Genomic DNA, 72,089 nt, shown 5'->3' with positions numbered 1-72,089 from the left:
TCCATACAGACAGTACATGAGCTCAGGATTAGAGGGGAATCCTGGAGCTGTGAGGCAGCACTGCTACCTGCTGTATCACTGTGTATTCAATAAAACCAATGAAAGATTTGAGCAGATAAATAAACACAGTTGGTTTTACTGAGAATGTAAATAATGGCTTAATACGTCCTGAAGTCTGCTAAATGCCGTAAATGTAAAATGTAAATGTAAATAAAGTGTATTGGAAAGTGTGTACATGTGAGGATATATATATATATATATATATATATATATATATATATATATATATATATATATATATATATATATACACACACACACACACACTGGAACAAATGTGTATGCAGTTTGGTTTCACATTATTATTGGGCATTAGAATGATTAAAGAATCAATATGCAATACATTTGTATTTCTGTGTGGAAAATGTTTTTTTTTTCTTTATCCTTTTGTTTCTCTCTCCTTTATCTTTCTCTCTGTGTCTGTACTCCATTCTCCCGGGACCTCATCATCTTCCCTAACAGTCAGAGTGGGATTTAGTACCGTGTATTCCCTCACCTTCCTTTCCCTTTTTCATTCTCTACTTCTTTTCTTTTGCTCACTCTATCCCACATTCCTTTCTCCTCCAATTGGCTACTAGTGTTTCCTTCAGTGTTTCTCTCTCTCTCTCTCTCTCTCTCTCTCTCTCTCTCTCTCTCTCTTTCTCTTTTTCGCTTAGTAGTAGAGGTTTAATGCAGTTGTGTTGAACTATTAGACTTGATAGTAGCAAGCTTTGCTTCATGAAGGCTGTCCTTGAGGCTTGAAGAACGTCCTGTGGGTCTCTGTAATTTGGATTAAACGAAGCCACTAGGAGGACAATAAAACTGCCATACATGAAATTGAAATATGTCTACCTCCATGCATGGTTTTGGCTTCCAGTCTTCATTACATAGTTTAACCATTAAGTAATGTTTTCTTGTGTTCTTGCGACGGCTCAGTTTTTCACATTTGAGAGAATAGTGTGGGCGGGAGGAATTTGCTAGGGAGTGCATTAGATTTAATAATTGTCTGGAATTTAGTAGAAAATTAATGATTGCATTTAGGATGTTTCAACGAGCACAGAGTGATGCTGATAATTGCCTGTCGGAAAGGCCATGTAGTCCCGCAGACTGGTCCCCAGACATTGCAGCAGAGCCCAGAGCACACTGCACACTTACTGGATAGATGACAGACAAATAGAAAATGGTAATTTATGTGTGCTGCTTTTTTTCCTGATATCTGCACAAGGCGACAGTCCACCAAAACCCTCAGAGACCAGACGGAGAAAGAGAGAGAGAGAGAGAGAGAGAGAGAGAGAGAGAGAGAGAAAGAGATGAGAATCACAGCATAATGTCCTGGAAAAGGCATTATTTGAGCTATGTGTTTTTCACTTTTTTCTTTTGTCTGGACTTGTTCTCCTTCTCATAGGATGAAAGGTATGATGGGGTCTCTCTTTCTGTCTGTGTATCTTACTACGTCTTATGTTTCTTCCTCTCTCTCCCTCTTACAGTATCAGTGATGGTGACAGAGAAAAAGCAGGGACTCTGGGGTTTAAAAGTACCCGAAGCATCCTGGGTAATTAGCCATTACGTTGCTGTCACAGAGGGTTGTGCAGTCAATACAGAGATAATTTGGGCAATGGTGAATGACAGCGCTGTCCGGACTGCTGGGATGATCAAGGACAGAGCCAGCTGCACCCGGCATCTGTCAGGCCCATGAATCTCTCTCTCTCTCTCTCTCTCTCTCTCTCTTTCTCTCTTACTCTCTCTTTCTCACTCTCATTCACACACACAGCCTGCTGCTTACAGAACGGCTGAAGCAGAGCAAGAGAAGATAACAGAGCCAGAACGATGCACAAACAAATATGTTCATCCCTGTTTCTCTTTCCTCTTATCTATGCTCCCCTCTCAGAGGGAAATGCCTAGTTAAGATGGCTAGTTAAGCCTTGTCTCTCTACGTGAATTTGCTTGTTACTGTTGGTGGAGAATGAGTGACACAGGGTGTTAAAAAGAATGGGAGGCCCAGAATGACCGGGGCAGAAGGTGTAAGTAATGGCAACACAGGCGGGGTGGAATGTGGGAGAGAGGAGGGTCTGTGGCATAATGAAAAACCTATTTATTTCAGTAATAAAGATAAATGTGTGCCACACTGATTATATTTGGGTCGTGTAAATTGCTGTTGGAACACATGTTTGTATGTGGAGGACAGGGAGGGGGTAAAGAAAGCAAACACATTTTTGAATTTTCAGTAATGCTTCATGATGATTTGTTTCTGTAGTAAAAAAAAACTATAATATCACAAAAAATCTAAACATTACAGAAACAGGAAAATTTGGTAATTAAAATAATTTCATCAATCAGAAAAACATTTATAAGATTTTATTTAAAATGATGTACTAATTTATTGATAGAAATGTAGTTATCATATTGATTAGTTATCATAAGCTTTCCATTTAGGTTAACTCAAGTTAATGTTAGATTGTTAGGTTAATGCAAGTGAATATTTGTAAATGAAAATGTATTTATGAACACATCTTTGAAACTAATAGTTGTGCAATACATTGTGTATCCATTTTGTATAAACTAATTTCCACTGATTATTGTGAAAAACACAAGCTACAGCAATGTTAATTCTAGCAAATCTAGTTCAGGTAGATTAGTTCAGAATATACACAACAGTGTAAAAATTTTCTATTTTTTGTCTAGTAAACAAAAAAAGGTTAGCATTCATAATCTGCCACACTTCGCACAGTACAAATAAAAAAGAACTATTCAACACCAAGTCTATAAGCATCATCATACAATGTATCCTTGGTAACTAATTTACACAGTTATTACGTGTACTTTTTTCATGTTCATTATGACTGCATCAATGCAAACACAGGGTAAACAGTTAATACGTATCTAAGCAAATTCTTTAAAAAAAAGATGATTTTAGTGATTTAAATACTAAGAAATGAAGTAAATTATCTTAGAATTTTTAACAATATTATTGTATGATCTTTTTTCTTGTTGTTGATTGGATTTTGAGTGTGATATTATTAATAATTTTTGCTATCAAACTTGCAGAGATGCAGAAAATAGAAAATCTAAAAAAGCTTATGTTGAGTATATAATCAATACCTGTGTCACACTAACAGCAGAGAGGAACTTTTAGAACATTATATAACGTAATAATGTTATATAAAATATTTCAAATTTAGAAACCACATTTGCATTTTACATTTACATCAATCCCATCTTTAAAGTGACATCTGATGATCTGACAAAACAAAAGAATATGCATGACTTTGTTTACATTATTATGCTGAAAAGTTATGCTTATAAATCTAAGAATTTCACCTATTAACCTATTATGAATGTAATCATTAGCATTTAGATGAATATGATGTTTCTTCTTATTATATCAAAGAAAAGTTAAGAAACAAACCAAAATTCTAATTGATCACAAAAACATACAAATGAATACATTTCAAAGTGTATGTGAACATCTACTGTATGTCTTTGGAGTACATCATAACCATATGTAACCATATTCAGTTAATTCTGGCCCCTTATGATGGTAAATTACTTAAATGTTCAGCTGTAAGTGCTGGAGTTTCCTTTATATGTAGCATTAGTAACATATTAAACATGATAAAAGGCTAGAAACGATGTGATTTGTATTTCAAATTTAATTAAAATTAGTTAAATCTTTGTGAGTGTAATTTTGTTCAGGTCTATGCCTAAACTGTCTTTGGTTGCTGAATCAAAGTGTCCATTTACATTGCTTGAAATCTTTACATGTAAATCACTATAATGTCTATGATGAATAGCATTTAGTGAGGTATGGATATAGCGTTTAGAGAAGCAAAACAGTGGTTTATTTGCTCATTCTGCTTTTCTAGAAACTCCTGCTTCTCTGGGGACATCTACAGCATGCCTCCTTATCATATCTTAATCAATATCTCTCACAGAGTGTTAACACAAAGCAACAAAGCACACACTATAGTCCATCTTCCCCTACTCTATACATACACACACACACACACACACACACACACACACACACACACACACACATACACACACACGGCATAGTATGCCAAAGCCACTATTTGCAAGACCAATATTCGTGCTTAAACATAATTTGCTTATAGTTTCTTCATATATCTGCAGAGCTTTTTGGACTGTAAACTACATTCCTTGCTTTCTTTCTCATTCAGGTTTCCATGCCAATTTGGTGGAGGTGGAGATTTCTCCCTGAAGCTTATTTAATATTATTATGCCGTGATATAGCAGTGACCTACAGTGGTTCTGCAAATAGAAGAACACAGTTGAATAAGTCACCTTCCTGCTGTATAATTACCTCCATTCATCCTACTCTGGCATTAGCCTTATGATAAAGACAGTGAAACTGCCTGTCTCCATCTGAATGACTCTGCAGATGCACAGCTGTGACAGTCAATTAAAAAGGAAAGATAAAGCACTATTCTCAGTGTGCTCTGAATGGAGTGTTTAGGGCCCTTTCAGTTATGTAAATTTGAAGCAGGACTTTGAAAGGTGATTTAACATGTATTTTTTTCTATCCTGTTTTATTTTACACCATATGCAAAATGCCATAAACTCTGAATGTTTACCTGCTATCTGCCATATCCAGGCCCGGCACATCCTCACCACATCACACCACATTAAGAATTCCTGAGGGATCCATTCCTATATATATGCTGCCATAAAAGAGAGAGAGAGAAAGAGAGGGAGAGAGTGTTTTATAACAGCAGTTTACTGTGCTTGGAGATGCTGCTCCAAACTGCATTTTAAATGATGTGTCTCTCCATTACTGTGCTGAAATAAACATTTAAATAGCCTTTAATTAGGGTGTCCTTTCTGTTTGTCGATAGGCTTGTGCTATCCACTCAGCATCTTAACGAGCCTTAATTAAATTGGTTCAAGTGGAAGCCGGCAGAAAAGCATCTGTCATTTGTAAATAGATAAATACAAATGGATTTTGGGTCTTTGGCATTGGTGAAATGATTGCATGTTCAATATTGTCTAGAAGTATGCAAAGCGATGCGATTATCCCGTGACAAAGCGTACGGAGAATATTTTTAACTGCCGCTATTTATCTCGCCGTTATATTACGACCATTAAGAGTTTAGTCTCACAAGTTATAAACCTTCAAGTGATAATATCTTCAAACCATTAACTTAAAACAGATCAAATGCATTGCTTGTAAATAGCACAACTGTTTATTGCTCTTTATAAGCCTTTTAGGAGTATAACCTAATCAGTGATCCAGACAAGACCCAAGTTGTTGTTGTTACTCCTGTTGTTGCTGCTATCATTCTCACTCTTTTTCCTGTTTGTAATGGTTGCTTTATGTTACATAAATTTAATTTAATGAATGATTTATAATTATTAATTTTTTTTTATTTTAGGATGTTCTGTGGATCTGGAAGCTATTACATCTGTACTAAAGTATTTAAAAAGCCAGCTGTTAATATGCAATCCCAGTGCCAAGAAAAAAGTTTCAATTAATTCATTTTTTTTTTCATCTATTGCTTTGAAAAGTATCTACAGTGCCTTACCTCACTTTTATAGAATAATCTTGTTTTTGAGCACTGTCTGAAAAGGACACATTCATTATTGCAGGCTAATTTAAATAATACTGTGCATTAGACTGGATCTGAACTGATGTATAGCATTTCCATGTATGACATTTTCATCCACTGCAGAGGGCCAGAGTTCCATTTCCAGTTTAATGGAGGCATGGAGAGCTCAAATGTAACTACTGTTCAGAAAGACGAAATGCAATTAAATTAAAAAGAAAAAAGAAAAGAAAAAGAAAAAAATTCAACAATGAAACTTAATATACTGGTTCCTCTGGCCTGTGTCGCCAGCTGCATTGAAACTTTTGGTCCTAATTATGCATGTCTGTCTCTCATCTTCTCGTCTCTCTTTCTCTCTCTCTCTCTCTCTCTCTCTCTCTCTCTCTCTCTCTCTCTCTCTCTCTCTCTCTCTCTCTCTCATTATGCCTTCTCTTCAAAATCTTCACATACATTAGCACAGGTGGGGTCTGATCATACATAAATGAACAAAAGAGCGGATTTTAGATTAAAGATTTTAATAAAGTCTCTAGAAAGTAAAAAAACAAAGTAGTAACAAGAACAAAATCAATTCAAAACAGTTAGAGGAGGGTCTGTGAATTTTCTATTATACCTGGGCTTTCATTGCCTGCTTTTAATGTAAGGCATTACACAACTGTAAGCACACAGTCCAGTAGTGTAAACTGTGTTATACAGTGCCTTTGTATTACACATGTGTTAAATGCAGCATGTACAAATGTCAAACGTGTAAGAAGGACTTAATTATTGTTAAGGTATTTATCATTAAGTCATTTGGACAAAGATATCACAGATCATGCACAAATGTCTTATTTTCCGTAGCCAAGGATAATGAGGCAAAGGGCATATCTTCTTGTGTAGTACTAGCAGAGCTAAATTCCGGCCACCTCTTTGCTCTGACATTATAATCTTCCTTATTAGAGTGCTGTAGGAACAGCCTATCTAACCATAACTCTACTGACAACTGACAAAAGAACTGCTATCATAGCAGCCTCATGCTTGTGTTCGTACGTATGTGTGTGTCTTTGCCTTTTCCACCCTTTAATTAAAGGCATCGAGTTCTCTTTTTCTTTGCATACATGACACAGGGGACATTGCTACTCATTATGCCCAGAGCCCGAACACTGAGACTGTGTCAAAGCTGCATCCATCATGGCACGCCTACATGCAGTCAGCACAAAAAAATGCCATTCTGCACACTCAGCATGTTGGACAATTTGCAATTTTCCAGTACGAAGGAAGCTGACACGTTTTTATAGCTGAAGATCACTTTTAAATGTGTACATCATGAATGAGGCCCCTTATTAGCCTGCCGCTGCTGGCCGCTACTCTAATCAGGCTGCTCAGGAGCTAGTCAATTTGGCTAAAGCTAGCATCGAGTTGCTGTAATGCAGAGGCATTGTGGAAGTTCGCGCTTATTGCTGGCGAACAGCTCTGCTAACATCTGACTAGCTAGGTGTTATGACTTACTGTGGGTGATGCTAAGACGTGCATGCCTGTAGCTTGGTGTGTCTGATGATAGGTTAGCTGCAGCTAGCTTGTGTGTGTGTGTGTGTGTGTGTGTGTGTGTGTGTGTGTGTGGCGTTAAGTGTGTCTGGGCCTATTCGACTCTATTCATTATGTGGCTAAAGCGGTGGCTCTGCTCCCCTTGGAGCTGGGATGAGTGTTATTAAAGGCAGAATGTTCTGACACCACTCTAATGAAAAATAGGAGCTTCCTGAAGGTTATGTTGCCAGCCAACACTGAAAAGCCTGCTTCATTTCTCTCTCTCTCTCCCTTTCTGTCTTTCAATGTAATTCCCTTCTCCTGATAGATATTTTCTCTTAAAGGTTTTCTCTATGTGTGTGTGTGTGTGTGGGTGTGTGTTTGTGGTGTAGCCTCATCATAAAAGACCTTTAGCTTTTTCTGTTCTGATGTAGCTTTTTCTCTTCTTAAAGCGCACAGTATAAAAAAAAATGTTTTTCTAAACGTCAAACAGACTTTAGAAATAGGGAAATCAAAAACAATCATTAATATGGATAAATTTGAAACAAATTGACTGAGTTTTTATCTAGTGAGATATTTATATGAACCTTCTAAAACTTAATTAACAATGTCATATCCTGGAACTGCTTAACTCTTAAAGTGAACACAGAAAAAAAAATTAATATGAATAGTAAATAGTTCTAAAATAATGAATGTAAATATGGATCGAACGGAAGCGGAAAGCAAGAGAAAGTGAAAAATAAAAGCATGTTTCTGTCATTCTCAGCAGTTGGATGAAAAGTATGCTTTTTTCTTTTTTTTTTTTTTAAAGTAGGAGGTCACGCTTTAAGCGCCCTCAAGTTCCCACACTGACAACCCACTCTCTGCCCATAAAACAATACAAACACCCTCTCGCACACAAACACTTTCTCTTCGTGGCACGCAGACCCTGGCTGTCCAAAGAAGAGCCTCCAGGGAGGCCTTGTCATTCTCACATACTGCACAGATTACAGTTTTACAGTCACTCTGTCTCTTCATGTCGGTCTCTGTAATGTCTGTCTATGTCGTTTGTGTTAATGGAAGCATTAAGGGATGCCTGTGAGTCCAGGTCTCTAATAAAAAGCTGTGTTTATACAAATGTGTACACACAGCAGACAAACTGGGCAGTGTAGTAACAAGTGCTGATGGAAATAGTGAGTGGGCCTTTCTGTTTTGACTTCGCAGATTAACCCATGGAATTGAGTCATTGAGTTATATTTTCCTTTCGTTATTGTTTGCTTCCAAAGCTTTATTAAAGTTTTGTTATTTTATTATTATTACTCGTGGGTTTTTGTTAACAGAAGCTTCAGTAGGGAAGTTCTATAAGGCATAATAGAGGCAATAGTTTATTTAATATAAATGCAATTTTTGTATTTATTATGCTGGAAATCACAATCTTGTGGGTTAAACATTTTACAAAATCAAAAATATACTGAACTGCATTCCGTAGAATATTTTTAAATCAGTTTCTCATAAATGTGGTCAAATGATAAAGCACAGATACAACTTATTGTGTGTGTCTGTGTGTGTGTGTGTGTGTGTGTGTGTGTGTGTGTGTGTGTGTGTGTGTGTGTGTGTTCAGGAAAATATGGGTGTTCCTTTACTGGTATCTGCACACAGTCAAGGCAAGACATCTAGCCTACACATTAAAGAACACATATCCCAGACATCATCCAAATGTTTTGTTTAGATTTTTTTTACAACGCTGCAAGAAGGAGAAAAGCACTGTATGTGTGTTATACATCTCTTAGCAGGACAATACGTTAAAGCTCTCAGCTTGCCTTTCCCTGACCCCTGTCTTTCTCAAGGAAAGCCATTACACATTATACATATGACATACAGGACATTGCAGGACAACATGTGGGACGTTGTGTTTGTAAAAAAAAAAAAAGAAAGAAAGAAAGAAAAAGTGGTCAAATATATTAATGTCGCGATAAAACAGACGGATAGTAAGGCATTTGATTACATCAGCTTTCCTTTTTACTGTGGTTAAGGCAGCCCATCATGCAGAGAGTAGAGGAAGCGTATGATGAGCGTGTTGAGTGCTGAGTATCTCAGTGGGACGCTAAGCTGTGTTTATGATACAGCATTTCACTAATGATGGAGCTAATGTTAGTGCTAAACACTAAAACTCTCTCCTGCTTCATCACTGGCTACAATATTAGGTAGTAGCGTGTATGGTAAGCCCCTGTTTAATTTCCCTTAGGAAAGGGCCTGCTTTTAAGTGTGTGTGTGTGTGTGTGTGTGTGTGTGTGTGTGTGTGAGTGAGTGAGTGAGTGAGTGGGTGAATGTCTCATGCACCTGAAGAGCAGTGAAAAACATTACAGTCACTTCCTGTGGCATGCATGTCTGTTTTGTGTTGTAAGTGGATGTCTATGTGCTTGTGCTTGTGCTTGTGCATGTATGTGTGTGTGTGTGTGTGTGTGTGTGTGTGTGTGTGTGTGTGTGAGAGAGAGTGTGTGTGCTTGTATGTGTTTGTGTGTATGTGTGTGTTTGTGTGTATGCTTATTTTCTTCGGTGTGGGTTGTTAGAGTTGTTTTTGAAGCACAGACTCCACTTGTCAGATTATGCCACATTTCCATTTGACTTTCATAAGCTGTTTACGGCTCACAGATTGCACGGGTAGCTCCTCTCCTGTGCCTGGGCCTTTACATATGTAGTTTCTTTGAAACGACAAAGCCGCCCTGCTTAGAGCAATAAAATGAATCCCACTAGGCGGTATTACAATTTCCTGTTTTTTCATGGAATAAAGAAATGAATTCAGAATATGTAGAGGTACATAAATGCAAAACTACACAGCCTGTTAGGAGGTAATTCCCAGAGTACTCCTGATCTGCACATACCCGCACGCACACACACACACACACACACACACACACACACACACACACACACACACACACACACATGCACACCTTAACAACTTCCACCAGTATTTCTACAGGCCATGTTGTAGAAAAAAGTCAATTAATAATGAATCTAATGAGTACTTCATCTATGGCAGGTGTGTGTCTGTGTGTATGTATGCATGCACATAAGTGTATGTGCACATGTTTGAAGGTATATGTTTTCAATGAGCTACATGGTGTCCAGATTCTCTATGAGGAGGCCTGTGAAGGGAGAGAAGGATAAAAGAAACACATGGGAAAATACCCAGTGTGAGTCCTGTTCAAAGACACAAAGCTCTCTTCACTGGATTAACATTTATTGAGCAGCTAAGGCAGCTTTTCTTGCTCCAGGACAAAGATACAAACTTTAATTGCTGTGACTGTTCCACCAAATGATCACCAGTGCGCCCACCAAAGCCCAACTAATAGACACTCCATTACGGATTAGAAAGTCTCTATTACCAAACAAATTAAGCATGCTCTGATATTAACTCTTCACCTATAGGTCAAGCGGCATTACAGCAAAGTTTAAGCTGTTAGATGTCTGCAAAACGTATTACGCACTGGCGCTGAGATTGCAGTTTGGTATTGATTTTACGATAGCCTGGTATGATGATTTATGGAGTGCTGGTGTCAGTATAACAAGCTGAAGGACACACAATATCATCTTCAACATCATTAAAATTCAGACGCTTCTCCGAACCAGTGATCAACTGCAGAGAATTTTGCAGGGAGAAGGATATGTGTAACGTAAAAACACAAAAATACACATCGTACATAATGGATATCCCCCCACACACACACACACACACACACACACACACACACACACACAAACACACACACACCTTTATGTAGCCTATGTGTTTTCACATGGGCTTACGAAATGAAACACAAAAATACTGGCCCTATTTGGTGATGTTGGCTTCTGTCAGTCAAAGATTGCCACCAAGACTAGTGACAATATATGAAAAAATAATAATCAAATATTTGAATATAGTACATCATAAAAAAAAAAAAAAGCATGTAGTGGATTTATGCAGTGTTTATGTTAGTGTTTATGTTGCTGTTTTAGGTCTAAATAGGGGAGCTATGTACTGGGTCGCACCACTGAGAGTAACTGTGAGAGTGGAGGTCTTTAGTGCTGAATGTGTAGTGCACTAGAGCCCCCTGTAGGCACTATGAGGTACTGCTGTAGTAACACATTGTCGGAAGGGGGGGTTGGGGGGCGCAAATATTTATTTATAAACCATTTTTTTTAAAAAAGGTATAGAAATTACCTGCACATGGTGTCCAATATGTTTAACGTGACAACCACTACTTTGATGTCACCATCTGTATGTGCATTATGTTTACACAAGCAGGTTCCTTACTAGAACGTGCAGTGTGTCTGAGTATACGGTCAAAATGAATTCCTGTTGTTCCTTATTGTGTTACTCTGGTGAATTGCGTAGCAATGTGCAGCTGAGCTTAATTCGGTTTGCTTCAATTAATTCAACGAGGTATTGTTCAAGATTAGAGCATGTTCTTTGTATATTAAACAAATGCAAACGAACCAGCATAGCATTTTAAGGTAGAAATGCTGATGTTTAATACTGGAGACACCTTTCACTGACAAGAAAGGGTCCCTGTTCCTTTAATGTGTCTTTAATGTGAGATGGTATGCAAATGAATAGCATGATGACTGAACACCTCTCTCTAATGACTTAACTAGCTATTAATTTACTGTCATGTCATCATTATTAATCACATTAGTGCAGCCACACCATCTCTTCCAAGGATAAAATGAGGTAGAACATAGTCGTGTCAAAGTAGGAATGGAAGAGCGGTTTTGGGAAAACTGAGTGATCATAAAAAAAAACGCTGTCTTGAGAATATTTTGATATTGTTATCTAACACACACTCAATATATGAGGAATTTTGGAGCAATATCTTTCTGTTTGGCTGCCTCTCTTTTTTCTCCCCTCTCTCTTTCTCTCTCGCTCTCTCTCTCTGCCTGTTGGAATTTTTTTATACCCATCTTCAGGCCATCACAGGGTCAGAGCAGCAGGGTATTGTGAGGTCGGCATGCTGAGGTCCAGCAGACTCCTTCATCTTAGAGAAAAGAGGGGAGATGTGTGACTTGGCACAGCCCGTTCGACAGCTTGAGCCTCTGAGAGCAGAGCAAAGAGACTGCCAAACCAAGGCATAGAGAGAGAGAGAGAGAGAGAGAGAGAGAGAGAGAGAGAGAGTAAATGGTGAGGGTCTCTTACCTGCAGCTGGTCACCATCATGATCTGTAATTATGTACATTTGCCTACTCCTGTTTCTCAAGCACACACTCATACATGCCTGCCCAGTAAATATAGTACTATACCTTTGTACTTTGTACTAAACGCACAATCTTTTAGTATGCAACTATTCAGTGTAGTTTTCCTTCAAATAAAAAAGGAAAAAAGAAAAATGTAAGTGTGTTGTGTATGCAGTGTCAGTTTGGGGTCTCAATTCAAAAAATTACTTTGCTCTGAACAATAAAAAGAATTGTCAGATTTCCAATCAAAACAAATTTTCTTGTGAATAAAACCTTATCATATTGACATTTTACTTTTTTTGATGAACTATCAAATCTTGTATAAAATAAGCATTTTTCCAAACAGCAGTCGATCTCTAAACACAAGCTGTAAGAATTATGATTATAGCATATGAGGGCATTGATAAAATAGCCTAGTATGAGTGAGGCTTAAAAAGCAAATGTTAAAATACTGTGATATAATCATATAAATTATGCATACACTTTTCAGATGGAGCAAAATGTTTACCCCCATGAATAATTCATTGTTTATGTGAGTGCGTCATTACCATATTCTTTTTTCTTTAGAATGCCTGGAAAACTTTTAGACACTAGAATAAAGGGTTTGATGGTATTTGGCAAGAGTGGCAAAAACTAAAATTATCTCGATCTGTCAAAAATGTTATGCTTCCTTTGAAAATTTTTTAAAAAGTGAATAAAAGACGTTCATGCAACTGGTTCTGTGTTCTCCCATAGCTGACAGTGGCTGATTGTGATATGTCATATTCACTCATTAGACATAATAGCAACCATGTGGTATGAATATAAGATCAGATGTGTGATTGGTGATTCTGCCCCATTTTCCCTGAGCCGTCCCTCAATCGGAACGTAATCTGGGTCCATCAGATCCCCTGCCTTAACTCGAGGCCGCTGACAGTCTGTCTGCTCTCTGATAAATGATCCTAGCTGAAGCCAGATTTAATATGAGAGGCTCAAGTGCCAATTATGGTAGGCTGAGCTGGTTAATAAGCAGATGTAGTTAAATATCTGAGCTTGCTGCCATTTGTCAGAGAGAGACTGCGTTGCTCTCATAGACAAGCTTCTGTGTAACATGTAAAACCCGCATCTTTCCTTTCGTAATCACTGTTTATTAGAGAGCTGACATCATGATTAAACTAAGCCCAATCCATGTACACACATCACATCAAAGATGGTAAATGAGTAAGGCTGTGTTTGGGTCTGGCCCATTAGACAGATGGATGTTATTCTGTAAGAGCAGGTGGAGAGAAGAGCGGAAAGGTAAAGCTTAAAAAAATTCCAGAGTGAAAGTAGGAGAGTTGGCAAAGAATATAATTTAGCTATTTACTAGATGTTATGTTGGACTAAGCTCATTAAGCCTCTGATCATTTGCATACTGCAGCTAATGTGAGGGGATTTTTAGTCACTAGGAGACGTTACACACTTTGGGATGCTGGGAAGCTTTATTTATTAATTTTTTTTAATAACTGAAGCTCCGTGCAGCTTTTCTAGTCTCAGATTAATAAACGCTCAGTATGTTCATGTGGTGTGTGTGTGTATGTGTGTGTGTGTGTGTGTGTGTGTGTGTGTGCGTGTGTCTGTGCGTTTTCAAGTAGGAGCCTTGATAGTAGAAATGTAAGGTCCATTATTCTTCATGCAATGAAGCCATGCAGCCAAGATCTGCCTCATACACCATGATTTTTGGTTACTTCGTGTAAATGTTTTTGTGACTTCATGTTTATGAAGTCATGTGACTTAGAAAAGTACAAATGAGAAATCACTGGCTATATTAGTATAATAAAAATGCAATAACTATTTAGTAAGCTTTACCAATAGTTGTTACTCAAAAGCAAATTATTTATTATTCAATGATAGCCATTAATAAAACCATTTTCCTTTTCCACCAAAATTCCAAAACTTTATGTAAAAAAATAGTACAGCTTTTAGTGTTTAACATCAGTTAACTTAATATATGTATTCAATTCTGACAAACAGATTAACAATCATGCAAAAAATGTGTGTGTGTGATGAATTTTTATATCAGAGAAAGAGTGGGGGGTTGGGAGCATCTGGTGGCAGAAATAAAGCTTTTTCATGCTCATGTTGGGAGGATCATTAGCATAATATCAGTTTCTGTAAGGTGAAAACAGAATAATAATTGGCTTGGCCTTTTCTCTCTGTGTGTTGTAAAACAGTTAGGCATTAATTTGAGGATAACTGTGCAATTATTTTGAAATGCTACCAATCGTCAGGCTGGTGGGGAGTAAAGGAGAAGCGGGGAGTGGGGGGGGAGGTCACATAGGAGAAAAGGAAATGAGAAAGGCAGTGTGAGGCAGAGTAGTGCAGAAAAGTTAAACATGCCATCTCATTAGTTAACGGCCTTATTTGAAGTGGACCCGTGCTTGTCCTCGGTTTGATTACTGACCAATTAGGATCACACCTCATGCTTATCTGGTAATAATTCTCACAGAGCGGAGGGAGGGGTGGTGGGGAAGCAAGGATGAACCCAATACGCACAGAGATAAAACAAAACAGAACAGGATAAAGAGCAATTATTTGAATATATTTAAAAGAAAATAGTATTTTACATTTCAATAAATTGGGCTACACTGCTGTGTTGCTGCCTTTGTGCTCATTTCACCCGGTTTTAATGTTGATAAAGCTGCATTTTCTATAATGTTTTGCACCATTTTTTGTTCTTGTGTTGGTAACAATTGCAAAATATATTTTAATGTCATATAAAACAGTACAAAGTTTAAATTTGAATGAGTTCTCCTGTTCTTAACATTTAATTCATGCAAAAATCAAACACAAATGAACCACCTTTAACATTTTTTGTGCGATCATGCCCTTATGTTGCTTTTCCCCCAAAGGACTTTCTCTACTGGTATGTATATATATATATATGTATATATATATATATTTATATATATATTATATAATTATTTTTAATTATATTATATATAATATAATAAATTATTATTATTATTATTATTGCAACCATTTCAATATAATTTCCTAAAGAAATTAATTTATTATTAACTTGAGGTTTTTGGCAGCATTATACAGTACACCCATTTTTCCACACAGGTCCATATTCCTCAAAGAATCAGGAAGCAGACACATTCATGGTTGTGTCGAGAGCCATAAGAGAGTTAATGATGTCATCATTTATTACCCTTTACATCCTGCTGTTCTCCTCCCAAGGAAACACAATAGTCACTTAACAGCAACACCATCTCTCTTTCTCTCACGATCACACGCATGCACACAAACCAAATAACATTCACACAAGCGCAGACAGGAAGAGGAAAATAAAGGGAGTTATTTGAGTGTTGTTCAGACAGCCCGCTTCCTGATTGTGTGAGAGAGGACTGCTGACAACAGAGGAAACATTTGTTTTTGTACACGACCAAGTCCTGTCACAGAAGGACTCTGGGATCATCTTATTCTCACACATCCTCTACCTGATCTGCCTCACCCTCTGTCATGTAAGTTCTCAAGGTCTGCATATTACAGAGGCAATTTCATATTAAAGCACCTATATTGTGTGCCTATTGTGCATTTGTTTTATTATGGACGAAATTCACTTCTTCTTAAGAACAAAAAACACAACATAAGACTGTAGGGAACTCTTTTCATAGATGAAACAGACTGTTGAATAAGGATTCTATTAAAATAGCCTTAGATGACAAATAGTCTTAGAAAAAAGACTGTGCAATGGTTTGTAGAAAAGTTAAGAACTCAGTTGTAAGGTTGTTATTTAAAACATTTAACCTTTTGAGGGACAAACACTAATCCCTTATGGGTTCTAGATTTAGATTCAGCCTATTTTCTATGAGTGTTCTAGTCAGTAAGGGTTGCATTGTGAGGACACAGAGACACCATGCACACACATTTCAACATTGCAAATCTACCTACTGGCTTTTGTCCTTTATAATCGTTTAAACACTATATTTCTCTATTAAAGGCAAGTGCATTTGTATTATATTTTATATTAAGAAATGTTAGTATCAACTGTAACACAAGTATACTTTATGTTGTGGGCTATATGTGAGTTAGAGTGATAGACTGATCTCAACATTATTCGTTAATATTAAAAAGATTTCATTATACATTTTTATTGGTTAGATATTTAAATGTTTGTTACGGTTTAACATCTTAGATTTGTAGATGTTTAAATGTGTTATGCACCTTTTGGTTTTTTTTGTGTGTATTTAACCTAATTTAGTGTTCCAAAACCTTCGAGTATATCTACTGTGCATGAGTATTATTCATCACAATAGCAGTGTGGGAATATTACAGGAAACACAAAGGTCAAGATTCTCATCATTGCTGAACATCACTGCATGAATGTGTTGTGTCTGTTTGAAAGGCTTACTGAAACCTTTCTTCTTGTCAGTCTTCTTCCTCTCATATGGGACTCTGCTTTCGTCTGGCTGATGCTCTTGTAATCAATGCTAGCTATCTTTTCTAGAGAGAGATCAATGTGTCTGGGTTTTTGCTCTACACATGTGGTGCAATAAAGAACTCAGAGTTTCTTAGCCTGTGTGTGTGTGTGTGTGTGTGTGTGTGTGTGTGTGTGTGTGTGTGTGTGTGTGTGTGTGTGTGTGTGTGTGCGCAAGGTTTAGGCTTGAGCTATATGTTGAATGAGTACTCATGTTTGCAGTGTGTATTTGTGGTGGATCAGAGCCTGCACTTGTCTGTGGATTACTCATAATCCTGCTTTGATCTGCGTGTTTGATCAGCCAATTGTTCCGGAGGCAGTGTGATCAGCAACAGTCGCTGGAATTTACAGCTCATGAGGATAGGATGATTATTTTCTTTCTCCCAAATTATGATGTTAGTGGTCGGTCGCTATTAGTATAGGATGTATATTATTGTTGTTTTAATAATAATAATAATAATAATAATAATAATAATAATAATAATAATAATAATAATAATAACAGTTATTTATTATTATTATTGTTGTTGTTGTTGTTATTGTTAATAATAACAACAATAACAACAACGATGATAATAATAATATATTTTGTATTTTTTATATTTTATAAGTTTGGGTAATGGATCACCAAAATGGAACTTTCCAACTGTTGATGAATAGTTGGGTGTTATATTGGTAACATCAAATATATTCATTTCTGATGCACAAATTATGTGATATGAGTGAATGTTCATTGTTAATGATCACTTACATGTTCTAAATGTGTACTGTTAGCAAAACACATCTAAATCCCTGAGTGATTGTGTGTTTGTGTAGTTGCATTAGAGAAGGTGGTAAAATAATCCTGTCTCATCACTGCACAGTGTTGTATGTGAAGTAGAACAAATAAAAATCAGGAACTATATGCATATGCCCTTTAGCAACTCTCAATTCTTTCCAAAAGAAAGAATAAAAAAACTTTCAACAGGATGCAGCCACATTGTGTAACATTGTTGTAAATTTGATTGTCTGGGTCAGTGAACCCTCTTATACTCAAGGTGAAAAGTCAAAAATTGATTCCTATTGTGGCAGCAATTTGTATTGACTTGACTTGAACCTTTTATGTTATTGCCACATAACCTTCTGCCCTTCTTTGGCCAATGGGATATAATCGTTACATCATAAAACTCTACAAGGTCTTATCTTTGTTTCAGATGAATTCCTCTCTCATTCTCTATGAAATGCATCCCTTTTTGGGGTTTAGATAAAATGCTGTATGTGTTTCTGCAGGTTGCTAGATATATGGCAGACTCTCGTTCTGGTCAAGGTTAGAGTTTTTCTCTGTTTAATGAATCTCTCTGTGAACCCAAGGTTAGAGAGGAACGTGCTCTACTGCTTACAAGAGCACCTTTTCAAAGCTCTAGATTCAAGCTAAGAATTATGTGTCTTTAGGGACCACTCTTACAATGTATTTACATATATGCATAAACAATATGTCTTGAATTTCTCTGAATGCTTTTGTTCTTTATACCTGGAAGAGAAACATGTTTCCTGTTCTTAAGTATGCCACTGGCCCACTTATAACTTAAATGACTAGTTTAGTTAACCTCTTTGCTCAAGTCCAACATATCATTATGGCAGCAACAGAACGCTGCATAATTCCATTGACATTAACATCCGTCATCCCCCTACTCTAGCTATAAATACAACTGCCAGAAGAAGTCCACATACGCTCACTTCACATGCTGCACATACTCATTTCACTGTGCAAGTGTGAGTCAGGTTGCAGAGGTGAGGCACTCTGATAGTCCAGCAGATGAAATATTTGCTGACTTCCCTCACCTAAGGGACTGCTGTTCTGATGGAGGCACTTATATGTGGCCCCATTAGTCTCAGAGGATTTTTCCTAGCCCACTTTACACATGATCCGTGCCAATTAAGCAGCCGAATTATGTATAATAGTGGGTGTGACTTACGTTTGCCAGAGCAGGAATGCATAGGGCTACATGACAGAAGGAGACTGTTGAATAATTAGAGTGAATTTTCAAAGCCCTGGAAACTCAATCATATTCTGCTATATGCTAACTATTTTTAACCTAATCTCTCTCTCTCTCTCTCTCTCTCTCTCTCTCTCTCTCTCTCGCTCTCTCTCTCTCTCTCTCTCTCTCTCTCTCTCTCTCTCTCTCTATATATATATATATATATATATATATATATATATATATATATATATATATATATATATATATATATATATAAATAATTCTCTCTCCTCTTACTTTATCTCTTTCTCATCGCATATACTGTTCTGCCTCAAGAAAAGTCATGAAAAATAACATAGTAGTCAAAAATACCACAAAAGAGGCTGTACTGTTTTTTCACACACAAGTTGTAATCTTATCAGCTAAATTTGAGATGACATGAGACCCTAAAAATATGTTTACAAGTCATTTTGAGATATTAATTGTGTAATGTATTTAAAGTGGTATGCAGCTGGAACTTTGAATACATCTTTCATTGTCATAAAAAAGGTAATTAAAATTAATTAGATGACATTTCATTAATTAGCCTTGCATTTCAACGATGTCACCATGTGTAATCGCTTTCATTTTGAGTACCAAATAAGGAACTGCATCAGTGTTGTGTCTGTGCTTCATTAAGAAGATTCATTTTCATTTATACTGATCATCAACTGCACTAATACACTTCGCCACATACAATAATGTTCAATATGCAGCAGTGCTTCCAATCCTCACAGTCATGCTGCCTCATAGTTGTGTTAGCTAGGTAGCTATGTTTTAGGAGAGCTAGTTTGTTTATTTCTATCCAGCTTAGTTGACAAAAGTGAAACCTTTTATGATCTCCTGTTGCTGATGCTACAGACTTTGATGATTAAGTATTTTGAACTGCTTATTTACTCATTGAAGTTGTAAAGACTTGCCTTCTTGTGAGCTTGGACCAGTCTGGTGATTCTCCTCTAGAATTTCTTATCAATAAGGGTTTCTGCAAACAGAACTTTTTTCCCACCACTGTACATACGGTTGTGAATGAAAATCCAGGATTAGCAGTTTCTGAAATACCAGTGTGCCCAGCACCAAAAATCATGCCACAGTTAAAGCATAATCACGTTTTTTTTCTCCACTTAGATCTTAAATGTGAAAACGGTTTGATACTTGGTTTGGTGCATTGCCATCTGATTGGTTGATTCATTGTACAATTGCATTAATAAAGCAGATGTATCCGTGTTTTGTAGTGTATTAGAAAAATAAAATTCCAATTTAAGTGAAGACAGTTAAAATGTGTTCTGCAATTTTCTGGATTTTTACCTCTGGATCAAAAGCCCTGGATCCTGGATTCTGGACTTTCTGACTGGGAGACCTCAGTCAGTCCGTATCGGAAACAGCATCTCCAGCACCACCACACTGAGCACTGGGGCACCTCAGGGCTGTGTGCTCAGCCCACTGCTGTTCACTCTGCTGACTTACGACTGTGTAGCAATTCACAGCTCAAATCATCAAGTTCACCGATGACACGGTGGGTCTCGTCAGCAAGAATGATGAGTCAGCATACAAAGAGGAGGTGCAATGTTTAACAGCCTGGTGTGGAGCCAACAACCTGTCTCTGAACGTCAACAAAACAAAAAAGATGGTTGTTGACTTCAGGAGAGCACAGAGTGGCCATTCTCCACTGATCATCGATGGATCCTCCGTGAAGATCATCAAGAGCACCAAATTCCTTGGTGTTCACTGGGCAAATAACCTCACCTAGTCACTCAACGCCAGCTCCATCTTTAGCAGCTGCATCACTGCCTGGTTTGGGAACTGCACTGTCTCGAATTGCAAGACCCTACAGAGGATCGTGAGGACAGCTGAGAAGATCATCTGAGTCTCTCTCCTCTCTATCATGAACATTTACAGCACATGCTGCATCCGCAAAGCCAACAGCATTGTGGACGACCCCACACACCCCTCACACACACTCTTCACCCTCCTGCCATCAGGGAAGCAGTTCCGAAGCATTCGGGCCGTCACATCCAGACTGTGTAACAGCTTCTTCCCTCAAGCCATCAGGCTTCTCAACACAGAACTGAACTGAACTCACACACACACACACACACACACACACACACACACACACACACACACACACACACACACACACACACACAAACACACAACTGTGTGACTGATCTGTGCAACCCAGACTCAACAGACACTCGTACTCACTTTGCACACCCATGTCTTTAGCACCACTCACATCACTTCATTACCATAAACTGTTTACATGCTATTGTTGCACATCTTTTCTGGATTGCTGCTATTGCTCTTTGCAGAACATTTTGTTTACATTTTTGTTACTGTTCACTTTACGTCTCTTTACAACAGGTTTACTGGTGGAGCTATTTTTTATTTTAACTTTTTTGTTTTGTGTATTTGTCCTTTACTGTCTTGTGTTGTCTTTGCACTGTTTGCACCAGGTTGCACACATGCACTTTATGTGGCGAGGACACTTACTATTCCTTAGCCCTGTGTTTTTGTTCTCTGTGATTGTTGTTGTTAGCTGTTGTATGTAGCACCAGGGTTCAGGAGGAACGTTGTTTCATTTCACTGTGTAATGCGTCAGCTATATATGGTTGAAATGACAATAAAAGCTTCTTGACTTGACTTGACTTGTGCAAATTTATTCCCTTCTGATAGTATGGTGAGTAATACTGTACTTTCACTTCTAGTTATGTTGGTATTGTGTAGATAAGCTTAAAAGTTACTCCTGAAACATACTGATCACAAAATGTGACTGATACATTTATATAAATAGTGAAGTAATACAGTTAGGGATTAACAAATAATTTCTTCTTAGTAATGAAACATGTTATATATATCCATAAACATCAACACTTTATCAGGCATTACTGTAACAAATTATATAATCTAAATATGCTTTACTAGGCTACAGCTAATTGAACAATCTGCATGTAAAATAAAGTGTTATGAGGCCAAAGTGAAGGAAGGAAGGAAAAAGAGAGAGAGTAAAAGCGAGAGAGAGTCCCTAGGCTCTGGCTCATTGTGATCAGCTCTCTCGTCAGCTCTCTTACTGCCCTCCACCGTCTACATTTTAATAATTCATGCTGTTCTGATGCTGGGTGTTTATTTTTAGTGATGAGAAGATTGATGAGCCATTCATATCACTTTTAACCACCAGCTAATTAGCTAATTAGCAGGTCTAAATGAAGCTGCACAGTAGATAACACAGCACTAACTGCAGTAACACTGCGGATCTTCCATAAGGCTGTACCATTTAACAGGACGAGAAACACTTTAACCTATTAGTGACTCTTAGAGTGGAGATTTTACGCTTTTAGTAAGCAGCACAGTGATTAAAATGCAAAGTTCCAAGACCGACTATTTACTACATAGATGTTAAGTGACACTGTCTTAAATGTTCACAGAGACATTGTTTTAAATTATCACAGAGGTATGATGTGATATATTACCGGAGCTACTTACAATTTTACATGACTCGATACAGTCAAATGATATATAACACTGCAGTGGCAATTATTTCAGTCTTATCCTGCAGTCGTCCATCAAATCAATGTAAGCAATGTTAAAAGACTTTATTTCACTTATATATGTTTGCTAAATAGATATACTATGTTCTGAGAATTATTTTAATCTAAATCTAAATCTAAATCTAGATCTAAATCTGCCTAACTGATAAATATACACCCTCTCAGTGTGCATTGTTCTTTTGCAGCAATTACAGGTTTGCTTTGTCTCAGCTTTGCACATTTTGATTTTGCCGTTTTCTTCGATTCTGCAATGCAGATTTTCTCTAGCTTTGCCAAATTAGATAAAGAATGTTGGTAACCAGCAATTTTCTGGTCATGCAATAGATTTTCAAGTCTAGACTTTTTGAATTGAGCATTGTATATACACAATACACATGTACATATACACACCAATCAGCTTTATTATTAAACTCACTGACAGGTAATGTGAATAACATTTATTATGTTTTGCTGCAGGTAAACAGTTAGTTCTCATGGCAAAGTGTGAAAACTGGATCTGCAGTGATTAATACCTACCAAAACTGGTTCAAGGAAGGACAACTGGTGAATAGTGAACAGGATCATTGACACCCAATCCCACAGATAATCTACTTTTTCTAATTAGCCTATACGCTGTAATTATATTGGTATACAGGACTATTATAGCCCTTGTGTAATTACACATTCTCTTTGGCAATAAATCTTGTCTCAGATTGATGACAGAATGAGTGAGAACAGGTGAGTGAACTGAGCTGTTCTCTCCTGCCCCGAACATCATTGAAGAGAGCATTTATCAGTGTGCTGTCTCCGGCACCTTTTCCCTTACCCGACCCCTTCTTGTCTTGGTAAATGATTTAAAAACTGTTAAACTCCCATCAAACCTCTGTCATTGGCTGACTTTGACTTGCTGCTATGTGAGCTAAAAGGCTGCATGGCCTTGTTACCAAATTTGTTCTGTGCCTTGCTCTAATTACTGGTTTAGCATTGACATATCCTTGCTTTCTCTTATCCTCATGCTCATCAAGAGCACTGATATTCGAAGCCTTGCCCACATCATTTTTGCCTTCTCCCTGTACACTGATTACCTGTAGAGGTTGTAGTAACGAGAATGTCAGCCCACTGTGAATTCTAATTTAGCACAAGCTGGCCGATGCCAGGTATTGGACCATTCTACAGGAACTGCAGTTTGTTGATTATGACTGAATTACCTGTTTTCTCCTCACTCATGCTGTTTGAAGCACTTTGACACCAACATTAGAAGGCAGAATCCCATGTGGCTTTTACAACCTAAAACCTAATAATCCTTTCAATTAATGTTCAGTGCCTGCACCAAATGCAACCGCTGAAAGATTTCTACCGAAATGAGCAGCATCAATTAGGTTGATGATTAGTCGATGCTTTAAGTGAAGAACACAGAAGCGCAAATAAAGCACTGCAGCGCAGCATAAAATATCAGTCATTAGAGTTGTTAGGCGAGGTTTCAAAAATGTGTACACCAGAGGTAGCTGTGAAATGTGCAGTCCCACCGGAGCCAGTCTTTCCAGCTGGTCCTGCTCGAACCTGGTGCTGTGTGCAATATGATCACTCCATCAGCACTCGCTCATATCAGCATTCATCAGGCTGCTTCATCAATACACACAACCTACAGGGGGAACAAAACTGTGAGCCAAGGAATAAATGCCAGACGTGCATTTTAATCACTGATGCTGTTAATCAATGAAATTCCTTCATAACTTTTAATTAACATTTTATTAGAGAAAACGTTTTAGGGTGTTCGTTTGCTGCTGGGTTTCGGTTAATGGCAACGGGAGAGATTTGGGAATGAAGATGGCAGATGCTGCTGGTCAGTCATGCCGCGTGCTTATCATGTCTGTAATTGCATTTTCTCACCTACAGAGGGTGGTGAGGAACCCTGTTAAAGGCAGGTCCCTGCCTAGCAATTATTGTCAAGAAAATTACTAGGTAGGCAATATATAAGCTGTCAGGCGAGGTTAGCAAGAAAAGGTGTAAGGAAATGAACCATTCAGCCATTCATCATGGCTTTAGTCAGTGGGAGCAAATTGAAAAAAATGTCATTCTACCTGCTGGAATTAGAAGATGTTACAGCTTATCACAGTCAGCTGAAGCAGGAGGAAACTGCATCAAGAATACTTCTTTCTCTTCTCTCAATAGCAGTCTATCAATGATCAATTTACACCTAAACGCAATTTTCCACAACATAGTCCGCTGAAATTATACGCAATTATATACACAGTACATGGCTACACTCACTGTAAAACACAAACGAGGACTCCCTCAATAGCTTTCCAGTGAATCACTGGAAATAATATTGGACTCATTTGAGAGCTGTATTCTACCATCTGTTTGATTCTCTCTGTTTTTTACACATGCACGTTTAATCACAACACAAGACCAAACAGAAAAAAACATGCATTCACACATATTGCTTTCTGTCTGGCATCTTGTCAGGTCATGCCTGAAGACAGCAACAATAGCAAAAATAAGCAAGAATATTCAGTCTGAATGTTTCAGAAATGTGGTATTTTAAGAATGAATTGAGAAATTATTTTAAGCATAAAATCAGTGACACAAAGCGTTAGGGAAAACAATTTGCAAAAATAAACCACCTCATATCACTCAAACGCACAATACACCAACATAACCAGTGAAAAGTCTCTGTTAGTCAGGAACCTGCTGTATATGCACTTCTTTTTAGTGATTATTGGTTTAATTCTTTAACCTGATTAAGAGACCTTTTATCTAAATATATCTAATGCTAGCATAGTGTCTCTCCCTTGTTTGGTACCAGGCTAATTATGAAATTCTAAAAAGGTTAGTAACAAAATGTAGCCCATATTTAGACTATTCTCTTCTAATAAATAAAATAAATATAATTCTCTATATAATAAACAACTGGAATTTGGTTATCGATCTTTGGTAAATTTGATAATAATACAATAGTTGAAGAAAATATTATGGTAATAACATAGTAAATCATAGCAAATGTTCTTAATATTAGCTTGGTAACAAGCCTAATGCTATCGAGTTTAACCAGCCTAGTCAACATATACTCCATAAGCATAAACTCAAACTGTCTGTAGATAGATAGATACAGCTTTTTTGTCATTGCATAGTACAGGTACACAGCAATGGAATGCAGTTAAGCATCTACCAGAAGTGCAAATACTAGCAATTGTGCAGATAAATAAACCGATATACATATACAGTACAGATTAGTTATAATTAGGATTTTTTTCTGAATTTAATTAATGCACAATTATGTATTTTTAAATTAAATTATTTTCTTAAAAACAAGAATGAGGGTGCATTATTTGTAGTAACTATTTCACTGTTTTGGTACCTGTCATGATGTCTGTTAACCTTATTTGTTAAAGGTATTAAAGGCAGTAATGTTTTTCTATAGACTTACACTGGCCTTGCTAATGTATGTGTCCTCTCAGCTCTAGGTTTGATGCAAGCTAACACAGAAATCCTTAGGCTATAAACTTTGCATTAATTCTTGCGCTAGCCCGGTCTGTTATTCACACACCCCCTTACTGCAACTCCTTTGTATTATGTTTTTTTTTTTGTTATGGGTCCATTTTATGTCTTGTAATGGTGGCTTATCGTGTGCTGCTGTTGAAATGGCACTCAGGGGAGCAGAGCGTAGCACGGCTGTGTTAAGCAGCCTCCGTTCAATTAGGATTCTTCGTAACTTACAGCTCTCCCTGCCAACATGAAACATGGTTAACACACTGCCGGTCAATCGCAGCACCCCTTTTTATTGTTACATAATTGCACTCCTGATTTTTTTAAATATTTTGTTGGTTGTAGTATTTAACAAAATAAAATCACATACTACTAAATAGTATCATTATAGTAGCCTCCCCTGTTACTGTGAAATCTCTACTATAATCTCCATCTACATCTGAAAACATAAAATAGTGTGCTTAATAGTATACCAAAATACACAATTTATTCCAACCTATGGCTACAACCAAAGCCACTACTAGCTATTTAATAAATGGTGTGCTAGAAAATAGTATACCATGTTAGATTGTTAAATATGCAGTAACACAGTGCTATAAATGTGGATGGATGCAGAGAGAGGCAAAGGATGGAGCGGATGATTTCCAGGAGCAGCAGCAGCTTCCCGCTGCCATCAATTAGGGCGTGATTCAGGCCAGCATGCCCATATTTCCACGTCTAATAAATTATGCTGCATATCAGAAATGGTGCGGTGGATACCTATTTAAAAAGAAACGGGATTGTGCTGAGGCGGGCCATAAATATGAAATATGAAAGGCAACAAATTGAGACGGTCAATAAAGTGTGAGATTTGTTAGAGGGTTAAATGCTGCACGGGGAAAGGTGAGGCTTGCTATCAGGAATTATGATGATAGAAATGGACTTTGATTGGTGTTTAATTTTTCTGCTTTAGCACAGGGAGGAATTGGTTTAGAAATCAGCAGACAGCTTCTATTTACTGTAGCCTGTGACTAATAATGGGGCTATAGCAATTCTGCAATATGCACCCATTACTTCTAATTTAATTTTTTTTCTTCTGTAAAACAACCATTTTCCTACATAGTGATTGCATTCATTTATTTCATATTATGGCCAAAATGCTCCCTCCTGGTTTTAATTTAAAACAGAAAAAATGTCTTCTCATCGTTTTCAATTTTTTATCGGTAACAAATGGTGATATTACAGTGTGTGTCTGCAGAAAGCTTCTTGTTATTCAGAATAATCTCAGAATCACCTCATTAATTTGCTACAGTTCCTCAGTTTGCAGCGTAATTGCTGCGCTTGGAGTTTTCCGTGAAACCTTCTTTTTTTGAATTCTTTAATATCTGTGTGTCTTCCTGTGTTGTGACCTCCCAACACTTTCGGACCCCCCACATTCTTAATTGCCTGTTATATAAATCTGTCCTGAAGGCCTGGAATGAAAGCGTTTATTGACCACTCACCTGAACTCATGAAAAGGTCTACATGCTGACATTGACACAATCCAGACAGGGCACATTTGTTTGGAATTAGTATGGTGCACATGAATGGATGCATGTGACCCAGAGAACAGGTAGTTGATCACTGAGTGAGTGATTTCTCTGCTGGTGGTTGATGGCAAGGCTTTTATCAGGTGAAACCTACCGCCGTGAACAACAAAGCGTCACCGTTTTTTCTCACACACAAGGGTCATGTGAGGTCGCCAGCGCCGCAGGTCCTGACACCATGACAGATTAAGGGTATGGAGTTGAGATGAAGTAGAGAGCCTAGAGTCTGCATTACTTCATTCTGCATTAGTTTTTACTCATGCCCTGGGTACGCTGTGTGTGTGTGTGTGTGTGTGTGTGTGTGTGTGTGTGTGTGTGTGTGTGTGTGTGTGTGTGTGCGTAAGTGTATGCATGCGTGTGTCTGTGTGTTGTTTGTGTAAGACATACACATAAAACTCCATGATAGCCTCAGACCGATCTACACCAGATTGGCTTCAAGTGTGGACTGAGCGGGGTGAGGTCAAGCAGGTTTCTCTAGCAATGGCACCCATTTTACACAGAGGCACACCAATAATACATGGCTGCACCTTATCACTTATCTTTTTGGTGTGTTCAAATATATGTCTTTCTGTGTGAGCTACTGTGCATCATGGAAATCTTTTTTTTATGATATCCAGTCGCAACATCTGGAAGAAAAAGGTTTACTTTTTAGTTGCTAAAGCCATCAATTTTGAATTGATTTCCTTTCCTGTTGTATCACTTCAGATATTTTAACATGTTTAATTGTGTGTGTGTGTGTGTGTGTGTGTGTGTGTGTGTGTGTGTGTGTGTGTGTGTGTGTGTGTGTGTGTGTTTTATGTGTGTGCTGTTTCCCTGGCTCTGTGCCCTTGGGGTCAGCCTTTATAGAGGGCTTGTGTTCCTCATAATTTGTTTACGAGCCTGTCAAGGTTGCCATTCACTTCATTTCAGTATAATAGCACTTAGATGAATAATAGCTAAATGACTTTTTAGCAGTCTCAAGGCTAGGTCATTCTGATCAGATTCATTAGTGCTTTATAGGGGTCTCTGCATTCACTTGATCGCTTTAAATCACAGGATCAAATAGGCTTGAATATTGCCAGTCAAACACAGTGGGGGAAATAATTATTTGATCCCCTGCTGATTTTGTAAATGTACCCCCTTACAAAGAAATTAACAGTCTAGAATGCTATGGTAGGTTTATTTGAACAGAGAGAGAAAAAAATATTTTTAAAAATCCAGAAAAAAGTTATAAATTAATATTATATATCAATTAATTGGTATTTGATCGAGTGAAATATGTACTTGATCCCCTACCAACTAACAAGAATTCCAACTCTCACACATTCAAAGGGTCCTGTCCTTTTCAGAAAGAACTCCTAATATTAACTCATTATGTGTATAAAAGACACCAGTCACAGAATCAACCTCTTCCATTCAAACATCTCCACCACAATGGGCAAGACCAAAGAGCTTTAAAAGGATGTCAGGGACAAGATTGTGGATCTGCACATGGCTGGAATGGGCTAAAAGTCCATCAGCAAAAAGCTTGGTAAGAAAGAGACCACTGTTGGCACAATTATTTGAAAATGAAAGACATACAAGATAAGTCAATCTCCTCGCTCTGGAGCTCCATGCAAGATCTCACCTCATGGGGTAAGGATGATTCTAAAAAAGGTGAGGGATCAGTTTAGAAGCCCAGGAGCTTGTTAATTATCTCAAGGGAGCTGGGACCACAGTCACCAAAAAAACATTGGTAACACACCAAGGTATTTCTGCTCAAGAATGCACATGAACTGGCCCATCTAAAGTTTGTTAATGAACAACTGAATAATTCAGAAAAGGCTTGGGAGAATGTGATGTGGTCAAGCTCTTTGGCTAGAAACCTGACTCGCCTGACTTGCAAAATATGACCCCAAGAACACCATCGCCACTTTCATACAGTACATGGAGAAGAAAACATTCTGCTTTGGGGCTGTTTCTCTGCTAAAGGAACAAGAAGACCTCACCACATGAACGGGGCCATGCACTGTAAAATCTTGGATGAGAACCTCCTGGCCTCAGACAGAACAATTTAGATTGGTCATGGACAGTGACCCAAAACATACAGCCAAGGCAACAATCTAATGGCCTTGTAGCCTATTCCAGCCTTGTGAAGGTCTACAATCTTGTCCCCGACGTCCCTTGACAGCTCTTTGGTCCTTCCCAGGGTGGTGGAGAGGTTTAAATGGAAGAGGTTGATTCTGTGTCAGGTGTCTTTTATACACATGAGGAGTTAATATTAGTTATATTAGTTATAAGTTCCTTTCTAAAGAGACAGGACTAACTTGAATGTGTGGGAGTCAGAATTCTTGCTAATTTTGTATGGGATCAAATACTTATATCACTCGATCAAATACAAATTAATTTAGAACCGTTTTTTAATAGTTTTTTTTTATATATATATATTCCATCTCTCTCTTTCTTTGTAACTGATAAACAAACAAAATCAGCAGGGGATCTAATAATTATTTCCTGCACTGTATGTCTGATATTACTAACGCATGCATTTTTCTTCCTTTTCTTTTTCATTTCTTGTGTGGATCCGGATACCGCTCTTCTCAAGCTTCTGTGTAGGAAACGTTGTGTTTTTTGTTCCTATGCAGGAGCTGTATTGTGTCAGTCAATTTAATTCAGATACCTATCATAAAACAGTACAGTAGCAGATTAGCAGATTATTGCAAATTAATACAACCTTTTCATTTATACATTTGTGCAAACCTATGGAATTTAAGTCTTGTACACTGTATAGGTCTTTAGTATAGCCTTTACTGGAGGGCTATACTGGTTTTGCTCTACATCCTCGGCTTAAGACTCAACTCAAATTCACAAAGAATTCGCAAGCTATAAATAGTTGATGAGAAATTTATGATATAAAACAGCAAAAATTCCGATCTGATAGGGATTCTGAATTTTGTGTCCGTGTCAGCCACAATAGCGATCCTCAATATTCGCTTGGTACACATCCCTGCATATGTTTATGCATACGAGTCCGCTCAGAGAGACCCATCTTTCGCAGAGTTATGCAGAGCAGCCTGGCTTCATTCAGCTGGCTCATATCTAGGGAGAGAAAATTAATGCGTATTAATGGAGCCTATAAAACCGACTAATTGAGCATTCCGGAACTCGCTGAGTTGGGCATCTGCTACTGACATCCTAAAGCTCCCGGCCTGCAGCACAGTCTTCCTCTCTCTCTCTCTCTCTCTCTCTCTCTCTCTCTCTCTCTCACACACTCTGTTCTCTCTCTCTCTCTTTTCCTCTCCTTTCACCATGGCACGTGATCAGGCTAATAAAATCAGGACAGCCTAGAGAGGACATTACTGTGACGGCCACATTAATGACACCTGATCTTTCAAATGAGCCCCTAGTACCTATAAACATGTTCTGCTTCTTTCAAGCACCATGGAATACTGCATCAGTTCAGAAAGAACAGTAATATACACACCATATGTGATGTATTCTGTTTAAATCTTGCTATATATTTGAGAGGCTTCAAATACAAAGATAGACAGACCAACATCCTGCCTACTACCATGTGCAGTGCTGCTTAACTGAACATTCCTATTACACGTCCTGGCTGTCTTTCTCATTTCCCCAGATGTCTTTGAAAACATGTCTGGTTGTGTGTGGTGGGGGGTTTAGGTGCGTGTACACATGCATGTGTGTGCACGTCTGTCTGCGTGTGCATGTCAGGTGTTGATGTGTTCATGTGCCTGAAGTGAAGAATAGAAAGGTCAGACGTCTTCCATTATGGAAGCATTTTAATCAGCCTGCGCTGGCGGAGATTAAACAGCTATAAGCATGACTATGAGAGTGTAAATCCAGCTGACCTTGGAGACAAGGGAGGAAGCGCACATCTGTAAACCAATCATCGCTCTGCTACCCCCGTCATCTATGCTCCTGCACCCGTACACTGCTGCCTCCAGGCTTGCAGACACACTTATGAAGACTGCCACAAAACTGCCACTATTGATGGTGAGCAGAAGAGCAGAAAAACTAGGGGAAAAGCAGTAGACAGTAGCTTTCATTTTTATGAGAGCCAAGTCATATGCTGGTGTTTGCTTTGAACCTTGCAACCTATTCGATTCCATTTACACCTAATAGAAATAATTTTTTTTATAAAATGTTCTCTCTCTCTCTCTCTCTCTCTCTCTCTCTCTCTTTCTCCATCCATCTATCCATCTCTCTCTCTCTCTCTCTCTCTCTCTCTCTCTCTCTCTCTCTATATATATATATATATATATATATATATATATATATATATATATATATATATATATATATATATATATATATATATATATATATATATATATATATATAAATAATTGCTTGCCAGGTGACCACTGTCTTGAGTGTTTTCTCTCTATATCTACCCTATGAGTGGAAATATAATGGATGGACCACATAGATTGGCTTGATGATTCACTTTGTGATGTGGCCATTATTATGCCTGAGTATTTCCAGTTTGCAGTTAAAGACGTTTTATAGCTCCTGAGGGGCTGGTTTATGTCGATATGCGAGAATAGTCTCCCTCCGCACTACCCACCTCCCAGACAAAGAGGTGTAAAGACTCATTCAGAGAATGACTGTGAAGTGTCTGTTGACAATAACCCACTTTACTCAGGCAGATTGCATTGACATAATTGTTTTGCATTAAGGGAGAACATAAACATTTTAATGTGCAGACAGTAGAAGGTTTTGCAGGTGAGATGCACACACTGTTCTATTTGTGCAGTATTGGGAACGTCTGTTGCAGGCTGATGAAGATGTAAGCATTCCACAGCTCTCTTCTTTTTGTGGTGAAATTTATGTGGAGTGCATCCAAGCACAATCTGTGAATATGACCTTTTGGCCCCATTTTATTATTTTGTCATAAACATACATCAGTAGGACGTATGTTCACTGCTGTGGGCTACTGGCAGTGTGGTGTAGTTTTACTGCTTTGCCACTCTTCCGGGGACTTGCAAAATGTTGGGTGATTGCTGATACCTAATGAAATGCCAAGTCAGCTTTCATTAAGAGAACATAAAGAAGCTATAGCACATTTTTTTCTAATAGTATTTGATTCTCCATATAACCTTAGCTGAATGCTGTTAGGAAAAATACAATGCTGAATATACAATTATTTGATCATTAATAGCTGGGCCTTTTTATTATTTTGAGCTGCTGGATGGCTGATTCTGGTTAATATGCAATTATTAGATATTTACATGCAAATCGGCAAAGAACTGTGTACAACTTGTGGCTTATTAGCAGATGACTAGACAGGTTTGCCAGTGCTAGTGATATTTAAAAATATTTGGCATGGCGAAAGACACAAAGCAGCTCACATTGAACGCATTTATACATTTGAGCAGTTGAGGGTTAAGGACTTTGCTCAAGGGCCCAGCATTGGTAGCTTGGCTATGCTAAGATTTCAAAACAACCTTCTGAGCAGTTGTCCAGTGTCTTAAACACTGTGCTACCACGGCCCTGTTTTCATGCACATTTATGGAGTTTTTTTTCCATTCTGATCCATTTTGTCAGTTTTTTGCCAATCATAAATAATTAAACAAATTGACCAGTTTATTGTTCTGCATTGATTATTTATTATACACAGATTATAACCGTACATAGATTATTTATGATGCACAGATTATAATGTAGCATGAATAATTTATAACACACAATAGGTAGAGTTGGGCACACATATTACAGATTTACAGAGGTCTGTTTTAGTGAATAGAGGGAATTAACACAATTTTGCTCATCTCAGCATTTCTCAAGTCTCTCTTAGAGAGAGCACACATCATGGTTTTTATAGATCAGGCCAAAAAAATCAATGCTGTGAATACTAATGACTTTTAAATATCTGAATGCCCACAAAGCAGCAACACACAACTATTAAGCCTTTAAAAGTCGAAAGCTGAAGAGAAGAGCCTGCTGGGTTTCATAAAAGTTGCTCTTACACACACTGATGAAACCCAGCTGTCTATTTCAAAATCACATCATAGGAAATGCAAAACTAGAGGAGAACAGCAGAATTAATTGTTTTAGTTATCAGTTATTACAGATTTGTTTATAACAGATTTAGAAACTGCTAACAAATTAGGAATCTCAAATAACTAACTTAAAATTTGTACTAACATAAAAACATAAAAATTTAAACCCATACAAATATTAATGAGCCTGTATTCATATATAAATGGGCATTCAAATGTTTATTATTATTATTTTTATTATTATTATATTTATTAATGCTGCCACAGGGTCCCTGGTGGTCTAGTGGTTAGGATGCGGCGCTCTCACTGCTGTGGCCCGGGTTCGATCCCTGGTCAGGAAACCAACCCCAGCCACTCTTAGTGCCGGTCCCAAGCCCGGATAAATGGGGAGGGTTGCGTTAGGAAGGGCATCCAGCGTAAAAACATGTGCCAAATCAAACATGCGGATGATCCGCTGTGGCGACCACTAACGGGACAAGCTGAAAGAAAGTTTGTATTAATGCTGCCACAGGAACAGTTACTACAGCTTTATTCTGTTTAATTGTAATAAATCCATCATTGGTTCAAAGTTACCAATTTGTTTTTATTTATCTACCTATCACTTGATGATATTGATGATAATGACGATGATGATGATGGAGATCATAGAGCCACAAAAAATGCAAATATTTATCAAATCCCCTACGTCAGATAACTAAATCCCAAATAGCATCTAATTCAAAATAGAAGCTCACTTAACTGTATAAAGCAATCTTGTTGCAGAACTGATATAGTGCACTATTTTCACAATAGAATGACATTCAGAAAAAAAAAATGGTTGACTAAAAAAACACCATTTGCTTATTGTTAACTGCTTCTACCATCACTTTTAGATATTTTTTTTTATTATTTTTTTTATGTATATACTGCTTATATTACATTAAAAAAGTACTATGTATTTAGAGTGATCATTAAAATATGGGATAGGTTACATTCTAAATTATTGTACAAAGATTTAGCTTTTATTTCTGTGTATTGGTTGGTGTTGCAGTGTCACTGTGTTACTGCCTCTTTGTACTGTGTTCTGTTGTTTGCGCTAAATGTGGTACACATTAAGTAGTTTTGTGAATAGGTTTGTTTGTCCTAGTTTGTTTGGTATAATTTAGTGTTAATTTATGTTGTTTTATGTAGCAGCCTTGGTTCTGAAGTAATGTTTCGTTTTATTGTGTACTGTACTATATATGGTTGAAATGATAAAAAAAACCCTACTGGACTTGACCTGACCCATTTATTTAGGCTTCTTTTCTTACATCAATCAATAAGCATCACTTAGGAAACATGCTTAAACATGTCAAAACAGTCAAATATGTCAGAATATTTACCTTAGGGGACTTGAACATTTGATCTTTTACAATGAAATAGGTAGTTTTGAAATAATGAAAAGTGTTGTGACAGTTACAAAACTAATATACCATAGAGTCTGTGTATTATACTTTACAATGGGAGCAAGTGAAAATCAACATTGCACTGTGTGATTGGTTATGATGTATGTATGTGTGTGTGAGTGTGTGTGTTCATGCTGCATATGGGGGCTTCAGAGTTGCTGTAGCCTCACTCCTGGCCATGCTGTCAGAATGCAGAACGCCTATTCACAGCTTGTCAACAGTGTCCGCCAGTGCCTGTAAAAACCTTTTCCTATTTTTCTTACAACTGCACAGCACACACATACACACACTAATGCTCTTTCCTTTACTCTCACACCCTCATACACACACACACACACACACACACACACACACACACACACAGACACAGCACTGTGGGTGCCCACTCTTCTGACAGGATGTGTTGCTGGCACAAATTGTAATTCATAAAGGTTAAGGGGGTCAATGCCTTTTATTACCAGTCTGAGTGCATGCAGCTTGATGGGGGCCGCATGCAAATGCAATGTCTCAAGATGTTCACTCAGGAGCAGAGTGGGTGAGAGAGAAAGAGAGCGAGAGAGTGCAAGAGAGAAAGAGAGAGAGGGCGGTGGTAGGTGGATGAAGCCCTTGGAAAAGATAACTGAACATACCTGCTAGTCTAGAGCTGGTTTGATCTACAACAGCTGTAGTTAAACATTCACATGAATGCTAAACAAGTGCAGGTAACCTCTGTCGTCATCTTGACAAGCAGCACTACATTTTGGAATGTGAAATAAGGTAACATGTAAAATAATGATTTAAGATTTGTAAAAACTTGTATTTCTTTCTCTTTAATTATTATTATTATTATTATTATTATTATTATTATTATTATTATTATTGATGTTGTTAATATTTTTATTGTTATTATTATTATTATGTGCTGACATGGAAGGGAGCAGGTGTGTGTGGGGTGGGAGGTGCTGGGTTTGGGGGGCTTTGATTCCAAGCTCCTGTATCAAATTGCTCTGTTTAGTGAGAGAACTTGCAGAGATCCCCTAAGCAGTTGGCACATTAAACTCTTTGACCCCCTCTGGTGGTCAAACAGCTCAAGGATCATCTCTCCTTTCTTCAAGTTTGACCAGCGGAAAAGTAAGCCACCATTAATCTATTTTATTCTTGTCACGAAATAAAAATGGATTATCTGTTTTAGGGAGTGCAGGAGGAAAAAAAGCTATTAATGAGGCCAACTAGTTAGCAATAGGTTTTCAAATGACATGACTGTCTTTAGTGGAGATAGCCAAAATACGTAAAACATTACAATGTGTATTTCAGTTAACATGATGTGATTTCACTTGATTGCAAAATCATGAAATGCAAATGTAGACAATTCAGAGATGTGATCTGGGGTAAAAAAAATTGGTGAGGTGAGGTTTATTTTAAATTTGCCACCCACTTAACCACAACCACTACAAAATGCATGACCTGATCAATCTGACATTGAATATAAAATAGATCTCAGGGTGCAGTACCTGAGTGAACATCTGGGCCATTAGGATCAACCACACAACACAGCTTAGATCAAAAGGTGCAGGCTTTTTGTTGGTACCTATAATGAAGACCATGCCCCGCATTTATGAAACAGCCTTCCATTTAGTGTTCAGAACTAAGAAACAGTCTGTGTTTAAGTTTGGTTGAAAACACATTTGTTTTTTCTTAGCTAAAGGAGTAGATCTGGAGGGATCATGGTTATAGTGTTTTGGTGAACTGGGAGGTTTGGATGATGTTGCCCAAACCCCCTGCCCCACATTAACATGTTCACGCAAGTATGTTGATGGTGGTGTGGTGGGCCGTCTTATATTCGAGGGCTTCCTCGTGTCTTTTTTACCTTCTGGCTCCTCTTACAAGCTTCTGGTTTGATGTTGGAGACCCTAATTACACTCTGATCATACTGCTAAGTGTCCTTAACTATTGTGTAAAAAAAAAAAAAAAAGCTTAATAATGCATGTTTTTCTTTCTTCCTGTTATCACCTCTACTCTCTCTCTCTCTCTCTCTCTCTCTCTCTCTCTCTCTCTCTCTTTCTGTTTCTAGTTAAACATGCTCCTGAGGTACCAGTGATCGCGTCCCTTTATTCTTTTTGGAAGTGGCTGTTTTACCCTGATGCTGATACTCACTGTAGCTAGACTGCTACAATGGCTTAGGGCTGCAATGATAAAACCCTCACCCAGATGAGGATGGGTTCCCTTCTGAGTCTAGTTCCTATCAAGGTTTTCTCCTCATACCATCTTAGAGAGTTTGTCTTTGCCATTGTCGCCACTGAGTTGCTCATTAGAGACAAGCTTACGGGGACTTATTTATACATTTAAAATTTATATTCATAGTCTATTTATTTGTGCAACACTACTTTTTGACACATTTTTAAAAGCATTATACAAATACAATTAAAGTAAATCAAATTGATGTCTTCTTCAGTTCGACAAAAGACATGAGAAATTAGCAGTTCAGATCAACCATAAATGTTATCAAATAACTGCTAGATTATATTGCACTGAGGCATTTATTAAATCCTCTGTCTGAATTGTTGCTTTTCTTCAGGGACCAGAGTCAACATAGGAATGTAATTCTATATTTAAAAACAACTATGTTCCATCATTCGCTGTACATCTTGAGAGATTCCACCAGTAGAAACATTGAGGGATTTTACCACTAATAACAGCAATCAAACCCACTGAGGCCCACAGCACTCATCACCCCTATAACAGGTGGCTCTGGTAAGCCATTCATCACCCACACCTGCACAGATATAACTCCTGAAATGCTAAAAAGAAAAAGAAGGTTATGTGGGATCACATTTTTAAAAAATCTTTACAGACAGAAAATAATTTATTCCATATTTATTTAGATATTTCAATTATGTTTACTGTGAAGAGAATTGAGATGGATCAGGACACTTTCAATGTCATTTTTTTTATTGCCCTCACTTGCCAGCGGGCAAAGATTGGGGTCTGCTGGACTGACTTGATGTTTTGACAATGGGTAGCCAGTCAGAACAAGCTCTTTACCATGATCTAGAAGAGACATCTTTTTTTGGAATATGCCATTTTGAAAGGTTATCATTTGCTTTGTATAAAAGTGCCAGCCAAGTGAATAAATATTAAAGGTCAAGACAAATTCCAAATATATATTGTCTCACATTGTGTTTATTGTCTTGTATAGTCTGTTTCTGTCTTGTGTTGTCTGTTTTGTCTCGTATAGTCCAAGCTGAATGTATAGTTTTATTGATGTCTGTACTTTGAGAGTCACTAACACCTGGAACCGAATTCATTGTGTGTCAACACACTTGGCCAATAAACATGATTCTGATTCTGATTTATTCATTCACAGAGCACCACACACACACTCATTCACAAATAGGACCAATTTAGACTTGTTAGTGGTCCTACTACTGGATTATATTTAAGAAAATTACACCACATGATAAACACCACATTCTGGAGCTGTGAGGCACCAACACTAACTACTGCACCAAATAATTCATTCATAAAAATACTAATAATAACGAACTTGAAATATGACGTTCCGAACACAATGTTAATGTGTTTTGTATATGGTGATGTAATGTTTCACAATTGTGTTTCTTTATGCATTTCCTTCTAATTATTATTATTGTATTAAACCTTCCTTTTGTTCCATATCTCATTCAAATAAAGTTTGAAAGAAACGATCTTGCGTGATGTCACATCTCCATCCGGGAGTTTTGTCGCAGATACTAGTGCGCAGGCGCGGTGCTTCCGGTGTTTCGACCTCTGCTTTCGGTGAGTATCAGATTTAGCGGGGAGAGAAATAAAGTAAATCCTGCTTCATCCTCGCGTTATAGCGTCTCTTATTCAGTGCGGTTTATTAGCCACTTGTTATTAACATCATATTTGAATTTAAGTCGTTTTATTTTTCTTAATAAAGCTATGAAGTTGATATTGACCTTACCCTCTTTTTGCCTTGTAGACAGTCCCCGGCTGCTGGAATCCTAACAGGATTAATAACTCAAAACTTTATATTTCACAATGTACGCCTGTGCAAAATTCGTCTCCACGCCTGCCCTGGTGAGTTATTTGACGACGGGTTATTGTGGTAGTGTTTAACATCCGGGATCTTTGATTGTAATTCTGAGGCCTTCTGCTAAACTAGAAACAGGGCGAGTTCATTCATTTATTCATTCATTTATTCATGTGTGCAGAACTCGAGTAAAATCAGATATAGAAATCCAGATATATGCACAAAAGCGCGGGTTTTATTTTAATAATATCCCCTTATTTGGATTATGGTCGTAATCAACATTTGCTTTAAGGTCAAAATGTAGCTAGTTCGCTCGCTAGCAGGTTAATAGCTAAGCATTTTACATAAAGGTTAATCAGTATGTTTCATTAACATGTTGTACTTTATAGGTGTGTTTAACCCTCCTGTGCTTTTCTCCCTCCTGACCTCTGAGCGGGAATATTTCTGTAATCTTCTGTACACCCTACAGTTCCGCCATGTTGGCTCAGACTGTGTAGCAGGCTGGTTATTAGACACACGCCGTTCATGCTTTCGATGAAATGATGATTTCTTTATAATAAAATAATGTGACGCTGATAACTTTGTCAAAACACCAGAACACGCACAAGGGTCCAAGTGACGTGCTGCTTAGTCACGTGACAAACTTTGAACTTCATCCTGGCCTGCTTGTGTGCCCTTCAAAAGTCTCTGCAGTTGTTTCCTTTCACATGGCACTTTTGCTCCTGGTGTCTAACTAATGCTTCATGTGTTTTAGGTCCGCTCTGGATCCCGGGCTTTGTACAGACCCGTCTCTGCTGCTATACTGTCCAGACCAGAGGTCAAAACAGAGGTGAGGTTAAGACACAGTAGCCATCTTTCTTTTTCTGTTTTTTACTTCTCCCTTACGGTGACTGGAACAGAAGACCATCCTGTCCCTGTCAAGTATTATTTGAAGCTTTACAAGGGGATACAGTATTGGGCTACCATCACACACTTAACAATACTATATGTCTTCCTTCAAACAGTTCTTGCAGAGCACTGTTTATGCAGTGTTGAGGATATTTCAAGAACAAATAATGTTACAGGTTGTCCTTGACTGACCCAGCACACAGTAGAGAACACAGTTTGTTGTAAAGCAAGTTGCTATAATACAAGTGCTATAATCTTGTCTTTTTTTTTTTTATGGTTTATTTGATTGTCTTGAGTTTTAAGGGGCCCCCTGTCTTGTGCATTGTAGTGTTTTTCCTTGTTTTTAACACCCTCATAACACACAAGTCTTTTTGAGCCAAGGTTGGGGGGTCTTTTAGACATTTTATGCATATGGTTTTTATTCATTGTTTACTAATTTAGTTTGCAAAACAGGGGTATTGGCTGTCTTTTTACTTTTATCAATGAATGTAATGAATTCAGCACAATGTTCACCCAGAGGAATTCTGACCAACCTCTGCTTCCACAGTTATTTGTATCTGTATAATATTTTTCAACAAACTTTTTTATTAAATCTACTTTGACCCAGCCTAGAGAGTAGTAACTGACGAATGAATTATTTAATTAATTTATGCATGCAGCAAATGTGAGGATCCACTGCATTTCCCAGTCCTGGTGCAAACAATGTTTTTAGCACTGGGGCAAATGAAATTGCTATTTTGCACTAAAAAGTCTGACATTTGAATTAGGAATGTTTTCATTAGTAAATGCCATGAATCAGATAATCATTGCTGTTTCTCTTTCTTTTTAGGCTCCTGCTGCTCTACTGCCCCAGTCTCCCCTCACCCAGATGTGTCTGCGAAGCTTTCAGACCAGCGCAGTGAGCCGCGACATTGACACTGCTGCCAAGTTTATTGGAGCTGGAGCTGCCACGGTTGGAGTGGCTGGATCCGGTGCTGGAATTGGAACTGTCTTTGGCAGTCTGATTATTGGATATGCCAGGTAAAATTGCCGCTTGCTTCTAATCACTCAGCCTATAATCATTTGCTATAGTTTATAAGGATTTTCTAGAATAGTTTTCATGTATATGATTTTGTTTTTTATTCTTCTAGGAATCCCTCTCTGAAGCAGCAGCTCTTCTCCTATGCTATTCTGGGATTCGCTTTGTCTGAAGCCATGGGTCTCTTCTGTTTGATGGTTGCTTTCCTCATCCTGTTTGCCATGTAAAAAACGTCCTGCAAATGGAAAAATACGCTGTTCAATTGTGAATTGACAGTTGCTACCAAAAGTGTCCGCTCTTAATTGTTCGAATAGAAAAAAAATGCTCATTTTCAATGTCCACTCTGTCAAAAGAATAATGTATTATAAAGCAATTACAAAATTAAAATGTGTATTTGAACTGTTAAAAAGACAACTGTAATTTTTTTGTATTATGGAAATGTTTTGTCACCTTCTTTGAACAACGGTGCTCATGAAAATGCCCTTGTTGGGGATTCATCTCAAAACCTCAGTAGTTTAATAGCACTTTCTGTAACAACACAAATGGAGAAGTGTACTAGTTTTGGATCCACTCATTTCTAGGACTCAGTCCTGGTGGATGGAGAAAGGAATGTAGGATGAAACTGGTTCAAAGCCAGTAAACATTTGCTTTTGTAAATTGCGTTAAATAAATATCCTTCTGTTTACTGGTGTTCAAGGTGGTTACTTATTCCCTGCTTGCTCTGTAAATATTCAGTTAAAGGGGCTTAATGTGGAACACAGTTTACAGGTTTTAGTTCTCACCTGATCAGGTGTGTTGGTCGTGAGAACTATGTGTAATCTAAGATTGAAGTTGAGAGCCTGATTCAGGGGCATGTCCTGCACGTATGTGTTTATTACTCTCAGTCGAATACAACAGAATGTGCAGGACAGGTCACTTCAGAACTACGATTGGTAGGTAAGGATTGTGCTCCAACTCCCCCATCTAACCGGAATAAATGGCGGAAATGAAAACACGAGATGGGCGTGGCTGTCAAAGTAACCACAAGTATGTGTCCTTTAGATTTTATTTGCGTGTATTAACTGACTCGTAGGCACGAATAATTACTAATGGCAGATGATATTTGAAGTAATCTGAATTGTTCCTCGGATTTGAAGCGCTGACGCTACTGGCGGCTCCATTCTTAAAGAGTCAGGCTTCAACGAACGAGAATGAAATGAAGTCTCGCGAGAACTGAGGGCTACGTGGGCTCGGGCTGTCAGGGTTGTGCCTGTGGGTGAGTAATCGCATCAATTAGTATCGTTTGTAAACACGCATCAGTCGGTTTATCGTGTCGGGAAATACGAGTGCAAAGTATGTTATACAAAGTGTTTACCTCGTACTTGCATGACACGTGCATATTTTCTCAGTAATAGCATTGGTGCTAATATGGCGACGGCCATGCTAGCTAACTAGCCTGGTTACTGTAAACAAGGTGGCCTGCATTGTTATCCTCAGCACCCGCATCATCGCACAGGAACTGGATGCTCGTGTAAAATGTTAGATTTATAACATTTATTTTTATTTTTATTTATTTATAAACTTGTTCAAATCGTTTCATTTGGGATGCACTGCACACGATCATGCATTTAGTGTCCTGTTTAAAATGTGTTAGTAATCTAAGTGACAATAGAAGTGTGCTGTCTGGCTGCTGTGTTGCTATCAGAGTTCTGATCAGTGATTTCTAGACGGAATCCTTTTTTTTAACCAACAAAAACCTTGATTTATAACTATATTTATGCATTAATTGTATTTGCAAAGTTGTCAATAGAATGTGTTCTAATCTAGCTGGAGTATGGAGGGACTTCATGCAGGATGCAGAGTGTATTAAAGGAAAACTCCACCCAGAAAAGAATTGCATATATTCAGACTCATATAGTGATTATTTGGTCAGTATTTCTGATTCTAATCTGTAGTTTGATTTTGTTCTTCCTCTGACACACCTGAGGTTGTATACCATGCTTATGTCCCAGGTTTGACATTTCTAGTGTAGTTACACATTTCCCAGACATAACGGTCAGGTTTCATGCTTAACTTCTTACAGCAAAACAAAAGGGCCTTTATTTAATTACTCGTTTTACAGTGAGGTACACGGTCAGATTCGACATCGAAGTTGTGCGAGACAGCAAACTTTAGGCGCGGCTATAAAGCACAGACTATTCAAGAGTCATCTTGGAAAGTTAGTGATCTGTGTGATGATAAGACTGATGGTGTTTTATCAACAGCGTTTTTATCAGGAAAGTTTTGGAACGTGAGCAGTTTGTACAGACGAGAAGGTGCCGGAGATGAACAGGCTACAAGAATAAAGCATTGCTGCTCTTTGGGTAGACATTAAGTCAAGTTTATTTCTATAGCGCTTTTCACAAAAGACATTGTCTCAAAGCAGCTTTACAGAATTTAACAGTGAAGGTGATGTGTATTTATCCCTGATGAGCAGAATGTGGCAAGGAAAAACTCCCTTAGATGTTATGAGGAAGAAACCTTGAGAGGAACCAGTCTCAAAAGGGGAACCCATCCTCATTTGGGTGACATCAAGAGTGTGATTATAAATCTTTCAACAATACAGAACACTGTGAGAACTAACATGAGCACTGGAATGTGAGATTATGAGTAATGTCCTTTCTACAGTCTTATACAGTCATTCGAGTTCATAGAACCAGGAGCTACTGAGCAACTTATAAAATAGCTTAACATTTGAGCATCATAGATCCAACACCAGCTTCTCCATGCCAGAGTCTTTAAACACTCAAAGAGGTCCAAATGGCACTGGTACGTCTCTAGATGCCTCGGGATGGGTAGTGAAAGAGAAGCAGTGGAGAGGAATTAGCGTAGCTGCTGTTCATAATATTAACAAGCACAAGTTGATAATGTGCATTAAGAAAAAGTAAATTCCCACTGTATTACGACAGTCGAACAGGGTTGTTGGTAATGCAGGAAACCAATGTGGAAGTAAACCAGCATTTTCATAAATATTTAAGCCAAAATAAAAAAAGAACGCAACTCAGAAATATATATATATATATATATATATATATATATATATATATATATATATATATATATATATATATATAAAATCATGTACACTAAACCTTAATATGCAAAACAGCTGATGGTGGATTTTTCCTTTAAACATACTAAGCCTGATCTGATTCCTGTCCTGTAAGCACATATACTCTCTATTTATGTATTTTTGTAATTCAGAAAAGTTTTCCGAATGGCTTTTGTGTTAGGAGACGGCATAGAGAAACTCTGAATATGAGTGATGATAAACCGTTCCTCTGCACTGCACCTGGCTGTGGTCAGGTATGTTATTTACACCCCAGTAAAAAGGTTGCACTATTGCTCTTATTACTGTAGTAATTCCAGTGATGTTTTCAACACCGAGCCCTGTTAAACTGTGTCTTGTACTGAATGTTCATTTGAAACATATTCATTTGTTTTTAAACATTTTTTTCTTGTATTCGATATTTCATGTGACAATTAACATTTGTGTGACGCTGTCTCATTTCCACAGCGATTTACAAATGAAGACCATTTGGCAGTCCATAAGCATAAGCATGAGATGACACTCAGGTTTGGTCCAGCACGCAGTGACAGTGTCATCATCGCTGGTGAGAATGTCAGGCGTCCCCATTTGTTCGTTAAGGTAGTTTGTGAAAGTGCTATTTGTTTATTTAATTGGTTGCTCTTCACAGACCAAACACCGACACCCACACGCTTTTTGAAGAACTGTGAGGAGGTCGGACTGTTCAACGAACTTGCTAGTCCCTTTGAACATGACTTCAAGAAGGCGACGGAGGAGGATATTAAAAAGGTAGATAAACATAGCGTTTAGCATGAATCATTTCCACTTGTCATGAAGTGTATCATTTTACAGTCTATATAATAATATAAGTGTATTTTCGCCATCGATTTTTTAGCAGTGTTCAACATCAAGGGCAGAACACTAATTAAATGTAAATTAAATTTAAACTAATTAATGTAAAGCCAAAAAAACACAAGCCGTACATTTTAAATTAATGGGTTGAGTTCATTTTACAAAAGGATTTAAACGTTTTCAGCATATTTATCATTTATTGATGAATAATTGAATTTTCTAGACGTACTTTCCGTTCGGTACTGTATTCTAGGGCCCTAAATTCACACATCCAGTCTAAAGTCATGCTGCATTTTGCTTTAATTTTACTTTAGTGTGTATTCAATTAAAATCAAAGTTGTTAATTATATTATCATCATTAGTGAAAATTATTTTTTTTACACCTTACATCTTTCCCATTTGCTTTAATGGTTGTGTGTATTCTGGCATTAACCTGAACATCCCCGTTTGATCAAATCCATCTGGTATTTTGTATATAATACTATTCTTGCATTTATTTAGTGTTACAGAAATTTTCCAGTACCATTATACTGAATATTCATGATCTTGAACTGTTTTGTTCTTCAAATTCTCAAGCTTTCTGGTTATTTTCAAGTTTAAACGAAAAGAACCCCAGATGTTCAATGTTAATGTAGACCGTTGGACCCTACTGTATGTCAGTTTGGGATTTTTCAGAGCTAAAGCTGCCACATAGCAACTAAAATAAATGGTTACTGGTGTGTTACTTGTGCCTCTGAGGTTCAGAAGGCTTACTGTTGCTGCTCTGTGCTGGGAAAGTGCGAGGCTTCATTTGTTTAGTTTTTTAGGGCAAAGGATGTGCCTCCTTAAAATAATGAAAAACCTGATTTTAGATGATCAGCTGTCTTTTTTTGTGGTTGAATATATGTAGACAGGTGCACTGAAGTGTGCTCATTTGCAGCTGCAATGCTCAAGAGACTTAATTGTGGACTTTTGTTGTTGGGGTCTGCCATTGTCTGACAAAATAGCAGCTCATAATGCGTTTTCCTTTCACTGAAAGTGAAACACCTATAATAATTATCCTAAAACATACAAAAAGCAGAATAAGTAAAAAAAAATTGTTCAGGGTCAACACAAGATACCATAACATAAAAATATCTCTAAGCAATCTGTCGCATCACAATTCGACATGAGACTGCTGTTATACACTAAACCATGTGGAAGCACTGCTCAGAGTAGATTAAAAAAAATTGTATTTTATGACCAAAAACAGGTCATGTATTCATTTAAATAAATAACATTTTTCTGATTTATTAATTTAAATAAATACATGACTACCTGTTGCTCATTTATTTTAAAATAATGCCTTACAAACCAAAGCTACCCAAGTTCACAAAACACCCTATTAAGCACCACCTTGTACAGAATTCTACAACATGTTTCCAATAGGAAGAAAACAATATCATGCCGGAGAAGCAAAATGCACACCGTGGTACTATTGGATCAAATGTGTAAGAGAAAATGTGCAATATAATTGGCACCATTCCCATATCTATATTAGGCAGATCAGCAAATATTAATATTGTGAATATTGCAGGGAAAATGAATGAAAATTGGACAGACTGGAATTCTATTTTCCTGGAAATGTTTGTAGATAAAAAAGACTTAAATGAATTATTTCTTAGAAAACATTCTTATTTTACATATTTCTTGCATTTGCAGTACAACCAGCTTTTGTAGGTTATCTGCAGTTTTGTGCAGTTATATTATATTTAATTGTGTTTTTTAATTGTGTTTTTTTCAATAAACAAATAAAAACTTGAATGATTTCCCCAAACAAAGTTTGGGGAAATCATTCAAGTTTTTATTTGTTGATTGATTGATTGATTGATTGATTGATTGATTGATTGATACTGTAAACAAATGGATCTGCTTTGTAGAATTCATTTGAAGGAACATCACCTCAAGTCAATAATCAATTATTCCGATCAACTTTAATTTCTAATGAAACATTCCTATCCTGGTAGAATTTGTCTTATCCATGTTGACTTCACTCTTATCCACAGGGCCTCGGCGTTCACTTGAGAGTTTAATGAGTGTGAGAACACTGTTAAACAGCTATTGGAGATGTATTGTGACGTGTTAGACCCTGCTCTCCATTATCATCTAAACTACAAATATTGTTTGAATGGTTGTTGATCATTATCACTGTTGTTCCAGGGACTTTGTAGGAGTGATTTTTCTTTTTTCTTTTTTCTTTGTATTTGGCGTTTTAGTTACCTTTGGACTTGTCACCTCTTGCGACTCCTATTGTACGAAACAAAACTGAGGAGCACTCATCTCTGGAATCACACCGAGACAGCCCTCTGCCCCATCCCGAATCTACAACCAGTGATGACAAGGTGAGAACTGGTTTATATTGTTGAGTCGTCTTGAATATTTGCAGTCGCTCATCATTGAATGTCATACCTCTGATTTACGAACTTACTGTACTTTATGTAGAGCAGGGTCCGTGTTTGTTTAGTGCTTAAACCACATCTTAGATCTGTATAGCATCCTAATGCAAACAAACGTTATCCTGAGAGGGTGTGAACTCCAATTAAACCAGTCTGCGGAATACAACTTTACTCTGGTGGTGTTTAACATGATCTCGCATGGCCAGTTGTCTTTTGATAATTTACTGCTGAAATGTCTCCATTTTTATATTAAGTGCATAGAATATAATGGCACTTGATTTATTTATTTTTCTGAATGGTTGATGCACCTTCGGTTTCATATGATATTTTCAGGAGGTTTCTTTGCAGCTGACCTCACTGCCTACGTCCACTATAGTTCGTCCTGCCTCCCTCCAAGTCCCCAATGTGCTTCTGGCCAGTACTGAAGCTAGTGTTGTTATTCAGCAAGCCCTTCCATCTCCAACATCTAGTTCTGTTATAACTCAAGTCCCATCCTCTAATAGGCCAATAGTGTAAGTAGCTCCAAAATGTTACTTGTTACTTAAGAACCTTTAATTTTCCACGTCAAATCTTTTTTTTTCTACTTTTTTTTTTAAATCATCAGGAGCTTCCTCTTTTTTTATATATATATTTTTTTTCATCATCTTTTATTTAAAGTTGCTGATGCTTAAGTTTGCAGCTGGCAAGATTTTTTTCCCCTGAGTTACTCTGTCAAGAGTATCACCAACATTCTCATTTTGAATTTGCTTTAAAAGCCTTTAAATCTCAAATGCAGCCAAATATATGTTTACATGTGTTTGTGCATGTAAAGAAATTCAAGTAAATTGTGACAATAAGATAATCAATATGTATATTCATGGTATTAAGATGCACATCTGCCTTTTTATTTTTATTTTTCTTTTCAGCCCTGTGTCTGGCACATTCCCAGTGATTCTGCAGCTGCCAAATGGACAGACCATGCCCGTCGCCATCCCAGCCACCATCGCCAGCTCCAGCGTCCACATCCCCACTGCCATACCTGTACGTTTACACAGTTCTATACCAAATATGTTTATTCCATTCACAGATGTAAAAACTTATTTCCAAAGAGATGAGTTTTTCTGTCCAATTAAGAGTAGTCACATTGCAAAGCTTAAAAGCCTGTAATCCATCTGCCATTCCTGCGGGTATTACTGCACCAAGAGGGAATGTTTTCTGCAAAACTTTTTCAGAACTTTGAAGAAAATTATATTAGTTCTACTTTTTTTGAGCACGTTTTCTCAGCCTGTGTTTCGCTTATAACTGTTAGAAGACTATTCATTCTCTTGCTGGCTGATTAAACATTTGAAAGTGACTCCCTTCCAAAAAATGTTGCAGTGTACTCATATCATGAGTGACGACGGTGGGATTTGTCAGTGGCACGTTTTAGCGTGTCACAGAGGGCAGGCCGGTATTTATTATTCCAACAACGCCTGTGTAGCATGGGGAGGGACATTGAGAGAACTAATGGGCCTTAGAAAAGGGCAGTTGTATGTCACGGCAATAAAATGAGAGCGAGAGGAAGAGGAAAAAGACAGCAAGAGGACACTTTAGCCATAATGGGCTCTATGCCATGTTCACTCTCCTTGTATGGACTGCAAGTATTCGGATCAAAGCTGTATTATATGAATGTTCATTTTCATATCTCCATGTCTGAGATTGTGGGAAAGGGGCGGGTGTTGGAAGGAGAAACAACATATTGTAAGCTGTCTTTCTTTCTTTCTTTCTTTCTTTCTTTCTTTCTTTCTTTCTTTCTTTCTTTCTTTCTTTCTTTCTTTCTTTCTCTTTCCGTCTCTCTGTGATTGTGTGGAAGTGTTTTTACTAAAAGAGATGTGATCTTAGTAGATACATCTTTCTGTGGATGTGCTACATGGAAATACCAGGCAGTCAGCCTAATGAGTGTGAGCAATGGGGTTAGCCTGAGTATGTTCTGCTCACTTGTGTGTGGGTGTGTCTCTGTGTGTGAGAGCAGATTCTAAGGTGTAAAATGTCTTCAGAGAGACTAATTATGCCAATTGATCTCCTTTTCCCATGTTGTCCATATGTGTTCTGTCTTAGCTGGTAAGACCAGTCACCGTAGTGCCTAATGTTCCCGGGATTCCCGGCCCCTGCTCCCCACAACCCGTCCAATCAGAAGCAAAGATGGTAATTTCCTTTCTTTTTTTATACATATTTACATATTTACATATATTTAATTACTGGTTAAGACAGATGTACTTTATTTATTTAAGCACTAGAGGGCACCATGTAAAAAAGTTCTGTGTGTGTGTGTGTGTGTGTGTGTGTGTGTGTGTATGTGTGTATGTATATATATATATATATATATATATATATATTAGTGTATATGTAACATAATTTCCCTTCATTATGTTCCTGGGGAAAATTTGAATGTTATTTCCAGTGTGATTAATTGATAAATACATTTTGAATGTGATATATTTGTTGGTTATTATATAAAGTTTTGCCGAATTGTACCAAGGCATGCTGTTGATCTTAATAAGAGAAAATCTATAGTCTATAATAATTTCTCTCTGACATACAGTCACAGAGGTGTGATCATGTGTTTGCTGCAGCATATTGTAACGTACACAGTGAGTATGAGTGTGTATGGAGTGTACATGCAGGCCTGTGGTGTAGTGATGAAGTGTTGATCACTCTGCTGAAAGTGTTCACAGCATGCTGCTCCAACAAACATTAGCATGTAAACTCGCTCTAGGGGACAAGGGCGAGGGGCGTCGGGATAGAGGCCTGTCTGTCGCAGGGGTGCATATGGATGTATGTGTGCAGTTTCAAGATGACAAACGCTCATACAGCGCTGCGCTCAGCAGGTTGTCATCGGGGGCAAACCGGAGCGGGGAGGGAAGTTGGCACTGGCTCAGAAAGGCACATTTCTGTGCTTCACCCTGCATGAAACCTTTTGTTCAGCAGAATCCAATCTGACCCTGTACACAATCTGTACACTCTCATACACACACATAATAGAATACACACATGCATACAGGGGCTTCAAACATCAGAGCATATATTTACTCGTTCAATGCCATAGACAAGCACGCACACACAAAACACAACACCTAATGAGCTCACATCAGGAAAACAGACCCCTCTCTGAGGCTGCCCCTCCTCCTGCCATCCAACCCTCCATCTTTTTATCCCTCGCTTTTTCTCTTCTCCTCCCCAGACACAGACACGGCACTTTACAAGGACTGATGATGCTGCAAAGACCACAATAATGATAATTAACTTGCTGAATTTAGAAGATTATGCTGTTAATTAGTTGAAAAATAAAGATAAGTAATATAGTAGCAGATGGTTGGATAACACCCCAGAGATGGAGGGTTATTGCACTGATGAGGTTCCTGTGGCAGATATGAAATATGATTTGGTTTCTCTCTCTTTCTCTCTCTTTCTCTCTCTTTCTCTCTCTCTCTCTCTCTCTCTCTCTCTCTCTCTCTCTCTCTCTCACTTTTGGTCTTTCTTTCCAGGGAGTTCTGGAGGGGTTGTTATACTATAAACTAATTTGCTAGATAGATAGGTCTGGCAGAGGTAGCTGTTAAAAGAATGTCCTCCTCTTGTTTTTTCCATGTTAATGAATCTCTCTTCTCTCTTAGCCCTCAGTTGCCTTGTTCACCTGCTGTGGGTGCATTTGTTACCTGATGTCTTTGACTTTTTTTTTTTTTCCTTTTTTGCACCATTGTTGCTTTTTCCCCCTCTTCTTTTTTCAGGGACATACTTTAGATCTGTGATGTATATACCTGCACGCCGGTTTGTGTCCGTGATATATATCGCATGTTGCCAGCGAATGGACATATGAAGACGGACGCGACTCAGTATGGCTGGATGCGTCGAGCGTGTGTGGATGTCATTCAGCGTGTGAGAGTTGACATTATTGTTAGGCAGCTGTGGGGAATGTGACAGGCTCAGTGGGAGGCAGCGTTAGGAAAGGGGTGCTTAGCGCTGAGGTCGCTATGCTATGCGAGCTGCTGCTCGCCCGGGAGAGAAAGATTTCCCTGACAGGAGAGAATCACGGCCGTCTCGGGGGAATAGGAAATTAGCTACGACAGCTATTACTCCTCTGGAACAGGATGCAGGGAAGCATCTGTTTTTAGTGGTGATGAATATGTTGTTTTAATCCTTGCCTCCCGCTTTCTCTGGAAGTTAATTACTCTAATCTCCTGTACCTGCCTCTCTCTAATGCGGTTTAGCTCTCTGACTTATGAGCGGGGCTGTTTTGCAAAAAGAAAGAAAATGCTTATACAGGCAACAGAAAGATGAGCAACGTTTCACGCCTTCTATAATTTGCAGTGCTGCTGGAAAAGGTAGATAACTGAAAAGGCTATTGTGTTGCACTAGAGCTTGATGCGTAATTAAACATCATTCTCAGCACAGCAGCGAAAATACAGGGTCTTGTACTGAACACGGTTTATCTCTGTTTGAAAGTGAAAGAAAGCTTTGCACAGTCTCTAAAAGTTAGGAACTTTGTACCTGTCAGCTGCAGTAATTGTATGCAGAGTTGCATTATTCATGGATATAAGAATCTTCGGTTAAATTTAAATAGGTGTGGAAAAACTCCCAGAAAAGTTTGCTAACGTTGTTCACTGATTTATTCATCAAAATGAGAACAAAAATTCACATGTAGTATAATGTTTAATTATTGGCTTATTGTTTTCTTTTTTTTAGTTGGTTTACATATCATTCAATAATATAATATAATTTTAATAATATAATTTGAAATAAAATTGATTCTAAAGTTCACAGAGGATTTGCTACAATTTAGAATGTGTTTCTTACCTATGATATTATGACCTGTGGTGCACTGCTATGTTTGTGTCCTCACCATTTCTCCCTATTTTTTCCCCCTCTTGTGATTTCACCTCATTTTCGATGCAGAAGCTGAAGGCAGCTCTTAGTCAACAGCTTCCTCAGGTAACCAACGGAGATGCCGAGCAAAACCGGGCCGCCAGCCAGACTCCGCCCCCAGTCCCTCCACCAGTCGAACCACCAGCTGAGGAGACGCGTCCACAATCACTACAACAGCCAGCAACGTCAACCACAGAAACCCCTGTGCGTAGTAGCTTTGCATGTGTATGTTGGTGTCTCATGGAGACAACTAACCTGACCCCAGTCTTAACAAGGTGTATACTTACACACACATTCACTGTGTTTAAGCTTTAATTATTGATTGATTAAACATTAGCTGTACTTTTTTAATTCGTCTTTTTCTTCATTTTTTTGTTGTAGTACTGCTCTCATTCGATGCCAAATTTATTATGGTTCATCAATATTTTATGCATATTAACACATCGTATTTGTTGAAAAACGCCTTATAAAAGAAAAAAGTACAATACTTATTTAGATTTGTGCATGGAACTGGGGTTTATTTGTGCATATTGCTTTGTGCTTCTAGGCGTCACCAGCCCCACCCGCTCAACACACGCCCAGTACAGGTGGGAGGCGGCGCCGGTCAACTAACGAAGACCCTGATGAGAAGAGACGGAAGTTTCTGGAGAGAAACAGAGCAGCGGCCTCGCGCTGCAGACAGAAGAGGAAAGTGTGGGTGCAGAGTCTGGAGAAAAAAGCGGAAGACCTGAGCTCTATGAACGGGCAGCTACAGGTACAACTCATACACCTTACACTCAGAGGCTGCTAGAACTTCTCTTTTACCACAGTAGTACAATTAGAACTACAAAGTAGCGAAGGTCAGTTCAAAATGCTTAGTTTCAGCTTGGCAAAGTAAAAAAAGTGTCAACCGTATAAAAAATGTAGTGTCAGAAGCACTGATGATATATAGTGTCTGTTCTGTTCACACAGCAGTAATAGATGAATCCTATTTTACTTAACGAATAAGCTGTCGTTCTTTCACAACCACCATCAACGTCATTGAATAGAAGAAGGGAAAATTAAAGTATGGGTGAACGATTTTTGTTTATTAATATGCCTGTGTATAGGACACATCAGTTAATGAAATTACCAAAGTGTTAGATTTTATTAAGCTAACCTTAAATTCAAACTTGGAGGTTTAGGAACACAGCACACTGTTTGACACACAACTTTTTTGGGTTTAATCAAGGAGGCAAGTAAGCAAATGGGCAAACCATGAGATTACCTTATTTGGTATTAAGGATAAGACCGGGATAAGCAGAGATGTGTTCGCCACATTCTACTATATAAATAAAACAACCAATACTATTGAACAGTTAAAGCAGACAGGAAGTAAAGTACTGTAGAGGGGATAAGCCACATACTCACATCATATAACCATTACAGGAATTACACAGATATCAAAGAACTGTGTGCTAATACTAAACACATATATTAATAATATTATCGTGATGCTAAGAGTTTTAAAAGCATGTCCATTTGCTTAAGATTATATTTTAATTCCCCTCCACCCCTCCCCTTTCCGTAAAACAGTGCAGATGCAGTGGCCCAGTTCTTATCATGTGACAACCTCCAATGCTCAGGTTTCCATTTTCCATCAGTTGTGATTGGAATAAAAATGTATTAAAAAATAACATAAATATCAAACAAATATTGGTTCTAGAGTTAAAATGCTTTTATTTTATTTTAGAAGTATATATTCTAGATAATAACCTTCATATTTCTATTGATTAATTTATTAAAAATAATAGTAACCTTACTTGGTTAGAAATGTAATTTCTGTTAAAGAGAATTTAATGGGATTTAGATAATAGAGATGATCACTTTAATGTAATATCTTAACTTTTTTTTTTGCTGAAACCCTTAATATCAGCTGATATTAACGCCCATCTGCTATTATTTTGATTCTTTTTTTGTTCTTCTGTTAGTCATTTATTGTAATAATTTAGTATTTATGAAATATTTATTTTTTACTTTATTTTTTTTATACCAAATAATTTAACAAAGTCTTGCAAAAAAAAAATCACTTCTAAGTCGAAAAAAAAATATTTCAAAATACAAAAAAGTAATATATTAAAATCTATAATTATCATCTATTTCTAACGTCTGATTTGTTCCTTATAGTCTCCGTTCCACCATTTTTTAGGGTTTGGTTGATGTAGCAATAATTACCTGGCTTAATTATTGTAAATAGATTGTCCACCCAAATAAAGTACAGTTTTGTGTGTGTGTGTGTGTGTGTGTGTGTGTGTGTGTGTGTGTGTGTGTGTGTGTGTGTGTGTGTGTGTATTTATGATGTTCTGTTCATACCCTGATTAAAGGCATTTATTTCCTTGACATGGTGATGAAATCATTAATGGTGATTAAGAAGTGTTTTGTTCTGACAGCTATGGTGAATGTGTGCACATGTGAATATGTGTGCGAGTTGTGTGTAAGTGTGTGTCTATGTATCCTGCATTGATACGTCCCTGTCAATAAAGACATTTCCTCCAGATGTCATCGGCACACAAGCGTGTCGTCTCTTCTGTCTGCGCGTTTTAAGAGCTGGCCCTGGAACTCTCCCAGGGAAACCCGTCTTTTTGAACCGCCATTTTGCGGCAGGCAATTAGGATTCGCTCCTGACAAGTTCGAAACAGTTCACGTAACTGTTGTCTCTGTTGATAGGGACACGCTAGGCTATGAGGCGACGTGTTCCAGACAATTTAATGAGATGTGCCGCTGTTTATTTGCGTGCTGTCTGTCCTGTTTGTCCATTAAAGGGGTGGGGGCTCCAAGAGGGGTAGACAAGGAGGGGGAGAAAACGAGAGTGATTAATTTGTGATGGAGAGACAGGCGGGGGGTGCTGATGAGATTGTTGTAACTGTGCTTAGGGTTAAATGAAAACAAGCAGATGAAGAGAGGTAAGGGGGTGCGTGGAAGGGAAGAAGGGGATTCAAAGAGTAAGTGGAACTGCAGAGAGCAGAGCAGCACTTCATACTGAAATTAAATGTCCACCATTAGTGTGTATTGTTTTTATGCAGTATGTTAATCAGTGCCATTAGAGTGTTGTAATGTTCTCTGTCTGTCCCATTGGTTTTGCTGATCAGCACAGAGAGCTCTAATGATGTACGATTACTCTGACATCATCCTTAACGGGCTCTTTAACGAGATGTCGGCGCCAACAGGCCAGCATGCTGCACCAGAGCTGCGCGTTACACCGCCAGCGAGCCTCCAGAAATATTATTACCCTACAATAAATGGTGCATGGAGGTTTAAAATTTATCAGTCATCCAGGGCTGATCTGTAAAGACACGTATGATGGCGGTAAAGTGCTATAATTCATGCACTTGCAGCTTTTTGGCTGCTGGTTTGCCTTCTGAAGTGCTTTGTCTCACACTGAACTGTAGCATGCTTGCTGTTGTCCTTTCCGCTCATTGCACTTTGTATGTTTCTCAATGGAATTCCCACGTTACTCTAATAGCCATCCCCTTCCTGTCACAGACCTGTGCGCCTATATTTAGTCAGTAATTATCTGCGTGACACCTCCAGTGCTCCCATGTTGCCTGTAGAATTGTATTATATAAAAGGGTTACTTGGATCCATAAGAGTTTTATGGGCAGGAGGGAGAGATGGAGTAAAAGAGAGGCTGAGGCGAATAAGGAGGATATGGGACGAATGCAAGAGCCTCAGTGCTGGTCGTAATGGGATATTGCTGTGCGTGTGGTGAGGAGATCCATGGCTCCACCAGCTGTGTTTAAATCTGTTCTTCTAAAGCCTTGCCTCGCCAACGCCGCCAAGCCCTAACAGATGGAATCAAGTAAATTGGCCGCTTTTTAGCCGAATAGATTAAAATGGCAGCCATGTTTTAGAGGGGAGGGAAAAAAAGCACTTAAATCTGCCATGTAGTAATCTGCCCCTCTCACATGCCCATGTTTCTCTACATCCCCTTAAAGTCACCTTCACTGTTAAACGGGCCCATCTTTGACACGTGCAGCACTGCATCCCACGGGAGCAGTAAGAGGAGAGTAAATCTTGGTAGAATGGGGTGTGGAGTTCTGCTGACGGAGGGGATGGTGTTCTCTCCTTCTGTCTTTCTCTCAACTCATTTTCTCTACTTTCCCTTTTTTGATGACACAATAATTCACTTTGTTGATTAGGCATAGACCAAATGTAACCAGAATTCTGTCGCAATGTAACAATAGTTTTCCGCACTAATCCCTGATGTACCATTGGTACTTGGTCATTTTTTTATTCATTTTCTTGCTTTCATTCTTTTGAGCTACTCACATTTAGGGATGAGTCAAATCATTTAAAAAGTGTAGAACTAATCTCACCACTAATATAGCGATACATAAAGATATAATCCTATATTTGGTCTGGATTTAATTCCAGCTAAAACTTTTTATTTGGAAGGGTGCTTTAAAGGCACCTGAAGTTTGTGAAATAATTATATAATTTGTGATGTTCTATGAGTCTATGAGTCTTTACATGCAGTGAAGATGTAACCTGCCAGATGTTGCACAAGTTAATAAAGAGTTCTTAAAGATAATAGCAATACATTCAACCTAGCAGATGAGAATCATATTTGTTAAGTGAGTGGTAAAATGCTAAACGGTATGGAAATTATTCCAGATCCAAATACATAAAGAAACTACTCTAACTGAATTTGGGTATCCAGACATTCCCACTCCTATCTGAATTTGTTCTCATGCTTTCCATAGTTGTGTCATTATAACTGTTGCATTTTTTTATTTACATTGTCATCCTGTCATTTCCTTATTCAGGTCTATTTTTTTTTTTTTGAACTCATTGTATATCATTTGTATTGGCAGGATGTAGCAAACAAAACAAGATATCATCTCTGCTGAGAATGGATATGTATTCTGGGATGTTATTAAAGCGTGTAAAGGTTATTTGTCCTTGTCCTAACACGAATGTGATCTCAGCTGGATGTGTCTGCCTTGTCCTGCGTCTTTGCAGAATGAGGTGACTCTGTTACGAAACGAGGTGGCCCAGCTGAAACAGCTCCTGCTTGCTCATAAGGACTGCCCTGTGACACTCATGCAGAAGAAATCTGGCTACAATCGTGAGTACTGCAGCAGATACAAGCACTTTACTCTTTCACAACAGAACTATGAATTTAAAGGAAAATAAAATGGAAGCTGTCACCCAGTGAAAATCTTTATGACCTTGCTCAGACTATACTGCAAATGATCCAACCATATTAGCCTTTTTTTCCATTTTAACTTGGGTAACGGAGATAGCCTTGGATTGGAAAGAAATAATTATATAGAAATAATAGAAATAGATAAAATAATAGAAATAAATAATAGAAATAATATATAAATATATATATATATATATATATATATATATATATATATATATATATATATATATATAGTAGATAGATAGAGAGAAAGGGAGAGAGAGAGAGAGAGAGAGAGATTGCATACGCCAATAAAATCCTGATGAATAAAACCCTTCCCACACGGTTATGCTTTTTTTTGTGTGTTTTTGCAATTTCTGTAAATTTATTTAGGATATTTTAACTTTCATTCTCATTTTATAAGCTCCTGAATATTATTCCTACATGCCCCTTTGCAAAATGTTGCATTTTATTTAAACAGTGTGTACTTTTTTTATTTTTTAATTTATTTTTTTATTTTTGCTGAAACAGCTTTTAGCCTTTCTCTAAGATTTTTCCATGATGTCTTTACAACGTTTCTTCCTTGACTGTCTTCTTGTTTTTGGACCATCCGTATCCCCTGCAGTAGGCAAGCTTGCAGGCTGTTAAAACTTTGTTCTGCTTTTATTCTTTTTTTCCTTTGGCGTAAATGGAATGTTTGGTACCTGATGAAATGTGAACATTAGAACATGAACCGATGTAGAGTGAAAAGGCCTGTAGGTGGTATAACAACCACACGCTTTGCTTCTCTGGACTTCTTGTTCTTTAATGAATTTTCTTGTATATGAATCATATGTTTTACATATGTAGCTTTTTTTTTAATTAGCAGTTTTGTGTTCATGTTTCTCCAAACGGATGTATTTTTTTTCCACTTTAAAGGTAAATGAGCGAGTCTGAGATGGAGGGGCAGATGTGATTCAGGCACATCTTTAGCCGTTATGCTCTAATGACATCTTATGAAATGAGCAGATCTGTAGCTTGTCTCCCATATGCAGCCACTTCATATCAATTTGCTGTTGTCAGTGGAATGAGGGAGCAGTTGTGGGAGGCTGTGCTTGCAGCAGATCCTCAGGCTTCCTTCATGTACCACATTGAAGGCTGTGGCTGCCTTTGTGTAAGCCTTTTCCTGGCAAGTCCTCACTTTCAGCACTTCGTCAACGTGATTATTTTTTGCAACTTATTTATAAAAAAGAAACAATATGACGTCCAGATCTTTGATGGGGCTATGTGGGTATGTTTGTAAGACAAAAAGATTGAGAGGGATTGAAAAGGTTGCTATTGCTCAGGTTTGTTTGCAGAGCTCAATGAGAGAGCTGCACAGACGAATTGACAATGATTGCCTCAGAAATGAGTGTATTATAGCAGCATGGCTGTCCTGCTGCAGACATGCCACCTCACCACCATGCCGTTCATTATCCGACGCCATTGTTAAAGCAGCAGGACTGACACATCTCATGCATATTATTGGAGCGATGGTGGCCGGGTGGGATGAGGTTGTCAGGGAGTGAACTCATTTGCGGGTGTCTGGTTGGTGCGTTTGTGGGAGCGGAGTGAGGGCTGCGGTAATGGATGAGGCTATCCTTCACTCGTGTTTGTGGTGGAGTGCGGTATGAGGGGGTCATATATTAGAAACGGGCTGAAATAAGATAGAGGGTGGAATATCACTTTGTCTTTTTATTTTAGTAAACAACTAGATGAGGTTCTCCGACATTTATTGCTGGCGTCACAATGGCAGATGGTCATGTCTTCTGTCAGGGAAGTTCCTCTAGTGTAATGAAAGTGCACTTTCTGTGTTTTAATATATTAATCCATGCTGAATTATGGATATGAAGTAGGCCAGGTCGATTTCTAGCATTAGTAGCTAGGCCTGTGAGGTCCACATGATTCTGCATCTTTAAATGTTAGCACTATTGATCATTGCTCCACAGTGGCAGGTGTGAGGGGAATTACCCAGGCTGCCCTGCAAACATGGCAGGCCATGCCTTGGCTTGGCAGTGCGCATAACCCATCTGCCCGAGCCGGTTAGATGGTCAGAAACGAATGAGAGGGAGGAAGAGAGCGGGAGAGAGAAATGCAGTTTGAGAAAGAAGTGCTGCATATGATATTATATTTCACCCTGTGCTTTTCTGTATAATGCCATTAGGAGTAATTATAGGAGCCTGTTATATGGCTTGAAAAAAGGGAAAATGAATGGTTGTCTTGTCGATTTATGTTGAGTGCGACCTTATTCCGAGCTGTCAAGAGTATTTATGGCCTTCTGGAAATGGGTGTTTTGCTACATCACATAATATGATCCTGGTTTGCAAGTGCTTTAAACACTCGGCCTGAATGTCTTTTAATGCCTAAATAAGAAACAAACACACACACGTACACATACACAAAAGATAACAATCCCCATGTTAATTATCAAGTGCCATTTCAGCGGACTTTTGCATCATTAGCTGTATTAATTATCATAGTAGTCTGCATTTCTTTACGAGACAGAGTGTTTTTTTGCTTTCCTCCCTCATCAGGATCCAATTAATTCATTGCGATTGTGGAGCAGCTGGTGGCATTTGGACTGCAAGTCTCTGCCTCTCTCCAGTGTGAGCATCATTAAAATCAGGTGCTGTAATCATCTGTCGCTGCAGTAGTTGGCAAGGTAGCAAGAAACAAATGAGAACGCTGGGAGGGGTGCGAGGGCTCAGCCACACGCCACTGCCTATAATACACCCTTATGATGTTGGTTTAAAATGACATTGTAACTTTAATTAAAGGTTACAAAGCAAGCACGGGGAATAATAAAATGCAAAGCAGGGATCAGACTCGGAAACTGAGTTTAATAGCAATTACGCATCAAATCGACTGATTAGATGTTAGCTTGTTTTGCATGTTGTGTTCACAGGGTCAGAGCCGTGGCATTGTGGTGCACTTTTCCAGCCAGGAATTGCAGAAACAGTGTCATGGTCCCTTGAGAATGTTGATATTATATGATGAGGGTTTTTTTGTTGGGTCAGGGTGTATGACTGTATGAAAGCAGCTTAACAAAATGTAACAATTTCTGGAATTAGAAATAGATTTTTTTTTTTCTTTTGCCGTTAACTTTTTTTCTTGGTAACAGTTTAGTCCTATCTATTATCTTTGTGTAGTATTAACCCCAGTCTGGCCAGGTAAACCCTCTGTCTCATATGAATCAGGCTAATTGTTTTTTCTTTTTTTTTTTTTTTGATGACAAGCCATAAGCTTGTCAGAGCTTTTGGATGACAGCGTTAAGCGCCGTATTTTTTAATGTGAACATGCAGACTCCTGCTTGTTAGCTGCTCCCATAACAATACTGGAGACACTGCAGTCTTTTGCTTCCAAGGACATCACGGCCAAGCGAGTCCTAGGGGACACCCTGACAGAGTGGCTGAGTCTCCACTTTGTATCATAGCTCTGTATGATGTTCTGTACACAGCAAAGCGTTTACTTAGATTTGATAATGAAACATCACATATATAACCGATGGCACGCATAGTCCTTCTACCATATAGTGTCAGTATTCCAATCCTCTTGAAAATATCTGGGCATCTATGTGCAGTGATTCCTTGCGCTCTCAATTTCATAAAATGTGAATTAGGTTAAAACTAGGTTCAAAAATAAATAAATGATTAAACCCTGAGAGCTTCAGGAATTGAGAAGGGTAAAGGACATGTAGTACAGGACTGTCATTGTGGCAACTACTTAAAATGGTGTTGATATTAATTTACAAATGCCTGCAACTTTTTTTCATTGTTAAAAACCATTGTTTATCACATCAGTCAAAATCTCTACAATGTGAAATTATGAACATCAAACTGAACATATCATCGTTCAGATCTAAGTTTCAAGTGGTATAAATGCTTACATTGAAAACCAGGAAGTACATTCTGTTGTGACATCTTATTTCATTTGGCGATGCATTCCCATTAGCATTTAATCAAACGTACTTCACATGTTCGTTTACAGTGTACATTTTTCCTGACCTTGCATCTTGTTCATTAATGATCAAGTTCATTGTGTGTTAACGTGACACGGAATATTGCATAAATTATAAAATTTATAACTGCAAACAATTATCAAGACCCTGGACTAATCTGTATTACAGGATTGTTGTGGTTTTTTGTTTTAGTCGTCGTGTTGCTTTTCTGTTTCAGTGCTTGATAAAGAGGACAGTAGCGAGGAGATGTCCGTCCCCAGCAGCCCTCATAACGAGGCCATCCAACACAGTTCTGTCAGCACATCCAATGGCGTGAGCTCCTCTACGGCATCCGGGTCCACCACCGGCCCAACCACAGACCAGAGCACAGAAGGGGAGGAGTCGAACACGGCCCCGGCCACTTGCACCCAGCCCAATAAGAGCTGATCAGGATTCTCTGTGATTACTTTTATTCCTGGCAGCCATGTTGATGTGAGGTGGGAACAGATCCCTCACTGTTCTTAAGTCTGGAGAACACTAATCATCAAGTGGATTCCATTTACCATCAGTTTTCTCCCTTTTTAACAGAATGTAGTAAAGACGCAAGGGATGGCACTTTACCAACCGTGATTAAGGTTGTACTGATTGTCTGGAAAAAAAATTGCCTCCTTCTCTTTAGAATCCATGTTTATTTATTACATGTACAAGAACATGTCATGTGGTGTTGGAACATCATGAGTCATGTGACTGACTTGGTGTATTTTATATACGAGTCAAGTGGCAAAGTGTGTCATGGCTCATTGTAAGTGGATATTGATTTTCTTCAGAACTTCTGTAGGTCTACAGAGATATGGAGCAGCCATGTTTATTTTCATTATACCATTTCAATTTTGCACATGAGAGACAGGTGTTTGTTGTTTTTTTTTTTTGTTTTTTTTTTATACTCGCATTGTTTCCACTCTTTAACGGTTCAAAGTGCAGTTTAAACAAGTTATTTTTTGTTGTTGTTGTACTTTGTGAATAAGTTGTTGACTACGTCTTCAGGTGGTTTGATGTGAGCAGAATGTTTTAAGTAATCTTAGGCTTCTAAAAGCAAGTCTTAAGGATATTTGATTAAAATCAGGTCTTTTAAGAGCAAAAGCTTTGATCAACATTCCATGAGTAGTTTGTTCCAGTCGGGTAACTGTAGGACTATAGCGCATACTTCACCACAGAGTCTTTGATGTTGATTTAAGAAGAAAAATGTATTAGATATAGATATTGATTTGCAAATGATGAACGCAGGTCGACGGGTGGATTAAAGTAGATTGTGTTCAGGGATCACGGAGGCTTTCATGTACATAATGTGGACTGAGTGGGAGGCAGAAAGGCTTTTTTACGAGCATTCTTTGCCACTTGCTGACAGAAAGGCGGATCCTGAATCCATGGTGTTCTACTTTTTAAAACACTGTTCGATGAAAAAAAAAATGTTTTTCTTTCTATTATTAATTCACTACAGTCGATTGTCAAAAGACTGCGATTTTAGGAAACACTGTAAAATTTCATTAATGATTCCGATTACATTGTATAAGATCTGAAGACATTTTTGTGCATTGTTTGTTAGTCTTTAAGCCCTTTATTTGCTTAAGAATAGTGAAAAGAAAAGGGGGGGGAAAAAAAGATCTTTTAAAACACTTTCCACACTTGACTTGTGGAGTACTTTATTCCCCCCCAAAAACAATAAGTAACAAATCAATAATACTAATGATAATTTAAGATCTTTTTGAACTGATAATATTATAATCAGGAGGTTCTTTTCCAAAAGTAAGGAAAATGATCATGTACTTTATTTAAGTGAAATTATTTAATTACAGTTGAGCTTGGTGATAATTAGAGTAAGAGTAACTCGTCAATTAGGCTCAAATTGCCTTATTTCTTAAAATGTATTGGCTTACTACTGTGTAGTTTCATTGCTGCATTATTTATTTTTGCTTTTCTACATGTCATCTATTTAAGAACGATTTTGATTTACAGGTAAACTAGTACGGTCACTGTTATGTGCTTACTTGCATGAAGGACTGATTCTCTGCGAGAATTAGACTGGTATTTTAATCATATTTTGGTTGGATTATTGCTGTAGAATGTTCAACTTTGATTCTCAGTCAGAAGGTGAAAGGGTTTATTTTCTGCTGTTTGTTCAACTTTGGCCATGCTGCAGAAAAACGGATGTTATTATTATTGTGTTGGCAGTAAACTTGTAATTTTGTGAAAGTTATGTATAAAGTAACATAAATTAATACAATGTTGTAATAAATCTTTTAATATCTCTTTACATTTATTGCAGGAGTCTGATTTTCATTTTAAAACCTTTCAGCTGATGTTTTATCACCTGTCAGGCTCAGTTTTATTGCATTTTTCTAAGCGGTTTGTTTGGGGTTAGTCTGCCATCTTGTGGTGAAACCTGGAACAAACCGGTCATGAACACATGGTTTTAAACAAAATTCTGCAACTCAGGCTTTTGCTGTTACTGTTCCTTGGTAAAAAAAAAAAATTTCACTTACAGATATTACATTTATAGTATCAAAGTATTTTTTAAATGAGATTTAATGTATAGCTTTCACAATAAGTAAATAAACTATTTGATGCTGTAAAAACATTCACAAAAGAAAAGCAGTTTCATTTCTATCGAGAAACAGATAGATAGATAGATAGATAGATAGATAGATAGATAGATAGATAGATAGACATTTCTTCTTAAAATACTTTTTCATGATTTGTACTATACATTTCTAGTTTATAATTACCAATTGATTTTAAAGTGCAATAATATTTTTTTTAGGGTGAGTAAATATTACACATAGGCTTTGGCTCATTTGACATCTCTTTTCTTTTCACTTAACATAATCATATGAAGCCAACCATCACATTTTCTAATTTAACAAACACTAAAGAAAGTGTATCAAGAGGTCCATAAGTAAAACAGATTACACACTGACTGTGGTTTTGGTTGAATATTTTAAAAGCTTGTGTAAGTGCAGAGAGCAGAAGGTGACTGTCACAGCAGAGATGTAGGGAATGACCATCTGCTTGTAAAAGCATGCATCATTGATCTTTCCTTCATTCTTGGCAGTTTGTGCGATTGGGTTAGGACGTCGAGCAACTCGTCCAGCTGGGGTTTCATTTCTAAGAAGACAATACTACCCCTGGTGGCTGGTTTCAGTATTGCGTTACCTTTCGAAGCGTTTCTTTTCACTGGATGCTTGATCATAAGCTGTGGAGCGTTCCTGCTCACCCTTTTCTGAGTGTGGTTTCTGTCACCATGATGGGAGGTTTGTCTGTTGGCCCGTGAGCCATTGCCTGAGTAGGTTGGTTTTGATTGAACATGGCTCTGCGCTCTGCTGCACTGCTTGTCAGCACCATGGATCACTGGATTGCTGATAGCATGGAGGTACTGACCTTTCAGAGTTTCTGGGTGAGAGCACCTCACTGTGATAGGAAACTCTCTCTGACTCCAGCCACCTCTCCTGGCTCAGTAATCTACAGTCACATTTCCACACATCGCCTCTCAAGTCCAACGAGTGGAACAGAGTGCTGGAGCCAAACACCTGTGGATTTATGTTTTTTTTTTTTTTTTTAAAGCGCCTGTTGTTCAGACTCAGCATCTTCAGCTGGGACAGTCTGAAACAGTATTGTCACTGTTATGAATTCTTAAAGGTTTAGGCCAGAAGTAAATGCAAATTTTCTTCTTCTCAATAAAATTGCAATAAAATTCCATGCATCTCTGCATGCTGAAGAACTGAAAAGAGTCTGCTAAGGCTTGAAAACAGCACTGCAAGAATTCCCGTGGCCTTATAACTTGATAAATTGATTTTAGACAAAGGTCTGTTTAATAAAGAGGAACAGCATAGAAAGGGAAGATTTATTTACTTCTATATATGCAGTCCTTAAAAGTTTAAATATATATATATATATGACTCGATTCGTGTGACTTTTGTCTGCAAAAACTCCTAAAACTTTAAATAAATTTTTGCCACTGGGATGAAGTTTCTCCGACATATTTGTAGTGTGGTACTTGCTTGTTTTTTTGCTGTATTTGACTGGTATTACAGTTCGCTTGAATCACTGAATACTGGTAGATTGTAAAGATGTTAAAATGTACTATAATTTAATTCGTTGACTGAATTTTAATGCAAATTCAAACCAATCAAATTAGCAGGTCACTGGAGAAAAGGTGGATGCTTACAGAATACAAGGTTTCAGCAAGGCTCAGATGTCTTGAGCAAATCTGGCTGAGATATATTAAATAATACAATATCTTCAATGCATTTTGCACAAATCTGGTATTAAAGACATGTTTGCTATTTAAATTATTGGTGAAAAATAGTACTGTTGCTGTCTAGAGCAGCTTGTGTACCCAGAATTTCCTTCTTTAAGTGAAGTCGTATTAAAATTTTATCCATGTTCCTGACAAACAATACGGGGACTCACCCTCTTATACATTTCTGGAGAATGATTTTTTTATGCAGAGGCTTTTGAAGTTGAGGATGAAATCCACTGAAAGCAACTGGTCCTCTGATTACATCAGAAAATATGCAAACCTACATCATTTCTCTTACTCTTCAACAAAATACACCATTTCACTACCTTATTTATCTATATATTTATGTTAATACATATAGAAATACACATTCCTATGTGGAACCTTAACAATATATTGTATAATCAAATGCTTCCAGGAATGTATCCGACAAATGATATCATATGAATTTAATGGAAGGCTTTCACTAGCACTCTGGCCCCTAATTCTGTATTGTTAAAAAGGCGGAAATGAGCATTCACCAAGCTTGTGTTCTAGTGAGACTCCTGCTGTAGCAGTCCAAACGCACGCAGGCTGTTAGGCTGCTATTGTCTAAACTTCCTGTTAGCGTGCACACTCCCTTATGTTTCTGTCAGTGCAGGATATCCATGTGTGTTTTACAGGGGGGAGCAAACACAGAGGTTGGAGTGCAATGTTTGGATTTGGATAATAATAATAATAATAATAATAATAATAATAATAATAATAATAATATGAAGCGGGAGAAAAGAGGTGTATATATTTTTTTTAATTTACAGTTACACCCAAATTTGCAAATATACTAAATATACTAAAATTACATAATAATAATAATAATAATAACATCATTAGGGGTAAAAACAAAGAAAATATAATTATTGGGAAAAAGGAATGTTTGAAGCTTCGAGAACTTGACTATACTGTTATTACAATTCAAAAAAGGATTGGACATTGTGGAAAAAACATAAATAAAAAACTAATGCAATGATTTGAAAATCTTATAAATCCACATTTTATTCACATAAAAAAATAAAAGCATATCAAATATTTAAACTGAAAAAAGGGTATTTTAAATTTGATAACTGCAACACATCTCTGAAAAGTTGGAACGGGGCAACAAAAGTCTGGAGAAACATTTTGCAACTAATGAGGTTAATTGACAACAGGTCCCAACTGTGACTGGGTATAAATAGTGTACCTTAGAGTACACTATCAGTGTCTCTCAGAAATAAAGATAGACAGGGCTTCACCAATCTGTAAACAATTGTATCTACAAACACAGAACAATGTTCCTTAACATAAAATTGTGAAAAGTTGAATATCTCATCATTTACAGAACATAATCATCAAAGGTTTCAAAGAATCTGGAGAAATCTTTATGCACAAGGGACAAGAGCAAAAGTCATTATTTTATGTAGAAATCAGAACTCCAGAAATCATTGTATGAACACAGTTTGCCATCTCATCCACAAATGCAAGTTAAATCTATCATTCAAAGAAGGCATATGTAAAAATTACCAAAAAACACTGCCATCCTCTTTGGGCCAAAGTTTATTTAAAATGTACTGAAAACTGTTTCTGTGGTCAGACCAATTGAAATTGAAATTTCTCTTTAAAAACTATTGACATCACATCCTCCGGACTAAAGAGGAGAGGGAACGTTTGGCTTTTTATCACTGCCCAATTAAAAAAGCTGCATCTCTTATGGTATGCAACTGCATGCGTGCCTGTGGAATGGGCAGCTTGCACATTTTAAGATGCTCCATCAATGCTAAACAGTAAATGCAGGTTTTAGAGAAACAAACACTTCTATTCAGAAAACAGCTTTTTTAGGGAATGACTTCGTAGTAAAAGAGTCCGGGTGCTGAACTGGTCTGTCTGCCTTCACCAACTGGTCTCTTCATTTCCCAAATGTATATAGATAGAAGATGTGACACAGTGGTAAACATGGCTTTGTCCTGAATTTTGAGACCTATTACAACCATCAAATTTAAAATGACCTTTTTAAAAATTGTATATATTCTCAATTTAACCGTTTGATTTTTTTATGGGTTTTTTTATGTTTTTTTTTTTTTTTTTATTGTGAACAGAATATGGATTTATAAGATTTGCAAATCAGTGCATTCTGATATTCAGGTAACCAGTATAAAGAATACATGAATTAATAAAACACTGGCTTGGATGACAAACTAGCTTATTCTTAATTAGTTGTTCTTTAATACAGTGCTGTTCATTAGCATTTAGCATTTTTGTACACAATCATAATTAACATATAAAGCCTATGAGGGTAATATGGATGCACACTAATATCTTCTCTACTTAAAACAGCTTGCTATAAAAAGTGATTTAAGGCAAATTCACAATACATTCTATATATATTTCTTTTTATTTACTTCTACTGTTCTAGTGTTGTAAATATAATGTTAAGATATGACAGCATTCACACCCTGTTGTGTGCTTATGGTGCAAACAATGGTATGTTTAAGTAACATAATATAGTACAAAGGTTATGGGTTTTAATCCTATTTCCATGCTGCCACTGTTGTGCCTTGATCTTCTCTGCTCCTGGGTAGCTATCATGTGTGACCCTTTGTTCTGACCCCAGTTTCCTACCAAGCTTGCACGTGTAAAGAATAGGATTCTTTCCCAGAGGAAAGTTTTATTACTCAGAGTTTGCTTTTAGATCCACAGGGGACTTAATGCTGATTCTGCCTGTATTAAAAGCAGTTGGGCTGAAAAAAAAATCAAGACTCAAATGAATTTGGGAAGTAAAATAAAACCATAAAGTATACCTAATCAGTCAAGAGAAAAAATAAGTCAAATCTATTCACTAGCAAATACTTTAGCATGTGATATAGATATTGTCAGTGTATAATGACTGAAAAATTCTGCCACACAAAAATCTGCAAATAAATACACACAGCTAATCGAGTGTATTTGCTTTAGCAAGATCCCCACTAAATATAAAAGACACACACCTAAGCCATATAGGTTTGTTGTCCAGCAAGCTACTGTACAAATACAAGCTGACATAACATTAAGATATTATGTTTGCTAGCATCGCAAAATCGAATTATTAGCTTATGGTAGCTAGAAATAAACTGGTGGATTACAGTGTTATGCCTCCAAATAATGCATTTCATTACAGTAAAAAATGTCAAATTAATTCTCCATTTGCTTGCAAATCTTACTCCAGAACAACATTACACTCTTAACAATCTTCACCATGAGATTTACACATGGCATTGTAACCAAACTGACTAGGAGACCAGGCTTGGTCCACCCCTGTTCACACAGAACAGTGCACAACTCTGAGATAAGAGCTATCTCCCTATTCTGCATACATGAGCTCGCAGATGCCTATGATTGGCTATCACCACTGTAATTTACAGGGAAGAGAGACTATGCCAACCCTGCCTAATTACAACTCTTACAAGAGATATCAAAATTTCAAAGTTGATACCAAAGCTATGGGTGAATTTGAACTATTTGATCACTCATGCAGACAACATCTTCATGTCTTACAGTTTTTCTAACCACCCTGCTAAACAAAATAGACACTTCAACCAATAACAATATTGTGGAAAGGTTTTAGAATATGGATGTTTCATGACGTATACAGTAGACACCAACATGTGACCTACACGTTTCTAAAGGACTTCTACTTATCCTTACTAACTCACTGGGCATAACATAAAGGCAACAAACTCCCAGGATAGAGATCCAGATCGAGATCCACAGGGACTTTACAGTTTCCTTTATAAACATTAACATTTTTTACAAATATCTATAAGGAATTCTGTTGGTTTTTTTTGTTTGTTTTTTGGTGTTCTAACATCCAGTTATTTTTGTTCATCGTTTTCATTGGAACTGATAGTTTGTGTCATGACTGCTTCAACTGCTGGCTAACATTCACCCAAAAAAATAGGAACAACATACAATTGAAGTATACACATTTATCGTTCATTTAGTATATTTCTTCATTCTAATGGTTTAAAAGTCATTCCTGTCTACTCTGTTGATACAGAAATAAATTTTTGTATAAAATCATTAATGAGACCTGCAATCTAAATGGCAGCCTACGGAAGAGAAATGCAAATGGTTGTGTATATAAGGGTTTATCAACCATTTATTTAGCTCTGTCTTTTTTAATTAAAAACTTTTTTTCCTCGAGACAAGACCTCATCCTAGAGCTACCCACTTGTTCCCGTTTATCAACAGGTTCTAACATGTTTATCATCCGAACACCAAATGCAGCATCATGGCCGTGACCTCATGGCGCTGAGGCAGAGCGTCTCCATGGTAACGCGCCATGAAGAGCATGCAGTCCTTGAGGACAGACGGCGCTTTTCGGTCACGTGGTCTCACAACATGGCGGCTCCGATACAGGGATACAGTCTGAGTCGGAGCTCCTAGTGCCGCGTATCGCTATAGCCAACTTGTTCGGGAGGAGAAAAACCATGAACGGGACTGGATGGGAGTCCTGATCAGCGAGGCTGCTTAGATAGAAATAGGAAAGGAAAAGGAAATAGCGGATTGTTTGGAACTGGAGAGTGGCGCTGAATTGATGGGGGTAGATAAGACTCAGTGGGGTTCAAAGTTTTAGCGCTGTGCAGCCTGTGGAGGAGAAAAGGGATAAAACATTGGCACCAGGGCAGAGCCGGTGTAGTCAGGTTATTCACATTTATATCTTTTTTTTATGCAGCTTTGTCAGTGAGAAAGCATTTCCTTCATGGATTTGCTTTGAATGAGAGAGAGAGAGAGCGCTAGAGAGAGACAGAAGGGGGAGAGAGAGAGAGAGAGAGAGAGAGAGAGAAGAGGAACTTGGCGCTGCATCCCACAGCTTTGTCCAGCGGAATTAACAGCAATATCATGGCTATCCTCGTTTTCGGTAAGTCCCCATACCTGTTAATGAATTCATACTTAAATATTGCAATGAGTGAATAAATTTTTTTTCCAGGACAATGCGTTGCAGTAAATCCCCACAGGGTGTGTATGGCGTTGGCAGCGTGTCTCTGTGGTTGCTAATCAACAATAGACTGGCCATGCGAAGCTAACAGGCTCTTAACCACAGCCAACAGGTTCTCCTGGTTTTAAGCTCACAGCGTGCCATTTATTTGTCATGCTTCTAGTTATTGTGTCCTGCAGGTGCCTCAGGTCTGGTGTAATATAATATATTGTCTGATATGTTTCAAAGCACAAGAGCTTCATTCAGTTTCTTGCCCTAGGGACTCCAGTTCAGCTGTTTTTGTTCAGCCTTCAAGAGCACTACGGAGGGAACAGCTGATGGTTTCACACTATACTTGTCTTCAATTGGGCTGATTAAATCTCCTTTCTTTCTCTGGGTATCACTTACAGTGGCAAGTGCTCGAGAGGACAACTAAGTGCTTGAGAGGACAAACGGCAGTATACGAAGGACAAAGTAATATAATAAAGGCTCAGACACTTGTTGGCAATACGGCCAGTCATCAAGAGGAAGTGCTCTTCCTTGCAGCGCTTATCTCTGAATAAGGGAGCAGCCATTTTCTATCAATATTAAATGCTGAATCATAGGAGGAGCACAATGATGGAGGGACACCTCCTAATTTGGCACGAAACAATGTCTCCACAACTGTGTCTGGAGCCACGGTGTCTTCGTTCCTCCTCCTGACCATTTCTAAATGCAGAACGTTACACGTTAGTTATATTTATATCATTTGGCAGATGCCCTTATCCAGAATGACTTACAAGAAAATGTTTATCGATTATTACATTCGGATACTGGTTTGTTAGGTCACAGACTAAGAATTACCATCAGTCTAAAAACTATGTTGGGGGTTAATATAGTTAGAAAAGCAGTTCTCTCTCTCTCTCTTGCTTAATCATTTATCATGCAATATCTTTCAATATATGATGTAGAGCTTGAACGTAAAAGCCTTCTAATATTGTATATTTCTTCTCCTGGCTTATGACGCTTTTTAGGAAAAATGAAGAGGGGAACAGTAGGGGAATAGTTTGGTTGTTACATGTTCAATATTTATGGAGAATGTCAGGAGGATTCTGAACAGGTACTGCATCATTGTGAATTTATGGGAATAGTGAAAGTGGCTTAGAACGGGGCAGTTTGCATTTCGGACATGTAAATTAAAGGCAAAGGAAACTGTCACCTCTCAGGAAATTCCCTTTCTGTTCCAGAGAGAGAGAGAGAGAGAGAGAGCGTGAGCGAGAGCTGTAGCATAGTGAAGAAGGACCAGGATTTTGAGAGTCTTGTGACATATTGTCTAAAGCCTCTTTCCCCCGGAGATGCATTGTTCTGAGTGCTTACGCCGAGAGGTTTCTGTAGGAGTTTTTCCCCCCCTGAGGCCCTTCATTAAGAATGTGAAGTAGTAGCAGGTATTTTTATTAAGCACATGAAAAGCTCATTTGGTCCTTTTTCTCACTTTTTCATCACAAACCATTAAATGAATATTGAACTCTCCAGTTTAAGGGCCCCCATGTTGTGCATCCTGTGTTCAGTGTTTTTAATGAGAAGCGGACTGTGTAAAATGCTTTCCAAAAACCGTTTCTCAACAATCTTGAATACAGTGTTTATGATTTCTGCATAAATTATAAACTATTTGTGCCCAATAGTTGTGAAAGTAATCATAACGGCTGCACTGTTTGCCTTTTAAGTATACAGTCTTTGAAGGATAATTATTTATAATACCACTGATCTCCTGTCTTGCAGAAGTGGATGAGGTTCTTCTTTGGAGTATGATGCCTTTTAAGGTTTCTGATTGTAATTTAAGGGAGAATACAAATCTACATCTGGATTTCTCATGTGTTGTTAAACGGACAAATAAAATGACATTGAAA

The 72,089-nt window shown here is 37.8% G+C and overlaps 3 protein-coding genes across 7 annotated transcripts in view; all 3 read left to right on the top strand.

Annotated features, from left to right (window-relative positions):
- The first annotated feature begins 38,397 nt into the window (after positions 1 to 38,397).
- atp5mc3a (ATP synthase membrane subunit c locus 3a) lies at positions 38,398 to 41,331 on the top strand. Of its 2 annotated transcripts, none has more exons than XM_046845963.1 (5): positions 38,398 to 38,502; positions 38,690 to 38,787; positions 39,495 to 39,569; positions 40,458 to 40,648; positions 40,759 to 41,331. In XM_046845963.1, the coding sequence occupies exons 2-5, from the start codon at positions 38,749 to 38,751 to the stop codon at positions 40,871 to 40,873; spliced, it is 420 nt and encodes a 139-aa protein (XP_046701919.1). In that variant the 5' UTR covers positions 38,398 to 38,502; positions 38,690 to 38,748; the 3' UTR covers positions 40,874 to 41,331. The 2 variants fall into 2 exon arrangements, with proteins under 2 accessions (XP_046701919.1, XP_046701920.1); XM_046845964.1 differs by lacking the exon at positions 38,398 to 38,502 and adding an exon at positions 38,556 to 38,577.
- Positions 41,332 to 41,663: 332 nt separating this feature from the next.
- On the top strand, positions 41,664 to 63,251 carry atf2 (activating transcription factor 2). 4 transcript variants are annotated; one of them, XR_006925131.1, is made up of 12 exons: positions 41,664 to 41,901; positions 43,898 to 43,970; positions 44,182 to 44,278; positions 44,363 to 44,481; positions 46,779 to 46,904; positions 47,292 to 47,470; positions 47,864 to 47,978; positions 49,035 to 49,121; positions 51,867 to 52,111; positions 52,384 to 52,590; positions 56,817 to 56,922; positions 61,179 to 61,214. XR_006925131.1 is itself a non-coding variant. In XM_046845203.1 (12 exons), the coding sequence occupies exons 2-12, from the start codon at positions 43,923 to 43,925 to the stop codon at positions 61,385 to 61,387; spliced, it is 1,467 nt and encodes a 488-aa protein (XP_046701159.1). In that variant the 5' UTR covers positions 41,672 to 41,901; positions 43,898 to 43,922; the 3' UTR covers positions 61,388 to 63,251. The 4 variants fall into 4 exon arrangements, 3 of the variants coding, with proteins under 3 accessions (XP_046701159.1, XP_046701160.1, XP_046701161.1); XM_046845203.1 differs by having other exon boundaries at positions 41,672 to 41,901; positions 51,867 to 52,040; positions 61,179 to 63,251; XM_046845204.1 differs by having other exon boundaries at positions 41,672 to 41,901; positions 43,869 to 43,970; positions 51,867 to 52,040; positions 61,179 to 63,251.
- Positions 63,252 to 69,865: 6,614 nt separating this feature from the next.
- chn1 (chimerin 1) overlaps positions 69,866 to 72,089 on the top strand; it is a 37,526-nt gene continuing 35,302 nt past the window's right edge. Inside the window, exon 1 of the mRNA XM_046845088.1 lies at positions 69,866 to 70,146. Coding sequence (XP_046701044.1) covers positions 70,128 to 70,146 — 19 coding nt within the window. The 5' untranslated portion in view covers positions 69,866 to 70,127. The remainder of the gene's footprint in view (positions 70,147 to 72,089) is intronic.

This window comes from Silurus meridionalis, chromosome 3 (assembly GCF_014805685.1).
Source record: "Silurus meridionalis isolate SWU-2019-XX chromosome 3, ASM1480568v1, whole genome shotgun sequence".
NCBI lineage: Eukaryota > Metazoa > Chordata > Actinopteri > Siluriformes > Siluridae > Silurus > Silurus meridionalis.
The sequence above is the reverse complement of the archived record's forward strand: the minus strand, read 5'-3'. Positions and strand labels throughout refer to the sequence as shown.

Excerpts from the sequence above, each read along its gene's own strand:
- atp5mc3a (XM_046845963.1), top strand. The coding sequence starts at position 38,749 with ATGTACGCCTGTGCAAAATTCGTCTCCACGCCTGCCCTG. Across the intron at positions 38,788-39,494 it reads TCGTCTCCACGCCTGCCCTG|GTCCGCTCTGGATCCCGGGC; the intron begins GTGAGTTATTTG and ends CATGTGTTTTAG. Across the intron at positions 39,570-40,457 it reads GACCAGAGGTCAAAACAGAG|GCTCCTGCTGCTCTACTGCC; the intron begins GTGAGGTTAAGA and ends CTTTCTTTTTAG.
- atf2 (XM_046845203.1), top strand. The coding sequence starts at position 43,923 with ATGAGTGATGATAAACCGTTCCTCTGCACTGCACCTGGCTGTGGTCAG. Across the intron at positions 44,482-46,778 it reads CGGAGGAGGATATTAAAAAG|TTACCTTTGGACTTGTCACC; the intron begins GTAGATAAACAT and ends TTGGCGTTTTAG. Across the intron at positions 46,905-47,291 it reads CTACAACCAGTGATGACAAG|GAGGTTTCTTTGCAGCTGAC; the intron begins GTGAGAACTGGT and ends TGATATTTTCAG.